This window comes from Carettochelys insculpta, chromosome 2 (assembly GCF_033958435.1).
Source record: "Carettochelys insculpta isolate YL-2023 chromosome 2, ASM3395843v1, whole genome shotgun sequence".
NCBI lineage: Eukaryota > Metazoa > Chordata > Testudines > Carettochelyidae > Carettochelys > Carettochelys insculpta.
This window is the reverse complement of record NC_134138.1, coordinates 172939909-172997768: the sequence shown is the minus strand read 5'-3', so window position 1 is coordinate 172997768 and position 57860 is coordinate 172939909. Positions and strand designations below refer to the sequence as shown.

At 43.0% G+C, this 57860-nt stretch overlaps 1 protein-coding gene across 1 annotated transcript; it reads left to right on the top strand.

The window, feature by feature from the left end:
- Nucleotides 1-1860: 1860 nt before the first annotated feature.
- Nucleotides 1861-55519, top strand: SPMIP7 (sperm microtubule inner protein 7). The gene is made up of 9 exons (XM_074986015.1): nt 1861-2374; nt 14738-14835; nt 16267-16340; nt 19147-19285; nt 23689-23756; nt 26013-26054; nt 30109-30216; nt 50868-50975; nt 55350-55519. Exons 1-9 carry the CDS (start codon nt 1861-1863, stop codon nt 55471-55473), a joined length of 1275 nt encoding a protein of 424 aa, XP_074842116.1. The 3' UTR covers nt 55474-55519.
- Nucleotides 55520-57860: the final 2341 nt, after the last annotated feature.

Below are 57860 nucleotides of genomic sequence, written 5' to 3'. Positions count from 1 at the left end.
TTCACGGACCGTGTTGACTGCGGCCCATTTGCCCTTCCCTACGGGGGCTGCGCTGCCAGCCTCGCGCTTCCTGGGCAGGATGGTGGCCGCCCAGGGGGGCGACGCCCCGCGTGGCAGGGCGTGCAGAGAACCTCCTGAGGCTCCGCTGGGCAGGAGTGACGCACGTGACTGCCGAAAACACCCGTGGGGGGAGCAGCCTCCTAGTTGCAGGAGAACACTCCTGCAGATCGCTGCTGGGACGCCGGAGAAGGTTGCTGCCCGCTTTGTAAACAGAGATGGAAAGCAACTTCAGCATTTCTTCCAGGTACTGCCCTATTGCTGCCCAGGTCCCTGCCAGATTTAAATTTGCCACACCTCAGCCAGCTTTTGCTGGAGCCGTGCTCCCACTTTCTTTCACCTGCGTTTGTAAATCATAAAGGAATGGAAACAAGAAAGAGCCAGTCATTGAGCGTCTTAGGAGAAGAGATGAAATGACTTCCCATAGGGCCAACTTGGACAACGGTGCCCAGTGCTTGTGTCTAAATCCCAAGAATGTGTTTTGGAAAAGTGGCTGTATAAAAATGGCATCATTGGATTTAGCTGATTTATAGAGCCCTGTGACTTTGGAGATTTGCTTTATATCTGCAAATCGTGTTTGCAGATCACGGCTCACATGCAGATACAAATTTCATACCCACACAGGGCTCTTCTGTAGGTTTGCTGTCTGGGAAGCAGTCAGAGGAATACTTTCATCACTGAAGAGCAATGATAAGTTTTAATTATTATTATTATTATTATTATTATTTGCAGAGCTGAGGCAACAAAGCTTAAGTGAGCTATGAATTCTATCTTCTGCATCAGCAGTAGAATTGTGTATTAAGTTCTATTTGCAGCTAACTAAAGCCAGTGTACTTGACAACACATTGTAGCCTTTTTTGTCGACAGTAATCACAAAATTAGAGTTTCTTCTCATAGAATCATAAACTAAAGCTTTAAGTCAGTCTTTTTAGTGCCTAAGGGCAGACTCCTAAATCTGTGTTTAAGGCACCCAGGTACAAATAGCTTGATCATTAGAGGTGCTGAAAACTGGCATTTAAATCAGTGGTAGTTGGGGAGTAGGGTACTCAGCATCTCTGAAGGTTATACTGTTCTTTTTGGATCCTTAAAAATAGCTTTCCAAGCTAACATTAGGAAATTAGCTTTGCTGACTTTAGTTCAACCTTTAAAGGACTATTGCCATCATGTCTAATATAAGTTTCAGTAAAAACCACTTGTGAAACTCTAGAGAAAAAATAAGCGATATTTTGTAGAGTGATGTTAATTCTAGTAGTCAGTATGATTTATTTACTCCAAGTAATAATATTTGTCTTTTGTGTCTAATAACTTTTGTATCAGTTAAATGTTTCCATTTTGTTCACATTTCTTATCTAATGTCAGGGTTATTGTTTTAATTTAAAAATACTTTTACAGAAGTACTAAATCTTGGAAAAACTGAAAACATTTAATTTGTTATTAGAGAAATAAATAGTTGTAGTTTCATGTAAAGATGTCAGCTGTGTTTCTCCCAGGGATAAGATTATTATGATACATACAATTACAAGTGTCATTGTGTGCTACTGTTCCGCTGTTACCAAGCAACCAAGAGACTCTTTGCTCATTTGACAGCTTCATTCTTTCCCTGATTGGAGCATTCACTGCTTTTCCAAGGAATTACTCACCGTTTGAACTTCTGTGTTTGCTTTATGGTTTCTCTGCAGTAATTTCATGGCGTATGACCTGTACCTTTACTGTGGTTTGTTGGACAGGGTTTCAGAAAGTCCAAAGAACTAGAAGAAAGTGAAGTCCTTTTTCATTTACTGTCATCTAAAACAATAAATGAAAATGGCCATGGTTTCCCAGAGAGCTGAAAGGCAGATAAATGCCTTTAAAAGCTCCAGTTGGTCAGCTGACCCACTTAACAAGATGGATCGCCATCAGTATCAAAGTCTGTTAAAGAAAATGTACATGCCTTTTGTGAGAGGACCTGATGATAGACATGATGTTGCCAGCTTCCAAGAGAAAGACAGTAATTCTTTTCTTAAATTCAATCCTCACAGCCCTCCTGAGGGGCCACATTACCCTTTATTCCCACACCGGGACGATGTGCCTTTAGCTGACCCTTGTTCAGGATTCACGAGCCCAGGAGCTGATGCTGACTTACAGTCTTGCTATGGCAGAACCATTGAGTCTTCCGTGGATTACAGTCATGTGAAACCTGACCAGCAGGTCCCCATCCGAGAAAAGACAGCACAAACTGCACACAGAAAGCATGTGGCCCTGTTGGAGGAGGTGAGTCAGGACAGACGTTGGAACTCCAGGGCAGTGTCAGATGCTTCTGTCAGGGCAAAACTCAGAGGTAAAGCAAATTATGTATTATTTATTAAACACAGAAAAATGTTGGTACCATATAAGACACATATAAAGACAGTCTTCTCCTCCAAAGAGTTAACAGACTTTCAGTTCAACAGAATATGTTTACATTGGATGCTTAAACTGAAACCAGCAAATGGAATGAAATAAGATAGTTGGATGATTAATTATCTTAGCTGCAAGCAGCAGCCAGGTGCCAAAATAGCAAATTGTTACACTGATAGAGCAAGTTCTTTGGAAATAATTTATGTTTAAAAGAACTCATATTCTGTAAACGAAGTGGTAAAATAGCATAACTAAAATGAGTCTCTACTGTAATGTGAGCTGATAGAGCAGATGATTTTGGACAGAAAGGAAATCCCTCTGCACACTTGTGTAGCATTTTAATGTTATCTGACAGATAGTGTTAAGGGATTCATTCTTAGGACCTGTTCCTTGTCTGTCCCCTTGGTAGTCCAAGAGAGGATCCAGCACTCTTGGGCTACATCTACACGTGAAGCCTACATCGAAGTAGCTTATTTCGATGTAGCGACATCGAAATAGGCTATTTCGATGAATAACGTCTACACGTCCTCCAGGGCTGGCAACGTCGACGTTCAACATCGACGTTGCGCAGCACCACATCGAAATAGGCGCTGCGAGGGAACGTCTACACGCCAAAGTAGCACACATCGAAATAAGGGTGCCAGGCACAGCTGCAGACAGGGTCACAGGGCGGACTCAACAGCAAGCCGCTCCCTTAAAGGGCCCCTCCCAGACACAGTTGCACTAAACAACACAAGATCCACAGAGCCGACAACTGGTTGCAGACCCTGTGCATGCAGCATGGATCCCCAGCTGCAGCAGCAGCAGCCAGAAGCCCTGGGCTAAGGGCTGCTGCACACGGTGACCATAGATCCCCACAGGGGCTGGAGAGAGCGCGTCTCTCAACCCTTCAGCTGATGGCCGCCATGGCGGACCCCACTATTTCGATGTTGCGGGACGTGGATCGGCTACACATGCCCTACTTCGATGTTCAACTTCGAAGTAGGGCGCTATTCCCATCCCCTCATGGGGTTAGCGGCTTCGACGTCTCGCCGCCTAACGTTGATGTTAACATCGAAATAGCGCCCAACACGTGTAGCCGTGACGGGTGCTATTTCGAAGTTAGTGCCGCTACTTCGAAGTAGCGTGCACGTGTAGACACGGCTTTGGTCTGTCATCATGCCTTAATGAGAGCACACTCTATCCCTCTACAGTAAAACCCAGTTATCTGACCCCGATTATCCAACATTCTCTTTTATCTGGTGCTGCCCCATTATCCCAACCCAGCAGCAACCAGCCAATTCCCCCAGTCTCACTGCATCCACTAATCTCTACCAGCTGGTCCCGTGGCAGCCAGCAGCCTACCTTGTGGCAACCGCCCTGGCAGCCAGCAGGTCTCCCTCCCCCTCAGCCATTATCTCATATATCCTGTTGTCTGAACATTTGTCAGTCCAGTTTATGTCAGATAATTGGAGTTCTACTTTATTTCAAGTCAGTGTGTTGGTACATAACAAAATGTCAAACAGCATTCAGCTGGTGAGATGGGACATGATTCTACTCCTGTTGAAGTCCACAGGAAATCTTACATTATCCTTCATAGGAGCAAGATCAGACTCTTGGTTAATCTTTTCAACAAAGGGTGCTGAAAACTTTGGAATTGCAAAAATTTTTATAAAGTGCTTCTGAAGGCAAAATATATTCCCAGCTGTGAGTATTATAGTGAAATCTGTATTAACGTTAAGAAATTGCCACCAATCATTTCTCTAATAGAAGTACTATTTGAAGCTAGAATAAAATTTTACAGGACCTTTGGGAATATCATAAAGAGATTTTTGAGGTAATGGAATACCTTTTGGAACCATAAAGAAGCTGCTCATCCCTTAGTCATGTTGCTGCAGTGTTCTTAATCTCTGATTTGTGTCTCTTCATAGATAGTAGGACTGGAAGGGACCTTGAGAGGTCCCCAATGGCAGGACCAAATGCTGTCTAAACCATCCCTGATAGACATCTGTCTAACCTGTTCTTAAATATGTCCAACGATGGAGATTCCACAACCTCCCTTGGCAATTTATTCCACTGTTTGACCACCCTGACAGTTAGGAACATTTTCCTAATGTCCAACCTGAACCTCCCTTGCTGTAGTTTAAGCCCATTGCCTCTTGTTCTATCCTCAGAGGCCAAGAAGAACAAGTTTTCTCCCTCCTCCGTATGACACCCTTTTAGATACCTGAAAACCGCTATCATGTCTCCCCTCAATCTTCTCTTTTCCAAACTGAACAAGCCCAATTCTTTCAGCCTTTCTTCATAGGTCACGTTCTCTAGACCTTTAATCATGCTTGTCGCTCTTTTCTGGACCCACTGTAATTTCTCCACATCTTTCTTTAACTGCAGTGCCCAGAACTGGACACAATACTCCAGCTGAGGCCTAACCAGCACAGAGTAGAGCGGGAGAATGACTTCTCATGTCTTGTTCACAACACACCTGTTAATACATCCGAGAATCATGTTTGCTTTTTTTGAAACAGCATCACACTGTTGACTCATATTTAGTTTGTGGTCCACTATAACACCTAGATCCTTTTCTGCTGTGGTAATTCTGAGACAGTCTCTCCCCATTCTGTATGTGTGAAACTGATTGCTCCTTCTGAAGTGGAGCACTTTGCATTTGTCGTTGTTAAACTTCATCCTGTCTACCGCAGACCATTTCTCCAATTTATCCAGATAATTTTGAATTATGACCCTATCCTCCAAAGCAGTTGCAACCCCTACCAGCTTGGTATCATCTGCAAACTTAATAAGCATACTTTCTATGCCAATATCTAAATCATTGATAAAGATATTGAACAGAACCGGTCCTAACACAGACCCCTGCGGAACCCCATTTTTTGTACTTTTCCAGCAGGATTGAGAACCATTAAGAACTACTCTCTGAGTACGGTTATCCAGCCAGTCATGCACCCACTTTATGGTAGCCTCATTTAATTGTATTTGCCTAGTTTTTTTATAAGAATATCATGCGAGACCATATCAAATGCTTTGCTAAAGTCTAGGTATACCACATCTACCACTTCTCCCCTTTCCACAAGGCTCGTTATCCTATCAAAGAAAGCTATCAGATTGGCTTGACATGATTTGTTCTTTACAAATCCATGCTGGCTGTTTCCTATCACCTTACCACCTTCCAAGTACTTGAAGATGATTTCTTTAATTACCTACTCCATTATCTTTCCTGGCACTGAAGTTAAGCTGACTGTCCTGTAGTTTCCTGGGTTATTCTTATTTCTCTTTTTATAGATGGGCACTATATTTGCCCTTTTCCAGTCTTCTAGAATCTCTCCTGTCTCCCATGATTTTCCAAAGATGATAAATAAAGGCTGAGATGCCTCCTCTATCAGCTCCTTGAGTATTCTAGGATGCATTTCTTCAGGCCCTGGTGACTTGCAGACATCTAATTTTCCTAAGTGATTTTAACTTGTTCTTTTTTTATTTCAGCTTCTAACCCTACCCCTTTCCCACTAGCGTTCGCTATGTTGAGCATTCCTTCATCAGACTTCTCAGTGAAGACCGAAACAAAGAAGTCATTAAATATCTCTGCCATTTCCAAGTTCCCTGTTACAGTTTCTCCCTCCTCACTGAGCAATGTCCATACCCTGTCCCTGGTCTTCCTCTTGTTTCTAATATATTTATAAAAAGCCTTCTTGTTTCCCTTTATGCCTGAAGCTAGTTTGAGCTCATTTTGTGTCTTAGCCCTTCTAATCTTTCTGCTGAATTCTTGTGTTGTTTGCCTATATTCATCCTTTGTAATTTGTCCTTGTTTCCATTTTTATACGATTCCTTTTTTTATTTTGAGATCATGCAAGACATTTTTCACCGTAAACCTGACATTTTAAATATGCTGTGGTCCTAAAAGAAGAATTCTGCTTTTGAGATAGGAATTTGAAAGAGAAACATAACCTTTATGGGGCTCCCAGCCCTTTGTTGTTGTTGTTCTGATTTACCACTCACACTCAATTTTCCTAAGTTTTTATTCTTTTACTATTTCGTTATACACATAGTTGTCAACTTGAACTTTGCAATGGTCAAGGACTGGTAAAATGCTGGGCTGCTGCTAGCTATGGAGAAGTGAAGGAAGGTTGGAAACATGGCACTCCATGGAATTATGATTTTAGTTGCTCCAGCAGCCAGACAGCAGACTTCGGCACCTGGACATGGTCTGAAAGGGGTAGGGAGTAATCTAGAACTGGGGCTATGTCAGATCTCCGACTAGTGACCTGAAATAGAGGATAGATCTGTGATTCAGACACATATCATAAGGGGCTTTTCTTCATATACCCTATAAAGACCAAGCTTGATTCTTGGTTGAAATCCAGCACATTTCCATTAACTTTGATGTGACCAAGATTTCAGCTTTATAGTGTATTTTAGGAAAGAAATCTGTATACCCATCACAGATCAAGACCACACAAATTCCACCAGCAGTTTTTAAAGAGATACTGGGGAAAAGTTTTGCAACCCGAGTTTTTATATTTAAAACTTTACCTGGGATGTCAGGGTGGCATACGGGATTACACAAATATAGTTGGCATGTCAGAAGTGGGATTATTAACTAGTCTTGCTATTTCAATATGAAAGCAGAGCAAATTCCTCATTTTTAGCCTCACAGTCCAACAACCCATAAAGGAAGCCAGTGTGAGGCCCAGAAACATTCCACGTCTTGGCTACTTGGAGGAATCTTGCATTACAACCTGGGGGTTACCAGATGAGTTCATGCTGATCTCTAGCAGTAAAACGTTCTACCAAGGGATCCTGAGCAAGAACACCATTTTTTTATTCTTTGTTCTTTGGCCTATTCTGATATGAAAGTCTGCATCCTTATATTCACCCCTTTCCTCAGGACTGTGATACCTTCTGTACAAAGTATGTCTTCTAAGGGCTTATGTGAAACCTTACAATTTGCTGATTGTGAGGTCTGGTGGAGAGTATGAGGCTGGCTACGTGGGCTCACATGAATGCTCCCTACTGCAAAGTACAGAGGAACACACCGAGGTGAACTCCAGCAAAGCCCTCTGTGATCTGTAAGCGCAGCTGTGGGATTGACTGGCAGCCACCTTTCCAGATTCCTAGGCAACTCGAGGAGGAACATAATGTAATGGCTGCTCCAAGTGTGTTCGGTGTCTGGCCCTAGCAGGTCTCCAGCAGTATTTGTTTATTGCTTGTAGGTTACAGTAAACACTTTTATATCTGGCATCCCTGGGAAGGGGAAGTTGCCAGATGTTCAAATATTCTGCATAATAGAGAGATATACCGAGCAGTGTATGATGCTAAAGAAACACAAAATATATATTAAGGAAAAAACAAAAATATATGCAGAGTACTTTATTTAACAACAACAGTAGTATTGTATTGTATATGGTAAACTTATACTGTATTTGTTGTATTTATTTGTATTTACTGTCACTATACTACACTTATGAAAAACATAACTAAAATTTACATATGGCTAAAATGCCAGTTATTTGAGAGTTCTGGATGGTAGGATGCTACATATAAAATAATTTACTGTATTAATAAAACTATATGGCTCATTTGTAATGTTACCTTTCTCTCAGTCATATGAACCTAGAATTTCGATCTCAGTCCCCAGTAGAGCTCACTTAGAATCATAGAATGCGAGGACTGGAAGGGACCTTGAGGGATCATCGAGTCCAGCCCCCTGGCCTCATGGCAGGACCAAGTCCTGTCTAGACCATCCCTGATAGACATTTATCTAACCTGTTCTTAAATATCTCCCCAGATGGAGATTCCACAACCTCCCTAGGTTATTTATTCCAGCGTTTGACCGCCCTGACAGTTAGGAACTTTTTCCCAATGTCTAACCTAAACAGCCCTTGCTGCAGTTTAAGCCCATTGCTTCTATCCTCAGAGGCCAAGAAGAACAAGTTTTCTCCCTCCTCCTCATGACACCCTTTTAGATACCTGAAAACCACTATCATGTCCCCCTTCAATCTTCTTTTTTCCAAACTAAACAAACCCAATTCTTTTAGCCTTTCTTCATAGGTCATGTTCTCTAGACCTTTAATCATTCTTGTTTCTCTTTTCTGGACTCTGTCCAGTTTCTCCACATCTTTCTTGAACTGCGGTGCCCAGAACTGGACACAATACCACAGCTGAGGCCTAACCAGTGCAGAATAGAGGGGAAGAATGACTTCTCGTGTCTTGTTCACAACACGCCCATTATTGCATCCCAAAATCATGTTTGCTTTTTTGCACCAGCATCACACTGTTGACTCATATTTAACTTGTGGTCCACTATAACCGCTAGATCCCTTTCTGACGTACTCCTTCCTAGACAGTCGCTTCTCATTCTGTATGTGTGTAACTGATTGTTCCTTCCTAAGTGGAGTACTTTGCATTTGTCTGTATTAAACTTCATCCTCTTTACCTCAGACCATTTCTTCAACTTGTCCAGATCATTTTGAATTTTGACCCTGTCCTCCAAAGCACTTGCAACCCCTCCTAGTTTGGTATCATCTGCAAACTTAATAAGCTTACTTTCTATGCCAATATCTAAATCATTGATGAAGATATTGAAGAGAACCAGTCCCAATACAGACCTCTGTGGAACCCCACTTGTTCTACCTTTCCAGCAGGATTAAGAACCCTTAATAAGTAGTACTCTCTGAGTATGGTTATCCAGCCAGTTTTGCACCCACTTTATAGTAGCCCTGTCTAAGTTGTGTTTGCCTAATTTATTGATAAGAATATCATGCAAGACCATATCAAATGCTTTACTAAAGTCTAGGTATACCACATCTACCGCTTCTCCCTTATCCATAAGGTTCATTATCCTATCAAAGAAAGCTATCAGGACTCTATAAACTGCTCTATAAACTATTAGGGACTCAATAAACTGCTTAGGATGGCCCAGGGATCAAGCCCTGACTGTGAACTTATATTGGAGAACCTCAGGTTCAGGAAACCTTATTGGAGCCAGTTGCAAAGCGTTACCCAGTTTCCTATGACTGAGACTGCTGTGTGACTGGCAGGAACACTCATCTCCATTCAGCCACCAGGATACTGCATCAGATTTTTCGGAGGTGGGAGTAACATACCTCCTGTTCAGATGAATGAAAAAGACAACTGGAGGTCATCTGGTCAGGTGTTTTTGTAACCCTTTCCCCACAGTACAATCTGACACCCCATGAAATTGGGGGTGATAGTGAAAAACAACCTGCGTCGGAAAATGGAGAGTAAGAGAATGCTAGATGCAAGCCTTTGGGTCTTGTTACTGACCCCATCTGTGGACACAAGCACCCTATTCCTGCTGCCGTAGAGCTAATTGTCATCCACTGCCCTCTCCCCTCCTCCCAGCACTCCTTTGATCTGCCCTTAGGAGGGAGGGAAAGAAATCCTGCCCATGCCCCCAGAAACCTTTGTCCAGGTTGACCTGGGTAAATACTCCCGACTTGTGTATAAGGTAGACTCAAAGGATTCATCATCCCTCTACCTCCTAAAGACCTCATGGAAAGGTAGCACTGCTTCCACGGGCCCTGCCTTGTACAATGGTATAGAAATCTGCCTGGATGAGGTGTTTACCTGCCATTAAAAAGAAAAGGCCACTAGGACAGTCAGGCAAAAATGTAAACAAAACCATAAAAGCCCCAATACATAAAGGCTATGCCTATACAGCATGCTGTGGCTGGCAGGGTCATGCAAATGAGAGCACTTGACAATGCAAATGAGGCACTCACTTATAAATCACGCACGTTGTTTGCATACTCTCATGTGATTGCTGTCCCCGCAGAGGCTTCAGTCACCACAAAACAAGCTGTGTAGATGGGGGTCTGTCGAACAACACCCCCCTCCTCCCCGGGTCGACAGTCCCTTACCCTTCATTTTTGCCAGGGATAAGGGCTGTTAACAAGGTGGATTTTGGTCGACAGATTCCTATCTACACAGCTGGTTTTGTGACGACTGAAGCCTTGGCCGGGACAGCGATTGCATAGAGTATGCAAATGAGGTGCGCAATTTGCATTATCAAGTGCCCTCGTTTGTATGACCCCACTTGCAGCAGCACACCATGTAGATGTAGCCAAAATTAAAAGATCAAGCTTTGCCAATTACCCAAATTACCATAGTTTACATAGTTCACAATCATTTCCTTGTCCTGCAATATAAACAGGTTATTTAATAGAATATTTGAATAATAATTAAAAATTGCCAGCTTGTACTAATAAAATGAAATGTTCTTAAATAGTGATCAGGCAGGCACTGAAATATGGAATATATTACTTCTTGTTAATCCTATAAATTAACTCATCATGAAAGTATCGCCTAAAAATCCAAAACAGTCCCTTGAGGACCTTGTGCTACTAGTAAGACCGATTGTACTTCCCCAATTATTATGATTTAGAGTTATATATTTCTTTGTGTAATAGATTTTTCACTTGTACCAAGTAATAGTGAAATTCTTTGCATCCTCAACAGCCTCAGTTCATTCTCTGTTGCTTTTCCTGTCATGAAAGTATTTACAGTTTAAACTGCCATTTTTATTTTTGTTTCTCTGAAATCGTATTTCAGTGGCTGAACTGTAGCTTCAAATTGTTGAATCCAAATAGAGAAAGGAGAACGGCTGTGAGGTGTATTTATTTTCAGTTCTAGAGAGTGGTACAATACTGCTTACATGGATTTACAAAAAATAGATTCATGCTTGGTTAAATGATTTACCAAGTCTGCAATCACCTCAACAAGGACAAACATGAACAGCATTGTCAGTTGCTAGGATCTGACCTGCTTCCTTTTGAAACCAATACTGGCACTCCATTGACTTCACTGGATGTCAGGTAAAGTGCATGACTTTCGTGAGAGGATCACGCTGTAACTAACTCTTGTAATTTTGTGGCCCTCAGCTCTTGATTTTATGTGATTACACGAGAACCAAAACTTCCATTTTAAAAATAAACAAAGTTTTCTTTAGTTCGCATCATTGTGCAAAAAAAAAAAAATTAAAAGAAAAAGAGAGAAAGAAAGAAACTGTGACTCAAATGCACCCTATGAGTTTCAGTCTCCGAAACCATAAGACAAATACAACAGACTCAAAGGCTGTGTCTACGGTAGAGAGTTGTATCAACAGAAGGGGTTTTCTGTCAGCGTAACTCAGGGAGCATCTACACGTAGAAAGTGTTCTGTCGACAAGTCTCAACAGAGCTCTGCATTTGTCTTGACAGTGTTATCCCTCAAAAATTTGAGGACTAACGCTTCTGTCAACAGAGTTCTGTCAACAGAAGTGCAGTGCAGACACTTCTGTCAACAGAGAAGGCTTCCAGTTTGCTGGGCAGCCCTGTTTGCAGAGTTTCCAGTCAGCCGTTCTGTTGACAGAGGGCAGGGCAGTCTGGCTGCTCTCCGCTCTGTTGATCTGCTTTTATGTGTAGATGCACTTTGTCAACAGAGGTTTTGTTGATACAGTTCTGTAAACAGATGTTGCTGTCAACAGATTCTTCTAATGTAGACATAGCCGAAATGTATTGTGCATCATAGATTCCTGCACTGAGGGGTGAAACCCAACTGCAGGTAGCAAACCAGCTCTGATAAAATCATTAAGTTCATGATAAATGTTGTGTAACTGAGTCAGTGTGATCCCAGTCTGTTTAAGAGAGGCCAGACCATGCCATTTACAATCCTGTGGGATGAGTAAAACACTGGAAACTCCAGATACTTGAGCTCTGGACTAGAATTATTACAATTATGCCACATCTCTCCACAGAAACTAGAGAGAGGGAGAAGTTAAAACGGGTGAGCAAACTTTTTATGGCAGGTTCTACTTTTCATCCCTGCAATTAGCAACTTGCCTCTTCCCACCCCTTCATACCTATCTAATGTAACCCAACCTGATGAAAATTTTGGTTATGTTCATATGAAAAAAAATGTTTGGCACATAGAGGAGAAAAAGTATGTATGTAGAATGTAAAACCTTTATGAATTGGTATATAAATGTGACTACACATGCATAAAAACAATAACATATTTCAACATTTTTAATCAGAGGGATGAGCTTGAGACCCGGCAGCCAATCATGCTGTACTTTCCCTTCATGAAATCTCATGCCCCCTGCCCTTTCCCAGGAAGCTCACCCTCCACATTGCACACCCCTGAAGTAGAAGATTAATTATCCCAACAGCAAAAAAATGTGAAAATAGCAAATTATAAAATACATTGGAGATGTTTGAAAATGTGTGCAATTAGGAAAGAAAATGTAAAATTAAACCATCTACATCTGCATAGAATCATAGAATACTAGGACTGGAAAGGACCTCGAGAGGCCATCAAGTCCAGCCCCCTGCCCCAAGTACTGTCTAAACCATCCCTGATAGACATCTATCTAACCTGTTCTTAAATATCTCTAGCGATGGAGATTCCACAACCTCCCTTGGCAATTTATTCAACTGTTTGACCACCCTGACAGTTAGGAACATTTTCCTAATGTCCAACCTAAATGTCCCTTTCTCCAGTGTAAGTCCATTGCCTCCTGTTCTATCCTCAGAGGCCAAGAAGAACAAGTTTTCTCCCTCCTCCTTACGACACCCTTTTAGATACCTGAAAACCGCTATCATGTCTCCCCTCAATCTTCTCTTTTCCAAACTGAACAAGCCCAATTCTTTCAGCCTTTCTTCATAGGTCATTTTCTCTAGACCTTTAATCATTCTTGTCGCTCTTTTCTGGACCCTCTCTAATTTCTCCACATCTTTCTTGAACTGTGGTGAAATTATAAAGGGTCCAGAAAAGAACAACAAGAATGATTAAAGGTTATGTAAAAACTGCATACATCTTCAGAAGAACACATGCAGTCACCACAGCTATCATAGCTGCCTTTTATATCCAGCATGAGAAATAACATTCAGGCTTTGGTTCCAAATGACACCCCTTGACCAGAAAGCTAAAGGAACAATATTTTAACATAACCAGTATACAATGCCTACCTCTACATAAGCAGGTCTGCTTCTCTTCAGTTGAGGGCAGTAATACATATACATGCCAATTAATTATGGCATCGCAGAAATAAACTACTGACAGCAAGATTCTCAGTTACGTGTGTTGAGTTCATCTGGTCACAACTAGCCTTTGACATGCACAAAGCGGTGGCTACATCCACTAGCACACTACGTCAAAGTAGCCTATTTCGAAGTAAGAACATTGAAATAGGCTACTTCGATGCATATCATCTACACATCCTCCAGGGTTGGTGCCGTTGACGTTCAACATCAAAGTAGCGACGGGGAAAGTCGAAAGGAGCCGCCCCAGAAGGAAATGTGGAGCGTCCACACACACAAGCACTATTCGTCAAAATAAGGGGCCAGCAAAGCCTGCGGATGGGGTCACAGGCTGGACTAGCCCTTCTGGGGCAAGAGCAAGCCTCTCCCTTAAAGGGCCCTTCCCAGACACACTCGGCCTGCACAGCACGAGGTCCACAGAGCCAAAAACCGGTTGCAGACCCTGTGCGCACAGCATGGACCCCCAGCAGCAGCAGCAGCAGCCCAAAGCCCTGGGCTAAGGGCTGCTGCACTCAGCGACCATAGAGCCCTGCAGGGGCTGGACAGAGCGCCTCTCAACCCCTCAGCTGATGGCCGCTGACGAGGACCCCGCTATTTCGATGTAGCGGGCGCGAATCGTGTACACACGCCCTACTTCAACGTTGAACGTCGAAGTAGGGCACTATTCCCATCTTTGGGTAGGAATAACGCTTTCAACGTCTCACCACCAAAAATCGATTTCAACATCGAAATAGCGCATGGCGCGTGTAGACGCAACGCATGCAATTTCAACGTTGTGCCAGCTACTTTGAAGTAGCTGGCTAGTGTAGACGCACCCACCACGTCAAATGGGGATGACATTCACTGCATTGTGCTGCAGCAATGTCATATGGGAGGCTGCTATTTGGCAAGCTGATATGTTGTAGATTCGCACCCTGGCTTGCTGTACAGTAACTTGCTATGTAGACAATTTCATAGTGAAGTTTTACAATAATTACTCTTTCGATATATTTCCTGTGTATGTTCAATAAGATGCCCTGATGATACTTTGCATTATGTTAATGAGAGCCAAATCAGAGCAGATGAAATGCTACCTATTGTTTCTTCTGACTGCATTTCACTTGAATTTGTTTTGCTGAAGGTCTGTAAATCACTCTCTCTAAAGAATCAGGAATGGGTAAATATACATGTATGTACTCTATTGTAATGTACAAACTATTGTGTTTCATTTGTTTAATTTCTGTTAAATTAAGTACAACTGTAGAATGAATAGCAGAATATCAAGTCTTTTCTTTCAGGCTGGACAAGTCCAGTGAAAGTTGTTCCTGTTCCATCTAAACAAAGAGATTCTTTTCAAAGTCATACCTTTGCATTTCATGTGGAACCAAAATTTAAGGTAATGCATCTACTCTTTGTTTCAATAATTATACAAGCCTGGATTATAGAATAGACTATTGAATCATGTAACTTCAGAATTCCAGTTTTTAGGGGTACAGGGGTCAAAATCAAAATGAACTTTTGCCAAAATTTACTGTGCAGTGGTGTAATCAAGTATTCTACCTACTTTTCCTAGTCTAATTACAGTGAAATAAGCATAATGTTTCAGATAACTGTGTAGTCCCTGTTGGCATAGTTGCTTTGTAATAGTGACTGCTGCCCTTTTTAGTCATTTTAAATCATAAACCATGAATGAATGCTTAAAAGTAAGTTTCATGCTGATGATATGATTCCATCAACTACATGCAGCTCTGATCCTTCACTGAGGGTTCTGAAGTGCTTCTGTAAGCTTAATAAGAAATACAAAAGGCATACATATATTTACATGCCCATGTCAGAGACAGAGCTGAGGCAGATTTTCACAATTTGCATACTGTGATATAATTGAAATTAAAATAAGGATACCTGTTCAAATCAGTTACATCCTCTTCTGTAAAACAGCAGTCATATAGCACTTTAAAGACTAACAGAATAATGTATTAGGTGAGCTTTCATGGGACAGACCCACTTCTACAGATCTGTCCCACGAAAACTCATCACCTAATAAATTATTTTGTTAGTCTTTCAAGTGCTACATAACTGCTGTCTTGTTTTGTTAAACTATGGACTGGCATGGCTACCTCTCTTTTAGGATCCTCTTTAGTCTTTTGCATAAAACAGATACCTTCAAGCAGCACAATTCCTAGGGAATCCTTTTCTGTATGAAACGTCTAATGCTCCTTCATCATTCCACATCAAGGTCTTGATCTTATTTGAAATCAAGGAGACTACTTACATGCTTATAGTGTGTATATAGTTATTCTAAGAAAACTAGACAGTAGTCATGTAGCACTTTAAAGACTAACAAAATAATTTATTAGGTGATGAGCTTACATCTTTTGATAGCCTGGGGCCCAAGAATATAATTTTCTGGTAGCAACCAATATTTACTATAGTATGCATTTTTCAGGGATGGAGAAAAGCTTGCAATATCATCCCCAAAGAAGTTTAGAAATGGAGTCAGCTGGTACATTTCAGATCTTTAAAGAGCTGACCTGACTGAGAACACTGAACCATAGATATCAATAAAACAGGATGTAGAGCCTGTATAGTCCTCAGATAAAGACATGTCTCACTTAACCTCATTGCATGGACATGAGATGGTTTGTGAAAAATGTGAAACGGCTTATTTCACATTCTGATACCAAAGGAAATGAACCATCCATAGGAAATACCACAAATCCTTCCCAGTTCATCCTTTTGTTAAAAAAAATTACAAGTGTTCGTGGCGTTCCCCAAACTAATTTGTGCATCCTGTTGTAGACCATCTCTCATATTCTGTTTTCTGTAGAAATCAAGTGACCCTTCTGCAAGTTGGAGAGAGGAGAAAGCAAGGGACTATTTCTATCTCTCAAGTACCCAAAAGTGAGCAACAGTTTTTATCAAAAAGAGAATTTTTTGTTGTTTCTCATTTATCCACTTTCTGTCTCTTTGCATCTTTTAGTAGTGGTACATTTATAAACAAAGTTGATTACTAATGCTTTTGTATGTGCAAATCATTATACACTACTGTATATGTCCAGCATGTTGTAAGATAAATCTTTAATGCACTGTTTTTAAATGGTTATTTTGTTTTTACTGTCATGTAGGTAATTAAGGAGAAAACCACTAATTGTACAGTACCTTTGCCATTTCTCATGTTTACAAGTTAAATTTGTGGTAGACAATAGAGTATACTTTTTGTTTTGTACTGTATTTAAACTTGTTTTTTTAATTATCACTGTGACGCTCCAGGAAAGCCACAGTCTGAAGCACAGGTTTTCCCTACATTAAGGAGTTTCAAGTGTAGTTTGAAAATATTTTATCAAATTGGAAAATAATGTAAGCATTCCTTTAGAATATCAGAAAGTATAAAATTGTAATAATGTCTGTTTCATGGATCAATGATATTATGTTTTAGTTTATTTTTTTTATTTTTAACTATTCAAATAGGAATTCGGTTAAATTGACACTATTCGAGGCTAATCTGGGGATTTCTTGTGTTACTGTTCAACTTTGTCAGTTTGGTCATATTACTGAGCGCTACCCTAAAAAGTAACTTAAACTATGTTACTTTCACCATATACTGTATATGTTTTGTAGAAATTGTAGGATTTTTTTGTAAAATCAGCTTTTCCTGCTGCAAACCTATTCTGAACAATTTTATGCATTTATAATAATTTTCAATGTATCAAACAATTTTGATTACAAGTAAAGATGATATTTTAAAAGGGAATAAATGAAGTTAGAAAATAATAAATCTGGAAATCTACAATAATAAAATGGATTTCATAGGGGCTTACTTAAAAGAAGCATCCATTTTTGGTCATACTTTTTTATATGATAGAACAATACCTTGAAGCTCATTTTGGATGTTTGGTCACTGGAGACTTGTCTGTCCCTTTCACTAACAGTTACTTAATCATATTGTAAACAATTTAATGTAGTCTAATCTCGTTAATAGTCCTCCCTAGAATGAGGTTGTTATCATTTTTGGTGAACCTAATGGCCTAATATCAGATTGGATATGTTTTTATTCTAACACAAGTGTCCTGGCTGCCAGAACAGAATTTCAGAGACCACACTGATGAGATACACAGATGGGTTTCTATAATGTTGCTTGAAAAGAAGCAGCAAACTATCCAACTGGGATATGCTACAGACAGTTCTGGGATCCTCCCACTCTACGGGTCGAGGAGCCCAAGCCCAGAAATCTACACAGTAATGAAATAGCCCTGCAGCCCCAGCCCCCTAGCCTGAGTTGGCTGGCACAGACTAGCTGGAGGGTTTCCTTCCTGTGTAGACATACCCTCAGAGTCTTCTGTCTCTCCAACTTTTCATCTGTGAAATGTGCCTAATATCTGGCACATTTATTGTATATAGGTTTCAAAATGTGTTACAAAGATGGATACAAATGAGTATTCCTTTTTTGCAGGTGGGGTGAATGAGGCGTTCTCTTTTCAAGTGGTGCCCAAGTTCACTCACACAGCTTCACAGACTGCATTCATTCCCATCATTGGTCAAAGTGTAATAAAGTCATACAAAGTGACTATCAGGCTAGTTTCACAGCCAGTTCTTAAACCATTAAGAGTGCATTGCTGCTTTTCCACAGTTTTTTCTCAAAAATGCCATCAATCATAATTTATAGTTATATGCACATTTTAATCTGTGATTTAATGATGAATGACAAAGGTAGGCATGTTGGAATAGCACCGTCTACCAACAAGCTTACCTAAACACCTACATCTGATTCTGTAGAAAATTATCCAGGGACTTCCTCTTAGAAAAAATTGTAACGTACAAAGTTATAACAGCAAAAAGAGGGATGTGCCAGAGATTCCATGCAGTCCATTAGACACTGCTATTGCTGTTTTGTACATGGAAGGTGCTCATATAGAATCAGAGAATACTAGAACTAGAAGGGACTGTGGGAGGTCACCGAGTCTAGTCCCCTGCCCTCACAGCAGGACCAAGCACCATCTAAACCATCCCTGATAGATATCTAGCTAATCTGCTGTTAAATATCTCCAGGGATGGATATTCCGCAGCCTCCCTAGGACATCCTCCTATGGTGATGGATGACAGTATAAAACCTTAAGATAGACTGATATCTTTTTGTTTTCCAGAGAGGCGCGACAACTTAGTAAACAAGATTGTTCACTGTCAGAGAACTGTATTCTACTCCCAAACTCTGCCCCTGACTTCATCTGTAGTCGTGGGCAACTTCGTTGGTCTTTATGTATTCCATTTGCAGGATGAGGGGCTGTGGTATTTGCCTTTTGTAGAAGGGGATGGAAAGTGTGACAACAAACAAAGGGCATTCAGTGGAAGAGAAGATCTTCTGGCTTTTAACTTAGTGCTCCTTCATTAAGATGTATGTTGTTAAGGCAAGTATGGCCCTTTTAGCAAGCCCATGTGCTGAAAATTCCTCTCCCAGGAGGCAAGTCTTTCTAATTCTCTTCCACTGAGCTTCAAGGGAAAAAAATCACACTTTCTCTGTGCTTTTCTGAACTATGTTCTCATTTGCAGATCCAATATAACATTGGCAGACTATTAGGAGATTCCATTACAAAATCTAATCCTCATATGCAAAGTACAATTTTAATCCTCTAATTATACATGTCATACCATATAAGACCTATAGTGACTGTTTCAGATATGTTACTTATCTTCTTTTTTACTAATGGTCTAGAGCTTATGAAGAAGTTCCTTGGGATAACATACTACCACCCAAAATCCCTCATCCAGAATCAACATTAGAAATGATGGCTGATCCTGTCTCCCAGTGTTTTACAATAAAGAGATACGAGCCTGCACCAGAAATAAGCCAAGTCAGTGAATCTTTTTCTTTTACTGACAGTTTAAGGTTTTTGCTAATGAAATGCACCACAAATTTTGGTCTGTTTTATAACCTGTTCCAGAGCAACCCAAACAAATACCCTAAATCCAAACATCCCATAGTTTGAGAAAGTCCAAAACTGGATCCTGACTTGATGTCTCAACTCTATCTTTTGTTTTGTTATTTAGTTTCCAGTGACAAATAGGGTTAGTAAGTGAGTCAGTTCATGAGAATTCAATGATATAATATCAGCTTTTAAAAGCCACACGTGCCTTTTATTGCAAATCAACTGTCCACTAAATTTAGTGGGTATCTTTTCAACCAAACTGTGTGGAAATGGGCTTTTTTCCATTAAAATTTTCAGTGACAGTGGAAAAAATAGATGTAGTTGAAATTTTCTCCAAAAACAGTTTTGGCTTTCAATTAAGTTATTTTGATCAAAAAACATGTTTTGACTGGAAATGCTGTTGTCATGTTCAGTTGGTTTGTAGTTCAAAGGGTGTGCTCTGATTCTCCTCTCACTTGAGTCTCCTTGCTAGACTACATCTTCCCTGCTTACCAGAGTCTCTTCCAAGGTGATTGTATCACAGGCATCACTAGCCATGGCGATACATCATCAGCAATGTAGTATGGACAAGGAGCTCAGCCCATAAAGAAAAATGGGAAAAGGAGGAAATCAAACTACAGCTCCTACACAGAACTGGGGAAGGTTATCTGAATCTAAATATTTTTTTATGAAAAATCTAAATTCTTCACGGATAGCTTACTTTTGATGGAAAGTTTCATTTAGTCAAAAACTCAGTTTTCCACTGAGAAACAATTTTGATGGATAATTGTTGACCAGCATTCTTTTTTATTGACTTTAGTGTGCACTGGACCAGGCCCCTAATTTTATCTCACCTCTATTTTTGAAAAATACAAACTGTAACATAATATTAAACCCATACAGTAGTCCCTCGAGTCATGTGAGGGTTGCACATCCCAGGCATCCCCGTGTACCTCAAATTTAGCATAAGTCTGGGGGGGGTGCTTTTTTCCCCAGTGGAATGCATGTTCTGCAGCTGGGGAAGAAACAGGAGCACCTGGGGCTCCTTTTGAAAGTGAAGTCCTGGAGTTGGGGGGGCAGCTGGGGAGGGTTAAGCCTGTTGGTGGGCTGGGGCCATGGGAGCAGGGCAGGTGGGTTTAGCCTGGCGTGGGTTAGGGCTGCAGGGAGGCAGGGCATGGGGTTGAGCCAGGTCAGGGTTGGGGGAGTCTGAACTGGGGCTGTGGGGGGGTTGAGCCGGGGCCGTGGTGTGGAGGGGTGAGCAGGAGCTGCACATGGGGTGGGGGGTGTTAAGCCTGAGCTGCACAGAGGTTTGAACTGGGGCTGCAGGAGGGTGTGCGCTGGAGCCGCAAGGGTGGGAGTTGAACTAGGGCCGTGGAGTTTGAACTGAGGCAGGGGATGAACCAGGGCCATGGGGTCGGGTGGTGAGCTGGAACAGCACACAGGGGGATAAGCCAGAGCCATGTGGGGGTGTTGAACTGGGGCAGGCGGTGGGGGTTGAACTGCGGCCGTGGGGTTGAGCCACGCATTTTGGGGGTTTGCTTAGTTCTCTTTTTTAGAGTGCTAGTGAGACAGGATTAAATTGCTTTGGGGACTGCGAATGAAATATACAGACTTTGTCACTGTGGTATTGCTCTAAATCTGGTGAAGAAATGTTCCCATCTGATAACTGCTAAATGGTATCTAGTTCTCAGTGGGCAAATGTTCATGTGACAAGAAATGTAATCACAATTTATACTAGTTGTCACCTGTGGCAGCAGCGAGCAGAAGCCAAGTTTTGAACTGCCAAGGAGAATGAACTATTCTCTCACCTCTTCTGTGCAAGGTTGAGGTGCTTTAGGGTGTACAACCTGGAGACTCTCTTCCATCCTCTGTCTTATACACAAAATTCATGACTTACATCCCCAGTCAAATTTATTATGTCCAAATACGTTACAAATTGGAAGACAAAGTGCCAGAAGGCATGTTGTCAGGCTGCTTAGGAAGTCAGTGTCAGAACTATGGGATTCATGCTCACAAATGCAAAAATGTTTCCTTTAGTTTTCAATAGTCAAAAGCAGGGCACACTATTCACAGAGCAGTCTCTGCCAATTGACTCAGAAAACAGAATTTCAGCTGACTTCATCAGGGCCATCTTATTTTTTTTCTAACTATTGCATGCACAAAAATGAGCAATACATCCACAATATCAAAAAAGAGAAAAATGTCAGTGAAAAACGAAAGCAGAAATGATTGTGTAGCATGGAAAAATGTATAATTTATTCATTTTATTTATTTTAATAGTTAAAAAATGCATATTAAGTATAACGTTAAAATGTAGTGTCTCCTATAACATCTAGAAATAGCACGAGGACAGAGGAGGTTTATCTGTTATAACCTAGTGGTACTCACAGTTATGTAACACGGGAGCCTCATTGGCAACCACTATTAACCAAACAAGCCACATGACTATTTCTGGTGTACCACCCCACCAAATGCGCACACAAAATAATATTAAATATATAACTATACCTAAATATTCTAAACATTTGAAATACATTTGAAATACAATGAAAACTAAAATTAGCTAAACCATTGAACATGCCTTGCTGTATAACCCCTCATCCCCCATCTGACCTCAGAACTTGCACGCTGCCCCCACCCCTCCAGATCCCATGCACTCCGACCCTCTGACGCAGTCCTGAGCCCCCTCCTGCCCTCAGAACCCCTTGATAATATTTCCAACACATGAATTTTGTTATATATATGAATATGAAAGTGATGTGACTCACATCACCTCCTCATTGTTGCACATGAGAAAATTCATTTCACTCAGGGGTGAGGGAAAAATAGAGGGAACACTACCCACCTCTGTAGCTATATATTTTTTTCCTCCTGCCTTCCACCTAGCTTTGCCTCTGTCCTGTTCTGGTCTTACACCCCTCCTGGCCTGCTAGCCTGCTTGCTTCAGTTCCTGTCCTGCAGTTTAACTGTGGATCCTGACCAAGGACTCCAGCTTGACCCTTTCAAGTTTCTTCCTTCTGTTTTTGACCCTTGGCTTTGGCTACTGAAGGCAGATTTTGACTTTGAGCTTGGCCACTAAGCTACACAGCTCTCATGCTATTTGGCAGATACGTCCAATATGGGTCTGTTTTCTGTTAAATCGAAGCAGATATTTTTGGTCTAGACTCTACACTACATTTTGGTTATAAAGTGAACACAAACAAGCAGTCAAGTAGCACTTTAAAGACTAACAAAATAATTTATTAGGCATGAGCTTTTGTGGGACAGACCCACTTCTTCAGATTATAGCCATACCAGAACAGACTCAATATTTAAGGCACAGAAAAACAAAAATAGTAATCAAGGTTGACAAATCAGAAAAATATTATCAAGGTGAGCAAATCAGAGAGTAGAGAGGCAGAAGGGATGGAGCGGGAGGAGGAGTCAAGAATTAGATTAAGCCAAGTATGCAAAAGAGCCCATATAATGACCTAGAAAATTCACATCCCGGTTCAAACCACATGTTAATGTGTCAAATTTGAATATAAAAGAGAGTTCAGCAGCCTCTCTTTCCAATCTGTTGTGAAAATTCCTCTTCATTAAGACTCAAACCTTCAGGTCATTAACAGAATGGCCCACTCCATTAAAATGCTGGCTGACCGGTTTGTGGACCAGGAATGTTTTTATGTCTGTTTTGTGCCCATTAATTCTTTGTCTAAGAGTGTTTGAAGTCTGTCCAATATACAAAGCATCTGGGCATTGTTGGCACGTGATGGCATATATGATGTTAGTTGAGGAACATGAGAATGTGCCCATGATTCTGTGAATAACCTGGTTAGGTCCAGTGATGGGATCTCCAGAATAGACATATCTGGACCGGGATGGGAACTTTTTAGGTCATTATAGGGGCTCTTTTGCATACTTGACTTAATCTATTTCTTGACTCCCCACCTCCCCTCCATCTGTTCCTCTACTCTCTGATTTTCTCACCTTGATAATATTTTTCTGATTTGTCAACCTTGATTTCTATTTTTGGTTCTCTGTGCCTTAAATTTTGAGTCTGTTCTGGTATGGCTATGATCTGAAGAAGTGGGTCTGTCCCAAGAAAGCTCATCACCTAATAAATTATTTTCTTTGTCTTTAAAGTGCTACTGGACTGCTTTTTTGTTTTCATAGTCTATAGACTAGCACGGCTTTCTCTCTGTTACTATTAAACATGCATGTTTATAAAGTGGTATTTTGGAAACTAAAGCCCAGTCCTGCATTTGGATCTGTACAGGCCAACAGTGCAAGAGTGGGGCTTACTTCATTATATGATATTGTGTTACATAGAGATCATGTTTCAGGAAGCACTTTGATTGTGATTCTAGATTGTTGGAGGCCTCTGGGACAGATTTCAAACAAGATCTTTTACTTCACCGCAAAAACCAATTGATTTGTAAGTTCATTTTTCAATATATTTTAGTGTGTTAATCTCCAGCTTCCTTTGTGGATCTCTCTTTGTAAGGTGTTATTCTTTTTTTCCCCAAAGATAGTTATGTAGATTTTGGTTGATGAGGTATCGGGGGTTTTGACTGGAGCACCTGGTCAAAAAGGACCCTGGCAGCTCTGCTCAAGCGCTGCTGACTGGGCCCCGAGAACTCTGATCAGCAGTGCTGCAGGACTGAGACAAGCTAGTCCCCATCTCTCCTGGCACTGTGCTGTGCCCCAGAAGTAGCCAGCTAGTCCAGCTCAGAGGCTGGGGTAGGGATGATGGGGCTCTGTATGCTGTCCCCACTCCATTCGTCAACTCTGCAAGCCTATTGGCCGGTTCCTGGCCAATGGGACCTGTGAAGGGCAGTGTCTGTGGGTGACAGCAGCACAAAGAGCCTTTTCTTTCCCCACCCGTCTGGATGTTGAAACTGTTGGCCACTTCTGGGGAGCAGGGCGTGTGCCAAAACAGGCAGCGAGACTACTTTAGCTGCCAGAGGTAAGCCTGCATGCCAGCCCCCTACCCCAGCCCTGCCCCTCCAACCCCCGCAACCTCAGAGCCCTCACTCCCTCTTGTACCCCCTCTGTCCCCAAACCAGAGCCCCTCCCACACCCTGAACCATTCATCCCCAGCCCCAACCCAGATCCCTCACCCCCTCCTGCACCCAATCACCTGCCTCAGTTCACAGCCCCCTCCCATAGTCCGAATCCCTTGTCCCCATCCCCCAGCCTGGAGCCCCACACCTGAAACCCCTCATCAGCCCCACCCTAGAACCAGCACTCTAAGTCCAGAGCATTCTCGCCTTCCCACACACCGTCACCCTGCCTTAACCTGCAGTCCCCTCCCACATTCCAAATATCACTTAAATAATTTTGTTTGAAACCATACCAGAGACCAAACTATCTGTGGGAGGATTAGGAATGAAAACGTGGCTGGAGAGGTTCCCAGTGCTGAATTTCTACATAATAGCTACACTTCTGACTTTTTAATTGAAAAGATGTATTTTTGTATTGTGGAGATTGTTTGTATTGTAAATCTAGCATAGGTTCAAAAACTCCAAGGTGTTGTCCTTTATCATAGTGTTAGGAATTCTCAGAATGACAAGTAGGGGTTCAGAGGCTGAGTCGAGGACAGTTAAAGAGGAGATGAGAGGTGTGCCAGGGACAGAGTAAGCAGAGGACAGTAGGGTGTGCCCAGGAGAGGAAAAGACAGGTGGGTAGAGTTGAAAGGGAAGGACAACAAAGCCCTAATGTGATGGAGCAGAAGAAGGGGAACATAGCCTGACAGAGCAAAGGCAAGCCAGATGTTAAATTGGCATACAGTGGCTGGGTCTACACTTGCCCGCAACTTCAAAGGGGGCATGTTATGCAGGATGATGAGAAACTACTAATGAAGTGCTGCAGGGAATACGCAGCACTTCGTTAGGCTAATTCTCCCCCACAGCAACCTCAAAGTGTCAAACTTTGACGTGCTGGAATGCATGTAGCCATGGGCACTTCCAAGTGCCTACGCTACTTCAAAGTGCCTTCACTCTCCAAAATTTTGAAGAAGAAGTGTAGACCCAGCCACTGTATGCCAATTTACCATCTGGCTTGCCTTTGCTCTGTCAGGCTATGTCCCCCTTCTTCTGCTCCATCACATTAGGGCTTTGTGGTCCTTCCCTTTCAACTCTACCCACCTGTCTTTTCCTCTCCTGGGCGCACCCTCCTGTCCTCTGTTTAATTTAAAATTTTGGGGAGTAAAGGCACTTCGAAACAGTGCAGGCATTTTGAAGTGCCCGTGGCTACACACATGCCAGCACTCCAGAGTTGCTGCAGAGGAGAATTAGCCTAATGAAGTGCTGCTTATTCACTGCAGCACTTCATTAGTAATCTTCCGTCGTGCTGATTAACATGCTCCCTTCGAAGTTGGGCGCAAGGGTAAACAAGCCCAGTATGTCCTAGTCAGTGGGATTTGAGCCTTCCTCTAAAGAGCAACTGAGTTTTCCAAAAGCATTGTCACACAATGACTGAAGCACAGTTTGCCCTTATATGATTTGGAGACCCAGAAATCTCCCAAAAGCAAAACTTTGGCTTACCTCTCTGCGATTCCTGTGAGTCCTCAAAAATAGATCTCTAAGTTACTCATGTTTGCTGCATAAATAGTTTACTTAAGGTAGTAATCACTTATATTAGTCATTAGAACACGATGTAATTGAGGTATCTTGTATTTTATCCTTAACAGTGTAAGCCCAAGCTCTCGAACTCAACATATCCCTCTTTACACGTAAGTAAAGATTTAGCAACTTTATATATTTTACAGTTTTGATTTAAGGCAATCAGTCACTTAGTCTCTGGCTGCATCCACACTACGAAACAAAATAGATTTTGTTAAAATAAATTTCTGAATGGTGGGTTTTAGCCTTCCCACATGCTCCCCACAAAATCAACTTACGGCTGCCACACACAAGTAGCTTAAATCAAGCTTAAATCGAGTGCTGCTGCAGTGTATTGTGGGAACCTATCCCACAGTTCCCTGAGCCCTGTTGCATTCTTGCCCCACAAGTAGATGTCATCTTTCTGCATTTCATTCCCCTTTTTCCCCTTCCATGTTAAATATTTTTAAGTAGCTCTGGATGCTACACTGAAGCAGCGTGCCTAGGCTTTATTTTGGGCTTGGATATTGATATATGCCTCGTGGGAAGGAGAGCTCTGAGTAGACACAGGTGCTACACTGAAACTTGAATGAATCATCAGTAATGGCCAGGGGCAGCTAACAGACAGTACACTTTTGACAGCCACAAAAATCATGACCGCCCACGAAGGCCCTTTCTGGAACGTAAATCTAGATTTAGGCCTCCTACCAAAAAAAGACCCTTATGCTTAAGTAGACATGGTTGCTACACTGAAACTCAAATGAAAACAAAAAACAGTCAAGTAGCACTTTAAAGACTAGCAAAATGGTTTATTAGGTGAGCTTTTGTGGGACAGACCCACTTCTTCAGACCATAGCCAGACTAGAACAGACTCAATATTTAAGACACAGAGAACCAAAAACAGTAAGCAAGGAGGACAAGTCAGAAAAAGATAATCAAGGTGAGCAAATCAGAGAATGGAGGGGTTGGGGGGGAAGGTCAAGAATTAGACTGAGCCAAGTATGCAGACAAGCTCCTGTAGTGACTCAGAAAGTTCCCATCACGATTTAAACCATGTGTTAATGTGCCGAATTTGAATATAAAAGCCAGCTCAGATGTTTCTCTTTCCAAAACGGTGCAATAATTCCTTTTCTGTAACACACATACCTTTAGGTCATTGACAGAATGCCCCATTCCATTAAAATGTTGACTAACTGGTTTGTGGATCTGGAGTGTTTTGATGTCTGTTTTGTGCCCATTGACCCTTTGTCTAAGGGAGTTAGAAGTCTGTCCAATATACAAAGCACCTGGGCATTGTTGGCACATGATGGCATATATGATGTTAGTAGAGGAACATGAGAAAGTGCCCGTGATTCTGTGAGTAACCTGGTTAGGTCCAGTGATGGTATTTCCAGAGAAGATATGTGGACAAAGCTGGCAGCGGGCTTTGTTGCAGGGAAAGATTCCAGGACTGGTATTCCTGGAGTATAGACTGTGGCTGTTAGTGAGGATCCTCATGAGGTTGGGAGGTTGTCTGTAGGAGAGAACAGGCATGTCACCCAGGGCCTTCTGGAGTGTAGCATCCTGATTAAGGATAGGTTGTAGGTCTTTAATAATTCGTTGCAGTGGTCTGAGTTGGGGCCTGTAGGTGATGACCAGTGGTGTTCTGTTCTTGGCTCTTTTGGGCCAATCTTGGAGTAGCTGGTCTCTGGGTATTCGTCTGGCCCTGACGATTTGTTTTTGTACTTCTCCTGGTGGGTAGTTCAGGTTTATGAATATTTGGTAAAGTTCTTGTAGTTTTTGGTCTCTGTCAGTTGGATCAGAGCAAATGCGATTGTACCCAAGAGCTTGACTGTAAACAATGGATCTAGTCACGTGTGCAGGATGGAAACTAGAAGGGTGTAGGTAAGTATAGCAATCAGTAGGTATTCGGTACAGTGTGGTACTGATCAGGCCATCCTTGATTAGTACTGTAGTATCCAGGAAATGTATCTCTTGCATGTTGTAATCGAGGCATAAGTTGATGGTTGGGTGCAGATTGTTAAAGTCTCTGTGGAATTCCTCTACAGCCTCTGTACCATGGGTCCAAATCATAAAGATGTCATCAATGTATCTTAAGTAGAGGAGTGGTAATAGGGGACGAGAGCTGAGGAATCGTTGTTCCAGGTCAGCCATAAATATATTAGCATATTGTGGGGCCATGCGGGTGCCCATAGCAGTTCCACTAATCTGGAGGTATAAATTGTCCCCAAAACAGAAATAATTGTGCGTGAGAACAAAGTTACAGAGGTCAGACACCAGATTGGCTGTGGTGGCATCAGGGATGGTATTCCTGATTGCTTGTAATCCATCTTTATGTGGAATATTAATGTACAGAGCCTCTACATCCATTGTGGCAAGGATGGCATTATCAGGAACTTTTCCGGTGTTTTGTAATTTCCTCAGGAAGTCAGTGGTATCTCAGATATAGTTGGGACCATTGATGGCACAGGGTTTGAGGAGGGAGTACATGTAACTGGATAGTCCGGTGGTAAGGGTGCCAATACCTGAAATGATAGGGCGTCCAGGGTTTCCAGGTTTGTGGATTTTGGGAAGTAAATAGAATAATCCAGGCTGCGGATCAGATGGTGTGTCTGAGTTAATGAGGTCCCGAGTAGCAGCAGGGAGTTCCTTCAGTAGTTGTTGTAATGGTTCATCAGGCTAAAAGACCCCAGACTACAGCCAGGTTTGCACCTGGAAAAGAAGACCCTAAGGACAAGAATATTCCCTGCTGCCAGTCTTACTTCGACAACTGCGGTAATTGTATAGCTAATATATTGCCTTCATTGAAACATGTATGTCTTGGGGCAGCTAAAAGACCCCCACGCTATAGCCAGCCCCTGAAAATCGTGACCGCCGAGGGAGACATCCCCTGGGCAGCTGAAAGAACCCCTACTAAAGCCAGTTCCCAAAAATCGTGACCACCAAGGGAGACTCATCCTTCGGGCAACTGCAAGATTCCTGGCTACAGCCAGGCCCCAAAAATCATGACCCTCACTGTGCACAAGCTGTCTGGCACCTTGCCCAGCACGTCCTTTTATTGGTTCGGGGTGAAGCCACGTGATACAGCTGGGTGCAGGAATGTTCCAGACTGTGTGGCGCCTCTAGGGAGAGGGCAGGGGAAGTGGGGGTCAGCACAACATGTAAACAGCTGAACAGAAGTTTCTCATCCTACCAGACAAGCATGACCCCCACCCACAGCCTAGCTGACACATGGTACAGGGGGCCAGCAGCTGCGTCAGGCAGCATGGGAAAAAAAGGCAGCTAGCAGGTCTATACACAGAAGCACAGACCCAACAGCTGCACTTCTAGCAAAGAAAAAGAAAGATTTTTTTGCCTCTCCTGACCTTGCAGCCACGGGCTTGCAGGTGCCAAATTGTAACAGTCCTGTTGCCTAATTCCTCTGCCATTTAGAGCAGTGCAGATGTAAGAGGCCAATGCGGAGAACAGTGGTGCATTGTGGGGCACGTATGGGACATCTGTGGTGTCTAATGAATTCAATTTAAAATGATGGTGCATCCTCACTTCTCTTTGTTTGGAATTTTAAATTTGAATTGAACACTACACCCATGAGGTTACTATGATTTTAGGATTTCGATATCATATCAATTTTAGTGGTTCATAAATCGAGCTAATTGATTTACAGTGAGGCCATGCACTTGAAAAAATTGGGCCATCTGACTTAAAGTTGATTTTATCTCGTAGTGTAGATGCAGCTTCTTCTTCATAAGATAAGGTTTGCTGCTCCTCTGTTTCCTACTGGGTAACTTCACTGACTTCAATGCAACTACTCCTTATTTACTATAGAGTGAGTTGAGAATGAGGCTCCATTGTGTTTTTGTCTAAAAGGCGTCATACTTTAGTATGGTACAGTATGAAAGTCAATGAAGAAAATAGGGATGACAGATGTTTCTCACGTTACTTCCAGCTTTCCCGAAACTGATCGATGCACATGTGTGGTAGAGTTTTCTTTAACTATATGCTGCTAGTTCAAAACATGTTTGTCTTAATCTAGGGCCATTGCTGTACACAGGATGGTTCATCTCCGTGTATTTTGTTGTGGACCATTTTAATAAAGAGCTATAGATGTGGAGCTGGAAATGTGAGTCAGCGGCTTCTGCCAGCTATCTTATGAATAATGTATATGTGTTTGCTTTATTCAAACAGTGGTTGTATTGGTGCAGAGAATTTGGAAGACCTAGACAATGCCAGTGTAGATGTAATTGCTCTTGGCAGAGTTCGAACTTCAAAACCTCGCTACGTGAAAACGGCTCAGTATGTTGCCTCTGTTATCTTTCTTTACTAAAACTGCTGCCATAGTTTTAGTCATCTTGAAAAGAAGAAAAAGACCAGGGCACCAGTATTGCACAAAAAAGGACATAAGAGTTTCCCAGTGCGAGTTGGAGGAACCTGGATGAGGGTCTGTTATGCAAGTGCTGTTGTTGAGTTTTAGGTACCAGAAAGTTTTCACTATGTGGCTCACTGGGCACATCAAAGGCCATTAGAGTGAAAGGAGAGGCAACCATTGAATTCTATGGCCATTAGAGTATGATGACATCACTGAACAGGGATCAGTGTAGTTGAACCAATTTAAAGGACCATTCTGTCTGGATACACAAACTGTAGTCACATCACCAGGTACAAGATGATGCTAGATTTTGCTAACAGAATTATCTTGTACAGTATAACAAACTTTACCCTTCATGTTTGTGTTAAATTATATCCCTCATCTGCAGCCTAACCTATGAATAAATTTTTCATGGAACCCAAGGGCTCTAGTCTCCCTTGGTCTCCTCCAATCGGTTGCTGAAGAGTACTGCTCATTTTAATTTAGTTGTGGTAGTAAAAAACTGGAATAACACAGGCCCTTAATCTAAACGTTCACAATAGCTCTTCCTCCATCATTCAGAAATCCAATGCTTTTTCAGATTTCTGCCTTCATTTTTCTCGCACTCTTTTTTATTCATGGTTTTTGAAATATCCAAATTAGACCTCCTGTGGTACAGTTGTTTCTGAAACAGCTCTAGTAAATGCTCCAGAAGAAAATATAACTAAGCAGAAGCTTCTGTTCTCATTAGTTTACAATTCTATAGATGGGTTACTCTGGAAAAAAATAAACTAGAAGCTCTTCTTTGCCTCATTAATTCTTATGTTTCACCAAGTGTATACTCTGTAGGATAAGAATCGTTAGGGCAAATATCATACTGTGCATCTGCTTAATACTTTTTCTCCTTTGGTAGCAGATACGGTGCTGCAGAGTGATTCCCTATGTTGCAGAAAAGCAGAAATCTGTGTATTTTCTTACTATAATTTGCATACTATTTGCATATAATTAGTATACTATTTGCACTGTATACTAATTCTTAAACAGAGATGGTGAGACATATGCACGTAAATCATTCTTTCACAAATGTCCTGTTCTCAGGCAGCTCCTCTGCCCAAGAACTAACAGTATTTAGATTACCAAAGAACCTGCTCTTTGCAAAAGGAAATAACCATAATACTAGTACAGTATTTTTTTCAAAAACTGAACTTTGCCGATATGCAAAAAGAACTTCTTAGAGTACATGTAAGAGTGCCATCTGGTGATTTTAGCAATAACATCATGATGGTGGTGTCTAGATATCATCGTGATGTAAAAATATATAGACAACATGGGAGAGAAGTGACTTTATCCCAAATGTTACACGTGAGACTGACAAAGTTCCTTAATCATGAATGTCAATTTTTTTCTGGTTACTTTTTTCTGAATATATTTTAATACATTCGGTTTCTTTTTTTTCCTACTTCTGTATTTTCTTCAAATCCACAAAATCTGCATTATGTAACTATTTACTCTTTTTGGTGGAACATTTAATTGATATTTTGCTAAGTAACCTTGGCTTATAGATGAAAAGAAAACTATCTTTGTCACTGGAAAACATTTGTAGTAATGTAAGTTAAGCATGTAAATTCACATACGTCCATCTGTAGTATGTTTGTTATTCATGATACATATTCTTCATCACCTACCTACAGTTGTCTGTCAAACTAAGTGTACTCTAGTTAATGCAACCACTGAGAGATGCATATTACTTTTGGCAGTGCATATGGCAGTGCCTATGCACATTGTGGCTCTAAAATGTGTTCTGTATGGTCCAGTGGCTGTATAATAGTGTAAGGACTCAGAAAACAGGGATTATATAGCCCTTGCTTTGCAGGTGATGCACTGGGGAGAAACAGCTGGGCCCAGATTTACAAAGGTAACTTCAATGGAAGTTAGGGCCTAACCTGCTTGGATGCTTTTGAGAATCCCATTGTGCAACTTTGAGTGCCTATGTAAATCATTTCATTAGAATCTCACTCACATCTGGTGAAGCAGGTGAAAGAATCCTCCCATTTACTTCAATGAGGTTTGGATCATTGTCTCAGACCTAGGTTGTTTTTTTTTTCCTTTTCCCCAAGTAGTTTTAATTTGGGTACTTCTGTTTTCAGTTTCCCAACTTTAGGTATCACAGGCCTGATTTTCAGAGGGTCTGTAAAACATCCAGAACTCCATTTGAAATCAGTGAGAGCTGCAGGCACGCCTTACACCTAAAACCAATTTCTCAGGCCAACATTTTCGAATTTTACTTTCCAAAGTTAGCATCCTGAATCCAACATTCACTGAAGTTTTGACATCTGTCCATCAATTTTAATGGGCTTCTGGTAAGTAGAGTCCTGCACTGATACAAAATGTGGATTCACATCCAATCCACATTCACTAGGCTCAACCCCTCATCCATGTTCCAGATTTTACTTGCATCTGCACAACAAATATAGAGGGGAGGGAGAAGGGAGCACAGATGAACAAAGAGGAGGGAGTCAGGGACAGCAGGGAACTGGGACTGGGGCTCTGCAGGCCAATGTTCACCAGGCTGTTGTGTGGAGCGAGGCTATAATGTGCCAGCACTCAGCCTTTACGGTGGGGAAATTTAGGACAGCGCTTATTGTGCCCTTTCCCTACTGGCACTGCAGGACCTGCCCTGGCAACCCTGATAGGTTGATAGGAATGAGGGGATTGCCACGTTTGTGGGGTCCTTTGGAAAAGTGTCCCACGTAGATGAGCCACATGTGATCGAAACATGGCACTTTCGAAGTGTTGCAGCTGGCAGCATGCAAATGAGGCCCTGAATATTCATTTCAGTGCCTCATTAGTACTCTCCGATTTGGCCATTAGCATGGCCTTTTTCGAAATTTTGGCCAAGTGGTAGCAAATGTGAAACTAGAACTTCAGGGGCAGACATTTGGGCCAGGCTGCAGAGAAAGAGTGGAGGAGAGGTGATAGGAGTGAGAATGGCTGGTTTATTCCTCTTGGGAAAATCTGGTCTCCCCATCTCCCATTTTGGGGAAAAGAAACACATCCTTTTATTTGTAAAGGAATTAGAAGGAACAAACACATTCGGATTACTGTTTGTACTGGGGTAACGTCTAAAGCAAAGTGTTGTACATAGACATAGTACTGTCTCTGCGCTGAAAACACACTGTGTAACTGGGAAATAGTACTATTCCACTTTATAAATGGGGAATCAAGATGCAGAGATATTAAACATTGTCCCATCCCAGGCTGAACTGGACAGGGAATACGGGGAAGACCCTAGAATCACACTTGCATTTCCTGAGTCCCAGTCCAGTGCCTTAACCACAAGACTGAAATTCCTCCATAATATTTTTTTAGAGCGTGGTATGTTAGAAACTTGGTTTTGGAAAGTCTGCTTAAAATTCCTGTCGCGTGAAATACAAATAAAGCTACAGAGATGTATATGTTCTCGTAAACCTTCATATTTTTTTTCCTATGTGAATCAGATGCAAAATAACTAGTGGAACCCCACTCCCATATATGAAACCTGTGACTCAGCCACAGATGCTAAACTTGTGAAGCTGTATTTATATTAATCAACACCGTTATTGGTGTTGATATATTCATTTCAGTGCATCATTAGCATTCTCCAATTTGGCCGTTAGCATGGCCTTTTTTGAAATTTTGGCCAAGTGTAGGCACAGCCTGAGTGTTTTTAATGCTAAACAAATAATTACTAGATTTGGTCACTAGATGTCATCTGAGTTTGCAAAAAACTGCTTGTATTCCATTAACTCACAGGTGTAGCCATGTTAATCTGCAGCTTCACAAATAATAAGCAGTTCTGTAGCACCCTAAAGACTAACCAGTTTATTCGTCAGGTAATGAGCTTTCATGGGTAAGACCTGCTTCTTTAAATTCTGAGGAAATGGGTCTTATCTGCAAAAGCTCATTTCCTAATAAATAAATGGTTAGTATTTAAGGTGCTACAGAACTGCTTGCTGTATATATTCCATCAAGTATATTATTTCCTTTTTACTTATAGTATGAGCACAAAAATATTTTTCTCTTTATGGGCTTCCTGAATTTTTGTTAAGTAGGCTGACCTGGTCAGAAACATTTACCTGTAAAGTTGGGATAACACATAATAATGGTAAAACAAAAGAGGAACAAACTTAGTTTTGAGTACAGTTGGTAGATCTTTTTCTGCAGTTTTTACTGAACACAGGTGGTTCACATTTGTAAGGAAACAATGGCAGATACATTTTGTGGGAAAAAACCAAGCTTTAAAAATATTCCCCTGTCTTCTACAGAAAAAGCAAACTCCCCCATCAGAGAGCTAGGCCTGTTGCACAGATTTCAGAACATATGCTAAATAAATGTCTGAAGCATCTGTGGCAATAGCTGATTTTTGTTGTGTGCTCTAGTAATCATTAATACTGAATGCACATTAGTTTAAATAGCACTAGGTGCTGTGACCATGACTCCAAGCAGCACCTTATTCTTCAGATAGCTCTGCCAATTTCAGTGGAACTACTTGCATAATAAGATGCTATTCTTTGTGATTAAAGAGATCAGAATCTGACCCCTAGTATATACACCATATCCACTAAGCCTAAATAAATTATTAGGGATTTGTAGATCTTAAGGGCAGAAGTAACCATTGTAATAATTAGCCTGTCCTCTTGCATAAGATAGGCTATAGAAGTTCATCCAATCTGCATTAAACTCATCACCTCTGGTTGAGTGAGAGTCCAAAAGAATAAAAAAGGGTTATCCTGAAATACATTTTTCTGAATTTGTATTTTATGCGTGTTCATGTTCTTCTCCGGGCCCTGCTAGTTTTTCACCAGTAAGAGCAGTAGCAAATCTGAAACTAGAACTTCAAGGGCAGACATTTGGGCCAGGTTGCGGAGACAGAGTGGAGGAGAGGTGGTGAGAGTGAGAATGGCTGGTTTATTCCTCTTGGGACAATCTGGTCTCCCTTTTTGGGGAAAAGAAAGACATCTTTTTATTTGTAAAGGAATTAGAAGAAACAAACACATTCGGATTACTGTTTGTACTGAGGTAATGTCTAAAGCAAAGTGCTGTACATAGACATAGTATTGTGTCTGCGCTGAAAACACACTGTGTAACTAGGAAATAGTACTATTCCACTTTACAGATGGGGCATCAAGATGCAGAGATATTAAACGTTGTCCCATCCTAGGCTGAACTGGACAGGGAATACGGGGAAGACCCTAGAATCACACTTGCATTTCCTGAGTCCCAGTCCAGTGCCTTAACCACAAGACTGAAATTCCTCCATAATATTTTTTAGAGCGTGGTATGTTAGAAACTTGGTTTTGGAAAGTCTGTTTAAAATTCCTGTCGCGTGAAATACAAATAAAGCTACAGAGATGTATATGTTCTCGTAAACCTTCATATTTTTTTTCCTATGTGAATCAGATGCAAAATAACTAGTGGAACCCCACTCCCATATATGAAACCTGTGACTCAGCCACAGATGCTAAACTTGTGAAGCTGTATTTATATTAATCAACACCATTATTTGTGGTCTGGCTCAGTGCCCTGGCATTATCAGTCTGTACTGTACTAGTGAGAGAGACCTAGACATTGATTTCTCAGTAGCTCCACATCGTCCAGGAAGGGATTCCGAATGGCAGCATAGGCCCTGACTCCATGGGTGCTGAGTGTTGAAGGAGGTGGTCAGCACTCACCAGCAACCAAGCTTCCTGTCTCCCCTGCACTTCTAGCCTGTGGTGGCTCTGCTGATCAGCTCCTTCCCTTCTCTCCCAGCAGCACTTGACCACTGCAAACAGCTGTTTCACAGTATTCACGACACACCAGGAGGGAGGAGGAGGAGCAGGGATGGGGCATGCTTAGGGGAGGAAGCAGGGAAGAGGTGTGGTGTGAAGGGAGTGGTCTCCAAGGGAAACGGGTGGAATGGAGGTGTGGCTGGGGTAGGAGTTTAGGTAGACCACCCCCCAGCTAGCTGGGAAGTCTGCCCCTATGAATGGCAATATACCGCAGATCACTCAGCCTGCATGGAGTAGGCCATTCTTAAGTACATTTTGTTTGCAGATTCACTCCTGAGTTGGCTATAAACACATTGGGTTTGATCCATCCCCCCTCTTTCACTGTAGTTACATTGGAACGTATGTTTGAGGACAGGAAGCGTTGTACGAAAGGGTGAAATACCTGCCATTAGAGAAGCAAACCAACAGACATGAAACTTTTCTGTGTATGTGATAGTCAGGTGAGCTTGATTATTGCAGGTTTTCTTTGTAATTTTTCCAATCAATGTATGCTGGGCAACACTAACACCATAGCTGTTAATTCTGCTCTTTGTATGTCTTGTACCTTCCCCTAACTTCTGTCTGGCTTCCTCCTGCTGCGCTTGTCTCTCTGCTTCTTGCTTTCATATTTGTTTTCTTTTTCTTCTTTCCGACTGCTGCTTCACTACCATTCTCCTGTTGGAGGTGGCATGGTAATGAAGCAATTCGAAGCAGGCTAATGAGGCTTAATGTGCATATTCAGTGCCTCATTAGCATAATGGCAGCTGGGTGCACAGACTTCAAATTGCAGATTGACAGTGAAAATAGGGGTGGCTTCAAAAGAAGCGCCCCACTTCAACATTCCCTTACTCCCACAGAACTAGATCAAAACTGTCTCTTCTCCCTGGCAGCAATTCATCGAAGCACATTCCTGCATAAGTCCCATTGTAGCAAATGGTTATCACACAGATGTGTAATTTCTTGGCTTACAGGGACTGAATAGTGCTCATGTTTATGTGCCCTGATGTATTGGGGCCTTTGCCGTTTATTCTGGATTACTACTTTGGGATTTGAAACAAGCTGGACTAACCAGTTTGCTCATTTTTAATTTGTTTGTAAAAATGAATAAAGAAACTGGTTTTGTGTATTATATGGCTGATAAAGTACCAGGCAGAGAGCAGTTATGAGTAATGGGCTAATGAGAAAAGTGGATTGTGGTCCAGATTTTCAAAAGTAAGTCATCGGCTACAATTAGGGCCAGATTTCCAAAAGAGCTCAGCATGCTGGGTGCCTTGAGAGTGCTGAGCTGTTGTGAATAATTGGCTGCTGAGCACTGTTTCAGATCTGGCACCGTATGTGTGAATTGTTGCGTACGTGTGCACTGTGGGAGAAAAGAGAGCACGATCCCTGCTGGAGCTCCAGTTCCTGGGCATTTTCAAAGACTAAGGCAAGTCACAAGAGCCAGTGACACCAAGGAGGAGATTTCAAAAGTAAGTGATTTAGGCTCCCAAGCCCCACTAGGATTCAGTGGGATTTGTGCTTCTAAATTTCTTAGCTGCTTTTGAAATCCACTCTCCCAATTAAATAAAATAAGAATAGGAATAGGAATGGCTGTACTGATTCAAACCAATGGTCCCTCTAGCCTAGTGCCCGTCTTCTGGCAGTGGCCAGTGCCAGTTGTTTCAGAGGGAATGAACAGAACAGGGGAATTATCGAGTGATGTATCCCTTGTCCCATCTCAGCTTCTGATAGTCAGAAGTTTAGGGACACTCAGAGCATGGAACTGTGTCCTGGACCATCTGGGCAAATAGGCAAGGATATAACTTTGACTTGTCTAATGTTTGGGGGGAAGGGGTGGGTTTCTGAATCCACTTAAATTTGGTCTTCACAACATCCTATGGTAACAAGTTCCCCGGGTTGACTGTTTGTATGAAATACTTCCTTTTGTTACTTTTAAGCCTTCTGCTTGATAATTTCATTGGTGACCTCTGGTCCTTGTGTTATGTGAAAGGGTAATTAATGCTTCCCTGTTCATATTGTCCAGATTTTTCATTATTTTATACATCTCAATCAAATTCCTCTCAGTCATCTTTTCTTCTAAAACGAATAGTTCCAGCCACTTTAATCTCTCCTCTCATGGAAGCTTTTCCAAATCCCTAATCGTTTTTGTTGTCTTTCTTTGTACTCTTTTTCAGTTCTAATATGTTTTATTAGATGGGGCAGCCAGAACTGCATGCAGTATTCAAGATGTGGACATACCATGGATTAATAGAATGGCAGTTTTCTATTTTCTGTCTTATTATGTATCCATTTCCTAATGGTTCCTAACGTTCTGTTAGATTTTTTTTGTACTGCCACTGCAGATTGAGCAGCTGTTTTCAGAGGAGTATCCACAATGAATCCAAGATGTATTTTTGAATTAGCTAAACAGCTGAATTACACTCAATCATTATGTATGTATATTTGAGAATAGGTTTTCCAGTGTGCATTACTTTGCACTTATCAATATTGATTTCATCTGCCATTTTGTTTCCCCATCATCCAAGTTTGTGAGGTCCTTTATAACTCTTTGCATTCAGTTTTGGACATAACAACCTTGAATAATTTTGTATCATCTGCAAATTTTATCCCCTCACCATTCACGCTCTTTTTCAGATCATTTATGAATAATATAAGTAATGACACAACTATGTCTTGTTAATTAATGCACAGAAATATTTAATTCAAGATTGTACATTAAGGATTATTTTCAGTACTAAAAGAAAACTATTCTAACTTTAGCACATGGCTTCATGATGCCACGTCACTGTTTATTTAAATGTCTTTTGTAGATCTTTCTCCTCTATCTACCACTCACAAGCTTTTTCCTTTATCTGACCCCTTCCACCCATCAGCTGCTGCAATGAGATTATGGTCTAAGTGATATTTTAGTTCTGCAGGTGTTCTAAGGGTCAATGGAAAAAACTCCCACACTGTTGGTGGGGATTTCCTCTGAAACATTCATGTGGGGGATGCTTGGTGTGACAGACACTGCATGAATAATTCTCTTTAATTCCTGGCATGGCTGTAAACTCACTAATGCATGGCATAGTAAAACTTAGTAAATTCCAACTTACATAACAAAATTTCCTAAAGTGAGAGCTGTCAGATCATCTGAAGTGGCAACTCTTGATCTCTCAATATTTTTGTGCCTTCCATACTGTAACACACACAACTTTCTGTTTATAACTCTGCCCAGTATCACAGCCTGCTGGAACTAGACAGCTATGGTCAGGACAAACCACAAATTCTCTTGCTTCAAAGCACAGGCCCCTGCTTCCTAAACTAGATAGATTGTTGGGCAGTCATTAACAGTATAAGGCCTGTGACACAAACACTATGTCTATATTGCAGGCTTCTGTTGGGAGCCCAGAGGTCTCCGGATAGAAGTCTGCTGCTCCGGGAGCCTGCTGCCAACATCCTGGTCATCCTCGTTGCACGAGGAGGAAGGGATGTGTCAGCAGAGGGGGTTTTCCCAACATTTGACCCCGTGTAGATGGGCCAAATGTTAAGAAATCCTCTTGCAACAGAACTGTTGGCAGGAGATTTGCAAATACATTGCACAATTTGTGTATCTTTTGCCGACAGATCTCTTCAATCTAGACGTAGCCAATGATCAACCGTTCTTGTTCCATTCAGTAGAGAGCAGTGCTGTATGCACTTGCTTGCTCTCTCACACACACACACAGAGGCTACGTCTACACTAGGACACTACATCAAAGTAGCCTATTTCAAAGTAGCAACATCGAAATAGGCCACTTCAACACGTATCGTCCACACATCCTCCGGGGCTGCTGCTGTCGACGTTCAACGTCAAAGTAGTGATGGGGAACATTGAAAAGAACCGTCCCGGAAGGAAATGCGGAGCCTCCACACACACAAGCACTCCCCGTCAAAATAAGGGGCCAGGAACGCCCACAGATGCGGTCGCAGGCTGGATTAGCCCTTCCGGGGCAACAGCACACCACTCCTTTAAAAGGCCCCTCCCAGACACACCTGGCCTGCACAGCACGAGGTCTGCAGAGCGCTAGCCACACTCTCACAGACTGACGCACAGCAGCTATGGACCCCCAGCAGCAGCAGCAATAGCAGCAGCAGCACCTGGAATCCTTCCACATAGTAACCTAGGGAGTAAGTGCCCTGCTAGGTGCTGCATGGGAGGCCGCCCATCAGCTCTTGGCAGAGGGGCCCTCCCACGGGGCAGACAGGGACGCCCCGACCACTGGGCTCCCCTGTTCCTCCCCCGCCAGGTGTTCCGCAGCCTCTGGATCTACCCCACCAGCTCCGAGTGGTGGGAGCAGCTGGTCATGGGAGAGTGGGATGACAACCAGGGGCTGCCAGTGGCTCACCTCTGCACTGAGGCACCAGGACACCTGGATGTGGCACACCCTCCCCATCGAGAAGAGGGTCGCAATAGCCGTCTGGAAGCTGGCCACTCCAGACTGCTACCACTCCGAGGGACACCAGTTCGGAGTGGGAAAGGCCACAGTCAGGGGCGTCATCATGGAGGTAAGGAGGCCTGGGCTCTCACCCACTGGAGGGCGGGGGGGGCCAGGGAGGAGGCCAGGTGTGGGGCTGGGGAGGGAGGGGTGCCGGGGAGGAAGGGGTTGGGCGGGGGTGTATCTGGGGAGGTGCCTGGGAGGGGGGCCTGGGAAGAGGGGTCTGGGGCACCCTGCACACCCTCCTAGGTGCTTTTGTTCCCTCCCCACAGGTGGTCCTTGTGCTCAATGCCATGCTGCTCCAGAGAGTCATCCAAGTCAGGAACCTGGACACAGCCATCGCTGGATTTGCTGCCATGGGGCCTCCGAACTGCTTCAGGACCCTGGACGGGACCCACATTCCCATTTGCACCCTGGACCACAGTGGGGGAAGATACATCAACTTCAGGGGCTACCACTCCGTGGTCCTGCAGGCCATGGTGGACAGCTGGGGCCACTTCCAGGATGACTACGTGGGCTGGCCCAGCTGTACACATGATGCCCGCGTCTTCCAGAACTTGGGCCTGTGCCACCAGCTGGAGGCAGGGACCTACATCCCCCAGAGAGAGAACCCTCTGGGGGACACCACTGTGCCCCTCTGCCTTGTGTCGGACACAGCCTACCCCTTCCAGCCCTGGCTCACGCGCCTATACACCGACCACCTCAGTTGCAGCCAGGAGCAGTTTAAAGCCAGACTGAACCACTCCTGCCAGGTGGTAGAGAGGACCTTCAGTCACCTGAAGGGCCGCTGGCGGTGCTTCCTTGCCCTCCTGGACATCAGCCTCCAGAACATCCCCCAGGTTGTGGGCGCATGCTGCATCCTCCACAACATTGTGGAGAGCAAGGGGGAGGCCTTTGTCCAGGAGTGGGAAGTTGACGCCAGCACGGGCTTCCCCCAGCCGTCCGCCACACCCACTAGCCAGGCCCACCATGAGGGGGTTGGGGTTCGCGAGGCCCTGTGGGCCCATTTTGATCAGGGGGACCCCTGAGCACCTCCCTGGCCTTCCCTGGAGGGGCCCCGACACACCGCCCCCAACTGCCCACACACCATCCCCCCAACAAGCACACATCTCAAGTTCTTTGGAAAATAAAACTGTGGATTATTGAAAACTGGTAACTGTGTTATGTGCACAACCAAAACTGCAACCAATATACAAAGGAGGACAACTATATACAAGGTGAACAACTATACACAAGGGGGACCACTATATACAAATGGGGAACCAGCGAATGGCTTGGCTGTCGGCCCATCAATCTGGGGTGGGTGTAGAGGGATGTAACCCCTGGTGGGTACGGGTTGTGCCCCCCCCCGACTTGTCCACAGTCCACAGTGCAGCTGGCTGGGGGCTGGGAGGACCAGCAGGTATGGTTGGGAAGCCTCCACCGGCCAGTCTTCAGCCCCAGTGGGCTCTGGTCCTGGGGAACTGGCAGATGGCATGGCAGGCAGTGCAGCTGGTGGGGTGGGAGGCAGCGTGGCGGGAGGGGCAGCGGGGGGGAGCATCTGGTGGAGCAGCAGGGAGGGTGTCAGTGGGGGCAGCAGGGGATCAACAGCCTCCCAGATCAACCCAGCTATGTCCCAGAATATGCCCATGAACGCCTGCCACACTGCCCAGCACTGAGTGGACTCCCCCCTGTGGAAGCGGAGTCTCTCCTCGGCTACCTCTGCCTGCCGCTGGAGAGCTGCCAGAAGCTGGGGTCCGCAGGGGCCATCCCCTGGGTCTGGCGGTGACGTGCCCATCCCACTGGCCTTGGGGGTGTCTCCGAGCACTGGCAGTGGCTGACCTCTGGTGGGCTCTTGGAGACCATGCAGGGTGCCTGGCTGCCTGGGGCTTCGGATGGTGCAGCTGCGGAGAGGGAGAGGAAGGCTGTTAGTACTGTGCCCTGGTCTGTGGCCCATTCCCCCCGCCCCCTTGGGTGCTGGGTCTCTGTCCCCTTCAGTGGGTGTGGTGTCCCTGTTGGGTGTCCCCACTGCATGTTCCCCCTACCCCCGGGTTTAGGGCACAGTGCTGTCCATGGGTGTGGGTGCTGATGGGGACTGATGGCCATACAGCCGTCCTGGGACCATGCTGTGGCTGGGCAGTTGCAGGTCAGGGTTGACTGGGGTGTATGGGCCTCCCGGTAATGTCTGGTGCCCCTGCCCCATGGCCCAGGGGTGTGTGTCCTGTGGGATATGTACCTGACCGTCCACTGCTGCGGTCAGGGGAGCCCCAGTGGGCGGACACCCGGCTGATGCTCTGGGAGGGGAGGTCTATGAGGAGCTCCCACTCCTCACTGCAGGACCCCTCCTCTGCCATCCTGAGGGGTGGCTCCTCGGGTGGGCCCCGGGGTATGGGGCTGGCCTCTGGCCCAGACTCCAGTTCCGAGGCCTGCTGGGGCTCGTCGGCTGTGGTGTCAAGGGTGGCTGGGGGTGGGAGGGGGTGTCCCGGGTGCCAGCATGGCCCTGAGCTCCTTGTAATAGGAGCAAGCGGCAGGGGCAGCCCCAGACCAGCTAGGCAAGTCCAGGGCCCGGGCATAACCCTGCTGCAACTCCTTCACCTTGCTCCAGATATGATCCGGAGTGCGGGCAGGGTGACCCTGGGCAGTCAGGCCTTCGGCCATTCTGACAAACAATTCCACGTTCCGCCGCTTACTCCTCATCCTCCTCACCCCAGAGCCCCAGCAGGTCTCGGAGCTCGGCCTCTGACCAGGAGGGGCCCTGACTCTTTTTGGCCCCCCATTTGGCTGCCGGGGGTGCTTGGTTCCCCTTGGGGGGGAGCCTTGGGGGCGTTCTGGGAGTTGGTTGGCTGCCATGGGTGGTGGGTGGTGGTTCAGGGCCTGTGGAGAGCATGCAGGGCTAGCACATGTGAGTGCTCCAGCCTGCATGCTCTCAGCTTCCTGCCACAGGAAATCCGGGTCCATGGTGCTTTAAAGGCTGCTGTGCGGGGTGACCATAGAGCCCCGCAGGGGCTGGACAGAGTGTCTCAACCCCTCAGCTGATTGCCGCCATGGAGGACCCCACTGTTTCAAAGTAGCGGGACGCGGCTCATCTACACGTGCCATACTTTGACGTTGAACATCGAAGTAGGGCGCTGCTCCCAGCTTCGGATGGGAACAGCAATTTCGACATCTCGCTGCTAACATCGATTTCAACATTGAAATAGCACACAGCGCATGTACACGCAACGCGTGCTATTTCAACATTGTGCCGGCTACTTTGAAGTAGCCGGCTAGCGTAGACACACCCACAATGTTTAACGAACATCTAAGACTTTCTGCTTAACATCACTTTGCAAGTTTTAACTAATTAATCTCCTTAACATTTCTGTCAAGCACAGTGTTAACTCCATTTCCTCAATTTTCATATCTGGAAAATAAAAGTAAGTGACTCATGCAAGACCACAAATGATGATAGTGTCAGAAGCAGATTTAGCTCATGGAAGACTAGTCCTGCAAGCCCATGATTATAATGGGAGATCTGTGCATGGTGTACCTTGAAGGTAAAGCCCCCAGAGTTCTAAGTCCAAACCATTCTCCTCCCATAACTTATATCCCCTTTCTTTGTAGCTGTTCCAGCTGGATTATGAGCACTTTTAATGTTAGTCCCCCCATCACACTCAGTCAGATTATGATCTCACCCCAGGGTATCTCCAGTGACTTCAGTTGTGTTGCTCCAAATATCTGCATGGGTTGAGATCATACTCTAACTCATTGTTCTTATGTGCTCCTGGACCATATTCAAGTCAAAACAGAAATTTCATGAACCATACTAGACAGAGACAGGTCCCTCCAAAGTCTTGCAAATGATATATTCATTTACTAGAACTGGTAAGAAACTTTCTGATTAACATCTTTTTCACCAGAAAATTACAATTTGTTAAAACTGAAACTGTTTAAGGAAAGGTTTAGTTTTCATGATTCTTCCAAAATACAGTTTTGTTTGATGTTTTCAAAATGAAAAGTCATTTTTTTTCTGTTCAAATTACTTTTTGTTTAAAGATTTTAGTTCATGTATACTGTATTTGACCCAGTCAAGGATTTTGTTCAGGAAATTAGTTCATGAACACTTTGTAGATTTAGAACTTTTCTCTGGATTTTGGGATGAGAAAAATCTTGAACTCTTGAAAACTCTCACAGGAGAACTGCTTCCCTACCTACTATATCGCTTACGCAAATGTAAAGTGTGTGTGAAACACTACCAAATCAAACTATGCCATTCATTTATAGTAGTTTTCACTTTGCACAGTTGTAGCTAACTAAATGCCCAGTTTTGAGTTTACATTTATGTAAATCAGAAGCAAACTAAGGTAAACAGATATATATGTCATCAGAAACAGACTTAGGTACTCTAACCTTGTGTAGGTGTTCTTTACCACATCATGTGAGTATGTTTTGAGCTTTATTCAATGCTTTCTTTTTTGTAAAACTGAAGCACGGAGTAAGAAGCTCTGGGAGGTCTGCAAGCAGTGTATAGTGATCATTTAGCAGCTGCTGTAAAATATTATGCTTTTGCACCAGTTTCTGTTGTGCAAGGAGAGTTAACAATGACAATGAACATGTTTACCACTCAAGCTAAAGCACTGAGAACTAAAACCTAAATTTTCAAAAGCAACTAGTTATTTTGAGTGCTTCAGTTTTCAGGACCAGCTTAAACCCCCTTCTAATTTTTCGAGAATGGTCACTCAGAACATTCTGATAACCAAGGCCCCTTAAAAAGTTTCAAAATGGGAACCCACAAATGGATGCACCCACTTTCTGTTTGAAATGTTAGGCCTTGCACAGCTTCAAATGCTTATACACTGAATATGGTGGATGGTTGGTTTTTTTGGGTGGGGAGTGAGGACTGCTAGTGTGATAATAAGGAAGTATATGACCAAGATGAAAGAGATGTCATGGTGACAGAAAGAAAACTTGATGACGAGAATCCTAACCACAAAGACTTCTGCATGTTGCCAGTTGTAACCTGGCACTCAGTTGTTTTTTTCAGCAGAGTTGATCTGGTTCAACATCTCAGCAGAGAAAACATGAGCGATCTAGACAGCATGATCCAAAAACAAAACCCAAAGAGGTATTTTTTTTAACCTCAGTCTCTTCTACCTTATCACATGCATAACCACAGCACATTTCTGCATCCCTTCTTCAGGCTCCCATGAGGGCAGCTGGTTAACATAACATAGGCTTTCTTAGCATCCTGATACTTTTAGCTTCTCTTTACACAGCCTCCTCCTCTTTCAGAGTAACATCCTTTAGCGTGCTACTAAAAGTATGTTAACTCTGCAAATCACTTCTAAAAGTAAGACAACAACCGAGAGCAAATCTGAATCTGGGACTGTCTCTTGCCCTCATTTCACTGTTCATGGTGTTGTTTCGTACGTTTTTCCTGTTGTTTTTCTCTTATCTTCTTTCCAAGGAAAATATGTTAGTGAAAGAAATTACATTGTGTAACTGGGTTAGGTGGTTTTGCAAGCTTTAAACATCAGAAGATCTTAAAAATCAGATGCTGCATAATGACGCTCAGCTGTCCATACTGTTATACAGTAGTTATGTGGGTTAGTTTCAGCTAGCCATATAGTATATTACAAGATACCCTAAGATATCATGCAGTGGCCCCAATTCTGTGTCACACTGGTGCAGTTCCGTGGAAGTCATTAGGGTTTCATTATACAATGGAGAATCCAATGAGCAATTCTTATCTTATTGCAGTAGAACTTCAGAGTTATGAACACCAGTTACAAACGGACCAGTTAACCACACATCTCATTGGGAACCAGCAGTACACAATCAGGCTTCAAAGATTCCTGCTTGCCTCTCAAAAAAAGCATATACAAATGTAGTACCGTGTCACATGCAAACTAGTAAAATTAAAAGGAAACTTTAACAAAATGCGATGAAGTAAGAAAACTGGTTCTGTGCTTGTTCTGTTTCAATTTAAATTGTTAAAAGCATTTTTCTTTTTCAGAGTCAAGGTTCAAAGTTGCAGTAAGTTAATGTTCAGTTGTGAATTTTTGAATGAACAACCATCATGTTTTGATCAGAGTTCTGAACATTTCAGAGTTCTGAACAACTTCTATTCCTGGTATGTTTGTAACTTTGAGGTTCTGTTGTAAGTGTCACAGCCTTGGGGTAGTAAAATCCCAAGCACAGACTGATTAAAAATAGTTCTTATGAACCAAATGATCAAAAATAGCTAAATGCACATGTTTGTACAATGGACCTCATGTATTTATGAAACCCTATATTTGCCTGCACACCCTAGATGTTTTCGCATGCAGATAGATAGGTGTACATGCAGTTGCCTGATGTGCACGCAATCAGGTCACTGTGTGTATGCAAAACTCTGTTTTTGCAGACAAATAGACAAACACACACCCCATTGTGACTATTTCAGAAAATGTGCCCCACTATTAGCTCTGATTCTTGGGCTTGCTACAGCTGCTGTGATGGCACAAAGCCACAGAAAAACTTGTTTAACCAACTATATGGAGATTCCTCTTCATTAAAGGGAATCCTCTGATGACATAGAGTTGCCATTCTGGCTGCAAGTCACTTCTGCTGGTGTAGGAGCATGGCAAAGGGGATAAGAAAAAACCTCATGGAAGGTACCTTGGAGCTATGGGCAGCTAGATATGATGAAGAGCAACCCCAGAAATACTCATGTATATTACTGTTGACCTGATCAGCCTTTCTTCAGCCACTGGATATGAGTGGGTGTGACATAAAACCTATCTTTCCCCTTTGATGTTCAATGCTGAGCAAAGTTTACCTTGATCAGAGGGTTGAATCTCTTTAGTGACAAATCAATTTTCCAACAAATCCATCATGTTTAATATCTGAATTGCATACTCTTAGCTTCACCATTTTAACATTGTCTCTACCCCAATGAGAAATTAGAGTAACACATTGCCTAGGTACACAGCCAGCAAATTGTATAATAACCCACGTTTTCCATGAGTTGATTCTTGTTCCTGCACTGAATTTAGTTTAAAGGGATTTCTGTTACTGAAAATTAATAGCTGTGTAGGCTCAATCACTCCAATATTTATTTTTTTAGGGAGCACCTAGGTGTCACGAAAAATAAACTCTTGCCTCTTAGGAGCTGATCTTTCCATTGTACTGCCTTATATAACGAAATCTTTCCTCAGTCTCTTTGCATCACACATAAAAGCTGTACTTTTCTCCTTATTAACTGTCAGCGTATTGCATTTTCTACTGACATAGATGTCATTATCATAGAATCCTCAGGCTAGAAGGGACTTCAGGAGGTCATTGAGTTGAGCCCCCTGCCTAAAGCAGGATCAACCCCAACTAAATAATCCCAGCCATGATTACATCAAGCTGGGACTTAAAAACCTCTAGGGATGGAGATTCCACCACCTCTCTAGGTAACGCAGTCCAGTGCTTCACCACCCTTCTGGTGAAATAATTTTTCCCAGTATCCAACCTACACTTCCCTTTCTGTACCTTGAAACCACTGCTCCTCGTTCTGCCATCCATCACTACTGAGAACAGCCTCTCTCCATCCTCTTTAGAGTCCCCTTCAGGAAGTTGAAGGCTGCTATCAAATCGCCCCTCGTGCTTCTCTGCTGCAAACTAAATAAGCCCAAATCCCTCAGCCTCTCCTCATAGGTCATGCGCTCCAGCCCCCTAATCATTTTCGTTACCTTCCTCTGGACCCTCTCCAATGCATCCATATCCTTTCTGTACTGAGGGGCGGGGGCAGAACTGCATTAAATACTCCACATGACCTCACCAGTGCTGAATAGAGGGGAATAATAACTTCTCTAGATCTGCTGAAAATTCTTCTCCTAATGCACCCCAATATGCCATTAACATTCTTGGCTACAAGGGCACCCTGTTGACTCATATCCAATCCTTCATCCGCTGTAATCCAGATCCTTTTCTACTACACTGCTGCTTAGCCAGTTGGTCCTCCATCTGTAACACTGCTTGAGATTCTTTCATCCCAAGTGCAGGACTCTGCACTTGTCCTTGTTGAACCTTATCAGATTACTTGTGGCCCAATCCTCCAATTTATCTAGGTCTCTCTGGACCCTATCCCTACCCTCCAGTGTATCTACCCGTCCCCTTATCTTAGTGTCAACCTCAAATTTGCTGAGGGTGCAGTCCATCCCCTCATCCAGGTCATTAATAAAGATGTTGAACAATACGGGCCCTAGAACTGATCCTTGAGTCACTCCACTTGAAACTGGCCACCAACCAGACATTAAACCTTTGATCACTACCTGTTGGACCCAACTGTCTAGCCAGCTTTTTATCCATCTTATACTCCATTTATCCAATTCATACTTCCTTAACTTATGGACAAGAATATTGTGGGAGACTGTATCAAAAGCTTTGCTAAAGTCAAGGTATATCACATCCATTGACTTTCCCATGTCCACAGAGCTAGTTACCTCATCATAGAAACTAATCAGATTAGTCAGCCGTGACTTGCCCTTGCTGAATCAGTGTTGACTGTTCCTGATCACTTTCCCCCTCTTCAAAGAGCTTCAAAATGGATTCCTTGAGGTTCCCCTCCATGATTTTCTGGGGACTGAGGTAAGGCTGACCAGTCTATGGTTCCCTGGATTGTGTTTCTTTCCTTTTTTAAAAATGGAAACAACATTTGACTTTATCCAATCATCCAGAACCTCTCCCGATCTCCACAAGTTTTCAAAGCTAATGGCTAAAGGCTCTGCAATGTCATTGGCCAATTCCCTCAGTACCCTTGGATGCATTAAATCTGGACTTATGGATTTGTATATGTCTAGCTTTTCTAAATAGCTCTTAACCTGTTCTTTCCTCACCTCCATTATGTACTAACATACTCAGGCTCCATCCTGCCAGATACTGAGTACTCTAATGTATCCAGCATTTAAGCAAGTGAGTATCTTTAAGCAGGTGATGTACTTCAAGGTAAAGATGCTTAAGATTTTGAAGGATTAGGATGGATTCCATGGATGTTATTGTAACAGTGTACATCTTTCTTTCTTTTCTTTATATGTGTAGTTAAATAAGATACTAGTACAAAATCAGATGTTACATTGGACTTTTTAATAATATACAGCTAACTATCTTAAACTGCTTGTATTAGATAAAAATGTATTGATGGTTCAATGCTGTGTATCCAATAGAACAGGAGCAAATGTAAATTATTGTTTAGGAAAATTGCCCGGAGTAATATACCAGAAATCACACTTGAAATTTGCAAAACCTTAGAATTATTGTAGGATGCTTGTTTTCAGACTATGGGGCACTACTTCTTGGGCAGCAGGAAGGACTCAAAGAAGTTATCGGGAGATCCAGGACCTGACTAGTTGCATTTTTTTGTTTGTTTCTTCAGAAACATTGGTAAAATAGGAGTATGTATCATTAGCTGAGTCTCCAGTTCCTACCAAGCTTAGATGACAAGGAGGGAGAAGGGTACAAAGAGTGAGCTCTCCCTGTGCAATGATTAGGGGTGGCTTCAGTCAAACTTATTCATCTCTTCAGAAACTCATGTGCTTGGTTCACCTTAGGAAGTAGTTTGTCCCTGCCACCACAGGCTCTTGCACATGCATGCTTGGGATTGTGCCAGGGCCTGTGAGTGATACAGGGGAATCCCAGGAGGGAGAGGGGTGAAGCTCTGTCCTTCTGGGAATCACTCACCTGGAGCATATACCTGACAAGGGATACTCATGGTCTGGGTTCTCAGATCCCAGGTATCCGTGGAAATACTGTTTTTTAGAAGGAGGGGGTCACATATGTGGCATGCATCTACAAAGCACAGGGAGCATTCAAAAAAAATGTTTGGGGACCTCTGTTGCAAGAAATTTGAACATAGGTAAAAATTTGCCTATAGAGGCTCACCGAGAAGCTGGGTTTGGTATTGGGACCTAAATCCCACCTAAAGTGTAACCTGTGTTTGAAATATTTGCCTTAGGCTTTTATGAAACACACGTTCTAGTTCTTTTCTCTCAATGAAATGTTGTTCTTCGTCATGAGCAGTGTACAGAAAATCAGATAAAACCCATCCTTTCAAAACAAGGTGAGAAACACCGGGGAACTGATTTTTGTCCTCTAATAAAAATTGAGTTCATGGGCCAGATCTCTAGCTAGTGTAAATTATTGCAGCACAATTGATTTCAAAGAAACTGTGAGAGTTTACACCAGTTGGGGATCAGGCTCAGTGCTTTCATTCAATATAAAATCACATGTTTACATGTTGCAGCGCCTATATTCCTTGGATATAGGAACACACGCTGGTGGCTTTACAATTGTCTGTGATAGATTATTTCAAGTCTGTACTCATTTAATTTAGCTCTTTCCTGCCCTTCCCCTTTCAACTTTTTCCCGTAGCACTCCAAATATCCCTGGATACACTGGCAAGGTTCATTGGACAGCAACCCACCCGGCAAATTCTAATCTTCCTTCAGCATCCCCATCGATAATTGCACAAATGCATGGGTAAGTAAGAGTAAGGCATATTACTCAATTTGTTCAGATACATAAGAGGAAAAGTCCTAATTATAGTTATTTAATTAAAGAACAATTAAATTTGAAGATGACATTTCCTTGGTTTAAAGAAAAATATTGGGAATCAAATCCAATTGTGGCTCCCAAGACAATCTAAGATTATTCTTGCTTTTCTCAGTTCATTTTAATCTTACCATAGGAATTCATTAAAATAGATATTAATTCTCGAGGTAAACAGGAGTCCTAAAGTACTGACCATTTCCATGTTATGTTGTTGGATATGTTGGTTAGATTATGACCCTTGTGATTATGTTTAGATTGAGATCTGTCCTGGAATTTTTAGGACTATATTGCATTTAATAATGCCAATAATGAGGTTGCATTTTGTTGGGGGCAGGTCTGAAGCCCTTAAGACATAGGTGCGTGCTTCACAGAAAATTGTTACCAATTGTCACTACTCTATGTTCTACTTCTATGCTAGGTTCTTCACTGCAGTAGCTGAGTTCCTTAAAAAGCAGTTTCATCACAAAGTCCCTGCTGTGATTCTGTACCCTGCTTTCTTCCCCAGAAGCAGCTGGAGAATTATTTAGTAATTATTCATTGTTATTACTCTTTACGTGGTTTTATATTGCCACTTGGAGTAGTCCACTCCCTCCTACCTAACCTTCACCCACCCCCACCCCACACAGTGATCTACAACTTCACAGTAACATTGAAGTCCCTACTAATTTCTAAGACAATCGTCTTTTGAACACTCTTATTTGAATTAATTTTAAGACTTTTGTGCACCCCCAGTACAAGCTTTTGGAAACTGACTGGCTATGAAAGAATTCCTCTGTCAGAGCATCACAGCATCTGACAAAGTCGGTCTTTGCCCATGACAGCTTATGCTCCAAAAAATCTGTTAGTTTATATGGTACCACAAGACTTCTCATTGTTTCTGTCAGAGCAGTTTATGACTTAGTGCCACCTACTGGCACACTCTCCTGATACCTCTGCCTTTGTTTTGTGTGGCTGTACTTGGAAAACAGACATTTTTTTTCTGTAACAGCGGTTTGAAGGTTGCATAGATTGAAAATACACAAAAGGTTCTTTGAGATTTTTATTGGTTAATCGAGTTGAACTCAATCTACTTGCTGTAAGACCAAGTTACATTTCAGTTACACACACAGATACTGATGTACCTCTGCAGAGATCACTGGCATCATTCAGACGTATACTAAATTCCAAGAGCAAAGAATCATGTGGAAATGCAATCTGACAAAGTTAAATATGTCTGTTATTTCCTTTGGCTTTCAGTGGGGTTATCATGTGACTTCAGTAAGCAGTGCAACTCAGCGTTTCTCTAGTTCTACAACCAGACTTATTAAAAATAGGGAAAGAACTTGTGATATTTTTCAAAAAATAATCCAGATGACAGCACGTGGATTTTTTTTGTCTGTAATGCAGGAAGGAATTCTTGTCCTGTGTTCATGGCATCACTTTACAGGGCTTTCGTAAGGGGTGTATGAGAGAGAGAGTATAATCAGGCACTGTGGACTAGATTCTGCCATCATTACTCACTTTAAGAAATGCCTTTCTCTGTGAGTAAATAATAAATATAGTTTAGTGGAGCTACTCATGAAGCGAGATACAACTCAGCATGAGTTAAGATGGTGGAATATAGCCTTATGTTTGAAATTGGTGTGTTAAAAACAAAAATCCAGATCCTATGAGTACCCAAAAATTGGTCAACATAGTATATATTGAAGAATAGCATGTATGATCTTGTCCTGCACCTTTTCAAATCAATGGCAAAAAGTCCAACTGATTTCAATAGTGCAGGACGAGGCCATTGATGAGCTGTGGTGGAGAGGTGAGTTCCTGAGTCTGATCACTTTAACCAAGAAGTGGAGTGGATTTTTAAGGGACCTCTATCTAGTCTCCTCTTATGGGGAGGTTATCGAGCCTTATTGCTTTTATGGATGATGACTCATTCAGTTTCTACATTTGATCATTCTGGACTCCTCTTATTGTAATATGATTGATATGTAGGGCTTTAGGTGATGGATATCTTTGTAGATACATCATTTGATGTGGTAACACATTGTTCAGTGTTCTGTAACTTCTACTTAGAGACAAATAAGAGAAACATAAGAGATTACTGTAGTCATTTGCTAATGTAGTGTAATGAATGTTCGTACAAAAGTATTAGCTGTGGGTAGACCAGGTAACTTCAACACTTTAGGCTCCTGGTAAATGTGATGAAACCAATAGGGTCGCACAAGCTATAAAACAGCACACACTTGACCTTTTGTTTTTCAGCATGAATATCATTGTTTTATGAGGAAAGTATTTATTATTATTATTATTATTATTATTATTATTATTTTATTATTATAATGAACATTCATTACACTATGTTAGCAAATGACTACAGTAGTCTCTTATCAAATTAATCCACATCAAATTATTATTATTATCACTATTATTATTAATAATAATAATAATAATAATAATGTGGTTTTCAGATACTGAGGTGTAGAGCAGTAGATAGTTTCAAAGTCTTTTATTGCAACTAAAACATGGGGGCTGCATTAGAAATATTTTGTTGAGACATGATCTGCAAGGGAATGTTACAGAGAATGTAGAACTGATTTGTTTGCAACCTTTTATATTTTGGTCCCCTTTTGAAATATCTGTCCATAGCTATTCATCAAAGAAAAATCCACATGGGCTACACAGTGTGTTGCAAATATGATGATCTTATTATTACAGTGTACCCTCAGAGTTATGACTATCTGAAGAATGGAGGCTGTTTGTGATTCTGAAATGTTCATGATTCCAAACAAAATATTGTGTTTTTCTTTCACAAGTTTACCCCTGAACATCCATACAGCTTATGCAAAAGAAAAATGCTGGTTTTAGCCATCTAAATCAAAATGGAACAAGCACAGAATATTTCCTTATGTTTTCAAATCTCCTTTCTTAACTTTCCTTTTTTTCTTTAGTAGTTTACTTTTAGTCTCTGTGTGTGTGTGTGTGTGTGTGTGTGTCCCTTTACTCCTCAAAATTTTGTAGTGAAGTACCCACAGCTGACCCACGGCTACACACAATCCAGCACTTTGAAGTTTCCCACTTCGAAGTTGCTGCGGGGGTGACTTTGACTAATGAAGTGCTGCATATGCACCACAGCACTTCATTAGTAATTTCCTGACACCCTAATGACCATGCCCCCTTCGAAAGTCGGGGCTAGTCTAGACACAGCCTTCCAGTTGCAAATGAGGTGTGTGGTTGACTGGTCTGTTCATAACTCTAGTGTTCATAAATCTGAGGTTCCACTGAGTATGACTTCTTATCCTTTCAGCAGAGGTCTACCACTGATTTTGTTTAAATAATTATTGTACTTGGAGTTGAGTGTGGATTGCTTTTAGAGAGAAGGACACATGCCCTTCAGCAAGCTGTTTGTAAGATTTTGAGCAAGTGGCACTTTGTAAAAGAAGGAAAGAGAGTTTTAAAGAGAAGAGACTTGATTTGTTTTGGGAAGTGTGCAAAAGAGATGAAGTAGGGTTAAAAGACACTGGAACCTCCTCTGCTCCGATTTACACCCAAGCAATCCGCCCATTAAAACCTCTGGGGTTTTACAAGGGTAAATAAAGGCAGAATTAAATGCACTCATGTATGTGTGTGGTATCCCATAGAGATATAAGAATAAAGTAATTCTTCTAAGGAAAGTAGAGAGAGCAGAAACAAATCTGGGTGAAAGCAAATGCATTGGCACTCACAGAACTTAACAGCCAGTAAAACCTGAGTCCTCAGCCACTGTTCCCACCACAAGATATAATGAACCAAATTCCATCCTACAGCCAATCCGAGCTTGATGCAGCAAGAGCTGAGAAAGACAGGAAGTTACAGCCCCTTGAAGCTGAAGTCTTTTCTGCAACAGTCCTGGCCCTGATAAAAATTACAATAGAAATTCTTCTACGTTGCAACACTGATACAGGGTCCTCTGATGGCCTGTATGGGGCTGGGGACAGCTAGTATAGGACCTGTCTATGCCAGGTTTATGGTAGCAGAAAGTTCTATGCCAGAAGAGTCCCTGCTGGCTGCTTGCACTCAGAATGTGGCTCGATGTCTTCACCATAGCAACTCAGAATGTAATGGAACACTTTATCTGAGCTGGGCGGGGAAGATGTCACCAAGGACTATTTGGTGAATTTCTTGCCACCATTGTTGAACCAGCTGAGTCTAGTGGTGTGGGACTGTTGAGAATTATATACGTTTTCTCCAGAGTCAGCAATCACAATGGTTGGCAAAGAGTGTGTCTCTGAGAAATATGAAAAAGTTTGTTTTCAAAAGATAATTTCTTCTTTTTTGTGATTGCAGATACATTGCAAAGTGTGGACCCTCCTCTCGATTTAATCACCAGGGTCCTTTGTCTCAAATACTCACTCCAGTTTATCCTCAGAATTCTTTCAACAAGGTGGAAAGAGAAACGATTAAGGTTTAACAAGAACAAGTCCCGCTACCAGTGTGACTGAGTCTCAGTGGCTAATGGTGGGAAGGAAAGAAATATGTGAAATATATACACCTTAAAAATGGGACTGCAGTAAAAGAATGCAGAAGTGGGTGTCTCTGTTGATGTGCTCGTCTTTATTACATGGTTTTATGATGTGCACTATGTATGACTTGCTATTGTATCATTTGAAAATCAGAAGGATTCTTCACTGTTTGAAATATAGTTATTGCATTGAGTTGCCGTATAAATATAGCAAGTGATGTGATAGAACAACTACCCTTAAATACTGTATTTCATATGCAGTGTAGTTTGTGAATACAACATTTTTAAATGTATTAAAAGTAGTCATCCTTTGCACCTCTCATCAGTAGCTCTTCACGTGAGTTATAAAATGGATAACATACCTAGGGTAACATCCTAGGCCGGGGTGCATGATAACCAGGCTTCAGGCTGGCCGCAGGTTGCCAGGGGTAGCCCCTGGAAGGCTGCCAGGTGCTTTATTTACCTAAGCTTTGGTAGGTGCAGCCGTTCACGTGTCCTGCTGGCCAGGGTTCATCACTCCAGCCCATGAGACCTGAGGAACGCTCACAGCCGTGCCACTTCCTGCAGCTCCTATTGGCCAGGCACAGCAATCCATGGCCAATGGGAGCTGTGAACAGCTGTATATGAGGATGTGCAGGTAAATAAAGTGTCTGGCAGCCTGCCAGGGAATAACTTTGGTGAACTGCCTCCAGGCTGCTTATTGCCGCCCCTGTTCTAGGCTATGCCTCTTGGAGATGCAGCACAGAACAGCTTTGAGGGAAGGAAGAAGAAAGGTCCCTTTATGATATCTTTACACCCGTGGGATTCCAGAATGAGCCATGAACCAGCATGACCGTCTTCATGATTTAGGAATCCTGGATGGGCCCGTGCACGTGGCATATCTCCAGTGAGAGTATTCTCCCACAGACAGCGAAGGATGTTGCTGTGATTCTTTATGCTGCAGAGTGATGCACAGAATCCAGGCCTGGTTGAGGGTGGGAGAGAAACCCACCCAGACGAACTGAAAGATAAAGAAGTTAAGGCCAATGGCAAAGAGCAAGGCAATGGCAAAGTTAAGAAAAAGAACCCAGATCTCCAATACTGACTCCCAGCCCACATCCTCACCCCTGGATCATGCGACAGGTTTCACCTTCCTTGTCTGCCATGGTCAGGACCTGACAGGTCCCAAACAAGAGAATTTGCTGGAGGAAGGGAGATCCAGGGCTTCTGTCCCTGGACAGCCCTGTGCTCCCAGGGTTGCTGCTGCCCCAGCCGTCAGCCTACTTCCCCTGGGACTCCAGTCCCAGCTCATGCTCCTTGGGGTTGTCATGGGTCTCCAGCCCCTACTCCTTGGCTGCTGGAGGGCAGCCAGGGGACTCCAGCTCTGGCTCCTGACCCCACAGTACAGGTGGGTACTGGGGGGGGGAGGACCTCTGTGCCTCCCTGGCTGCTGCAGAGCAGGTGGGGAGCTCCTGCTCTCACCCATGCAACTGTGGACAGGGGGTAGCTCCGACACCTGAGCTCACTCCTGCACCAGCCCCTTGCGCTGCCGTGGGGCAGGAGGGGCTCCACTCCTGCCCTGCTTCAGTGAGGCATGCAAGGCTCCTGTTCTAGACGCAGCCCTAGCACAAGCCCTAGTCTTGTGCTGGAACATCGGAGGTTCTGCAGTATGTTTTGGGTGCCCAGAGCAGCCAACACAGAGGTAAATCACTGTGGAGCAGATGGTAGGACTGGTGCAGACCCAGATGGTGGCTCCTACCCTGCTCCAGGCTCAGTTCCGCATACCAGCTGCACTGGAGGAAGATGGGATTTCCTCTTCCTCGTCACAGGATCCAGGGCTGGGTCTGATTCACTCTCCAATTTCTCCCCAGGCTGCAAGAAGCTCTGAAAACTTGCCCTTCCCTGCTTCCTGCACCCATCCATCCTCAGTAGTGTGGTTGCGGGATATCACAGCTCCCATATCCACCTGAACCCCTTGCATCCAGACCTCTTCATACGCAGAACATCTCACTGCACCTCATGTTCCCCACTCCTGCACGCAGAACCTCTCTTGCACCTGAAGCGCCCTGATAACTCACCTGCAACTACCTCCCATCCCATTGGGCCACACTACTGAGCATCTAGACACCCCTCCACCGCCACTGAAGCTTCCACATCCAGACACTCCTGCTGAGCTCTCTGCCTCCCCGCCTCCGCCCCCCACTCCCAGACTCCCCATCCCTGCAAACTTCAGCCACCTTCGCCTGGATGTCCCTGCAGAATCCCATTGCCTCGGCATCCAGAACCTCCTAACAAAGAAATGTGCATCCAGATTCCCCACTGAACTGCCCACACTCAGATTACCCCACACAGAACAC

Bases quoted from the DNA above. Each gene is read 5' to 3' on its own strand.
- SPMIP7 (XM_074986015.1), top strand. From the start codon at position 1,861: ATGGCCATGGTTTCCCAGAGAGCTGAAAGGCAGATAAATGCCTTTAAA. The intron at 16,341-19,146 runs GTGAGCAACAGT...CTAATGGTCTAG, and splicing joins TATCTCTCAAGTACCCAAAA to AGCTTATGAAGAAGTTCCTT. The intron at 23,757-26,012 runs GTAAGTTCATTT...TATCCTTAACAG, and splicing joins CCGCAAAAACCAATTGATTT to TGTAAGCCCAAGCTCTCGAA.